Source organism: Chiloscyllium punctatum, chromosome 10 (genome assembly GCF_047496795.1).
Source record: "Chiloscyllium punctatum isolate Juve2018m chromosome 10, sChiPun1.3, whole genome shotgun sequence".
Taxonomy (NCBI): Eukaryota; Metazoa; Chordata; class Chondrichthyes; order Orectolobiformes; family Hemiscylliidae; genus Chiloscyllium; species Chiloscyllium punctatum.
The window spans coordinates 118,608,890-118,680,978 of NC_092748.1; the positions used below are offsets into that span (position 1 = coordinate 118,608,890).

The 72,089-nt window shown below is 44.3% G+C and overlaps 1 protein-coding gene across 1 annotated transcript; it reads left to right on the top strand.

Moving 5' to 3' along the window:
• The first annotated feature begins 23,788 nt into the window (after positions 1–23,788).
• LOC140481827 (C-X-C chemokine receptor type 2-like) lies at positions 23,789–42,791 on the top strand. The gene is made up of 2 exons (XM_072578353.1): positions 23,789–23,856; positions 41,721–42,791. Exon 2 carries the CDS (start codon positions 41,724–41,726, stop codon positions 42,789–42,791), a length of 1,068 nt encoding a protein of 355 aa, XP_072434454.1. The 5' UTR covers positions 23,789–23,856; positions 41,721–41,723.
• The last annotated feature ends 29,298 nt before the right edge of the window (positions 42,792–72,089 follow it).

Sequence of the window (72,089 nt, forward strand, 5' to 3'; positions counted from 1 at the left end):
CAACAGATTTTTTTTTAAATGTGTGTAACACCATATACTGCTAAACAAAAAACAATATTAGTTTTGTTTTATTTCTGTTTAGAAGTAGAACTGTACATTTGGTCCAATGTTGATGAGTGTCCATTTAGTGATTAAGGAAACAAATCAGATGCTCATAGTGCATTTAACTGGGATAATGTCTCCTACTCCCATCTACTCCTTCCACTATTTTCCAAACTCAAGTTGAAATACAGATTTCACAAGCAGTCTTGTTTATGAAGCTTAAACAATGGTGGTCAATTTTAAATGCCACTTTCTTGAGGTTAGGAGGATGGTAAAGTCTCAAACAATGTTGGTAGCCTTACCAGTGTCCAAAGCATCCTCCTGTTTTAGGTGATCGGTTCCTTGTAATATGGAAATAGATGATTGACATATAGAGAATGAGTTATTGGAGCTTGCACAGTTGAAATGTGAAAATAAGAAGTGAGGTGGATCAGTTCTCCTGTCACAATGGCATCAGTGATACTACAACAGCCTCAGTATCCCTTAATGGGAAGAAACGTTGCCAAGGATAGTGCTCTGAATGCCAGCTGGTAACTAACATTGGACAGTACACATAATTATGGTAAATGAGAATAACTTTAAGGCTTCTGATGTGTCCATGTTTATGACTATCAAGCAAATATTAAGTTAAAAATCACCTAACACCAGGTTAGGGTCCAACAGGTTTGTTTGGAAGCATAGCTTTCGGAGCGCTGCTCCTTTTGTCAGGTAGCTGTGGGGCAGGATCATAGGACACAGAATTTATAACAAAAGATCAAAGTGTCATACAACTGATGCGATGTAGTAAGCAAACCTGCATTGCTGTTAAGTCTTAATCACTTGGAATGGTGATGCTGGTTTTGATTTATTAATATGTAAATCCCAGAACATCTTTCAAGTCACATTCTCGAGATTAATTAGGCTTTATAAAAAAGTGAAATCTCAGCTCAGACAATGCATGAAAGGTGTGAGGTTAGAGTCTGACTGAGTCAGACCAGTTCTATTACCAAAGCAGGAATTTATAAAATGTCACAAGAACTGACTGCCTACAGATTGTATACTTTTTGAATGAAATACCTGCAAACACAAATCTGAAAATGCAAGTTCACCTCATAGACGTGTGTGTGTGTGTGTGTGTGTGTGTGTGTGTGACCACAACCCTCCATCGTGAAAAGCATTCTTCCACCACTACCCTCTGTCTCCTGTGACTAAGTCAGTTCTGTATCCATCTTGCCAGCTCATCCCAATACCATGTCACTTCATCTTTTGAACCAGTCTGCCAAGAGGGACCTTGTCAAAGGCTTTATTGAGGTCCATATCGACAGCATCAGCTGCTTTTCCCTGATCAATCATCTTTGTCACCTCCTCAAAAACCTCAATCAAGTTAGTCAAGCATGACCTTCCCCGCACAAAATCATACTGTCTATCACTATTCAGTCAGTTATCTTCTAAATGCCTAAATGGATTTTGTCCCTGAAAACCTTTTCCAATAATTTTCCTACTACCAAAATAAGACTCGGGGGTCTGTAATTTCCAGGATTATCTCTGCTGCCCTTATTAAACAATAAGATAACATTGGCTATTCTACAGTACCCTGGGCCCTTACCTGTGGCCAAAGAGGATATAAAGATGTCCATCAATGCTCCAGCAATTTGTTCTCTAGCCTCCCTCAGTATTTTGGGGTTGATCCCATCAGGACCCTAATACTTTTTAAGATGCATAATACAATTTCCTTTTAAATCGAAATTCGATACTTCCATCTGTGAGATCACCCTCCACTAATTCCTTTGATGAATACCAACAAAGTATTCATTTCAGATCTCAGCTACTTCTTCTGGTTCCATACATGGATTCCCTCCTTTGTCCTTGAGTGGGCCAACTCTTTCTCTGGCTACTCCCTCACTTTTTATATATGTAAAAAAAAATCTTGAGATTGTCCTTAATCCTGTTTGTTAATGACTTTTCATAACCCCCTTTAGCCCTTCTAATTCCTGGTTGGATTGGATGCCACATAGTTGCATTCATGGGGCAGTGGCCAGAGTGCCAACAAAGTCAAACATTGCTGTCAGCAGATCCTCCACATTTGTGAGAATGGGTAGATAAATGCTGAAACCAGATTCTGGATTAGTGGTGCTGGAAGAGCACAGCAGTTCAGACAGCATCCAAGGAGCAGTCATTGTTTTTACCTCAAATGCTGAAACCAGTTAAATGTTGACTATGCCATGAGCTCTATGTTTTTAGTCATTGTGAATGTCTATTCAAAGTGGTTGGACATGTAGAGTTCATTTGTCAAACACTGGGTCGACGATTGAAACGTTGCGAGCATCTTTTGCAATAGATGGGCTCCTAGAGGTGTTAGTCACAGGTAATGGGCCATCATTTACTAACAGGGAATTTGAGTATTTCCTAAAGTCATATGGCATTCAGCACATAAGGATAAGTCAAAACCATCCATCCATGGTCTGGTGGAAAGAGCAGTCCAAACTTTGAAGGCAGGCTTAAAGAAACAGCCTCTGTATTCGCTCAATACCAATCTGTTTTGGTTCCTGTTTGATTACAGGACCATCTCTCACACAGCACCAGAGACAACTACAGCAGAGTTGCTAATGGGGAGAAGACTCTCAGCAGGATAAGTCTGGTCTTCCCGGACCTGGGGATACAGGGTGAAATGGCATCAGGAATACCAATGCTAGACACAAGACTGCTCTAAGTGAGAGAAGCAGTTTATTTTAGGGATAAAGTTTGGTGTCAAAATGGGAGTGGCCCTACCAGAGTAAAAGGCATGGTCAACACGAGGTCAGGTCCAAAGACGTACAAAGTTTGGGTAGGAGTGACAGTCCTGAACAAGTATGCAATCACAGGAAAGCTGCAATCTCACAGATGGGGCAGGTGCAAAATGTATCTGGCCCCTCAGAACATCCAGCAAGGCTGTCACAACCCTTCTTTTCTCCCCCCTCTCCCTTCGCCTCGTGTTGAAGAAACCTCTGATGATGCTATGGGCAGGGCAGATGTCACAGTTTTCACACCATTACTGCCTGAAGAAGATGATGAATTTTGGCAAAGATGCTCTGGATGTAAGAGGCAGGCTATGGTCTGATACATGTCGTCAGTATCCAAGGCAGACCCTAGGAACCAGCTCTGTGTGAGCTGGGACAGTATCTTGTACTGTGCAGGCGTCAATAAAAAAATGACTTGGCAATGGGAAATTGGTCTTCATAAAGTTATTTCACCTACCATTACCCTTACAAGAACAATTAGGCTTAGGCAACAAATGTTGACCTTGATGAAAATCCAGGAATGAATTAACTATAGATTGTATTTTATGCCCTGGGCTTAAGACAACACAACACATTAACTATCATACTGTCACACCAAAATTTTCATTAATATTTGGTCACTGATTCTTTTAATTGATTTTGAGAAATAACAGAAAAATAATTCTCTTGATCGAGCAACTCCTTCTATGCCTTGTGCAGCAAATGTTTAACATCACACTGAAAACATAGTTGCTCAATCTGAAACAGGAAACAAGTACTGTTCACTGGCTGTGTCGAAACAGGAATTCTTCAAGAATGCGTACTTGGGACTAGTTTACAATAACATGTTACCGCCTATACTAAAATAACACAAAAAATATTGCAAAAAGACAGAGGTGTATTGGTGCTGAAGGAGTCCACTTGGCCCATTATTCCTGCACCAGTCTCTGATGAAAATTTTGAGTTATTGTAATTCTTCTGCTTTTTCCAAGTAGAGAAAGTTTCTTATTAAATAAGCATATAGCGCACTCTGGAATGTCTCAGCTGAACCTGTTTCCATCACACTTCAAAGCACTGCATTTCAGATCTGAATCACTTCTGTGGAAAAGCTTTCTCTCACATCACATTTGCTACTTTCACAAATCGCTTTAAATCTGGATCCTCTTCTCAATCCTTTTATGAGCAGGGACTATTTCTCCTTATCTATTCTGTCTAAACTTATCACAATTTTGGAAACTTTTTAACAATCATCTCTTGGACTTCTTGCCAAATAAAACATTCCCAACTTCTCCAACTTAATCTCGTAACTGAATTTTCTCAACCCTGGAAGCATTCTTGAAAATAGCTTCTGTTTTCTCTCCAATGTGATCACATCTTTCTGTGATGCAGTGCCCAGAACTACACACAATACTCCAGTTGAGATCTAACAAGTTTCTTGAATAATTTCAAGATGTGATCTCTTGTTCTTGTACTCTGTAATGTCTAACCTTTTAACATTGTTTTCCTTACTTTCTGCTTTGTAATTAAGATTCTGCACCTAGGTACCTTTATACCTAAGATGATGTCATAAGTGACAATTTGTAAACATTTCGCTATACTCATCTGAATACACATGACAATAAAGCTAATTTAATTCAATTCAAGGATACTGGATGCTTTACAAGCTGCTCCCTCCTCTTGTTCTGTAACCTTCAATGACTTTTGCACACATACACCCAGTTCCCTTTGCTCCCGCACCCAATTATGAATTGCATCTTTATACCATACTGTCTGTCCGTGCTCTTTCGACTAAAATATATCACCTCATATTTCTTCACATGGAACTCCATCTGCCACATATCTTCCCAATCCTCAAATATTATGCCCTTTTGGACAAATGGGCTATAGAAGCATAGAAGAATCAGAGTCCCTACAGTGTGGAAACAGGTCTTTCAGCCCAACAAATCCATATCGACCCTGTGAAGAGTAACCTACCCAGACCCATTCCCCTATATTCCTGAAGAAGGGCTTATGCCCGAAACATTGATTCTCCTGCTCCTTTGATGCTGCCTGACCTGCTGTGCTTTTCCAGCAACACATTTTTCAGCTCTGATCTCCAGCATCTGCAGTCCTCACTTTCTCCATTCCCCTATACTCTACATTTACCCCAGACTAATTCACTTAACCTACACATCCCTGAACACTATGGGCAATTTAGCGCAGCCAATTTACCTAACCTGCACATCTTTGGATTGTGGGACGTAACTGGAGCATCCAGAGGAAACCCATGTGGACACGTGGAGGATGTGCAAACTCCACACAGACAGTTGCTTGAGGTGCAAATCGAACTTGAGTCCCGACATGTGGGGCAACAGTGCTGAACACTGAGCCACCGTGCCACGCACAGTGATCAGAAACAAAAACAAAAATTGCGGGTCTGGCAGTATCTGTGGAGGGAAAGCAGAGTTAACATCTCGGGTTTAGTGACCCTTCTTCAGAACAGATAGTAGCTAACCCTACCCCCACATGCCAAGCCTTTTCATCACGTAAGCTGCTACCATAAACAACCCATTATTAGCTACTAATGGTCCCCAAATGAACATAGAAACATAGAAAATAGGCTTTGGTTCTTTAAGCCTGCACCACCATTCAATATGATCATGGCTGATCATGCAATCTTAGTATCCCATTCCTGCTTTCTCTGCAAATACTTTGATCCCTAAAGCCGCAAGGGCCACACCCAGCTCCCTCTTGAAGCTGCCCCCTATGGCTTCCTGTGGGAGAGAATTCCACAGATTCACAACTCTCCTGAGTGAAGAAATTCTTCCTCATCTCAGTTCTAAATGGCTTACCCCTTATCTTTAGACTGTGACCTCTAGTTCTGTACTTCCCCAACATCAGAAACATTCTTCCCACATCTTGCTTGTCCAGTCCCATCAGGATTTTATGTTTCTATGAGAATTGCCCTCACTCTTCTATATTCCAGCCCTTCTTCATATGTTAGTCCTGCCATCCGAGGAATCAGGTGGAGAGAGGCGGAGAACTTCTTTAAGGTAGGCATCAGTCTGGTGAACCATCGCTGGATTCCCTCAATAGTAAGAATGTCTTTCCTCAGACTAGGAGACCAAAACTGCACACAATACACAAGGTGTGGCGTCAACAAGGCCATGTACAATTGCAGCAAAACATCTAAACTCTGATAGTCGAACCCTCTCGCTGTGAAGGCCAACATGCCATTAGCTTTCCTCACTGCCTGCTGCACCTGCAGGCCAACCTTAAGCAATTGTTCTACCATGACAACCTCTCAGGTCTCATTGCACCTCACCTTTTTCTAAACCACCACCACCATTCAGATCATATATGCCTTCCTGTTTTTTCTACAATAGATAATAGCAGCTATTCTTTCTCCCAGGCTGATCTTTTCCCAGTTCTTCATGTGCCCAATGTCATTCTCTCTCTCTGGGCTCCATCTCCACCTATCAATCCCCTCCCTCTGGTCAGTGTCATAGAATCTTAAAGGCATGCATCACAGAAGAGGCCCTTTTCTCTATTGTGTCTGCACTGATATAAAAAAATTATTTTGGTTCATCTGATTCCATCATCAGGGTATGTTGTAGACTTTGCACACTTTGATTAAATCATTATTTGTTGCAACAAGAGAATGGAAGATTATCCAGAAACAGAGGTTTAGATTACTTACAGTGTGGAAACAGGCCCTTCCGCCCAATAAGTCCACACCGACCCACCACCCACCCATTCCCCTACACCGAACACTATGGGTAATTTAGCATGGCCAATTCACCTAACCTGCACATTTTCAGACAGTGGGAGGAAACCAGAGCACCCGGAGGAAACCCACGCAGACACAAAGAGAGTGTGCAAACTCCACACAGAGAGTCGCCTGAGGCAGGAATTGAACCTGGGTCTCTGGGGCAGCAGTGTTAACCACTGAGCCACCAATCCGCCCACAGGTAATGAGCACCCGGGAATGGTATTGTAAGTGATAAAGGTAAAGAAAATAGCAGGTATTATACTGCAAAACAAAATGGCACTATATATTACAATGAACCTCCTGCATGTGGCTGAACTTCCCTGACACTCTTAAAACCTCAGGTTATCTTGGGGTAGGGTTTTACAAATTAATCAATCAAAATCTGCACCTCCATTCTAACTGATAAACACCAGTTAGGTTTGTTCAATACATTTGCGTAAGTTGTAAGACCCTTTTATTTTTTACTATAAGTTTGTGCATGATTTATTCTCTCTTACTAGCTGCCTAAGGAAGGAACAGGGGCTCTGAAAGCTTGCAGTTTCAAATAAACCTGTTGGACTATAATGCAGTGTCATGTGATTTGTGACTTAATCTTAAATGGAAATAAAAGGCCTGGTTAGTTGTTTAGGGAAACAAATTTGGGGTGGAATTGCCTGCTAAAGCTGAGTATACAGAAATAATTGAAATACGCGCACAGCAAAAGGGTTTAGTTGAAATAAAAGAAAGGCCAATTACTCTGAGTAGTGACACACTGAATCAATTGCATTGGGTTATGGTTAAAGCAGCTTGAACATAAGGGAAAATTAAAGCAATGAAATTCCAAAGTTAAGAAAAAAAACAAAGATAGGGAAGTTGGAAGTCTAGAATTAGAACTGCAGAAGATAAAGGAAGAGAGAAACAAGGAATTTAAGCTTAAAATGCTGCAGTTGAATAAAGAGACATCAGATGTTGACGCCAGCTCTGTTGGGGAGAGTTCCAGTCTAATGAAAGGAAAGGAATGAGGAGGCAATCTTCACATGATTTGGGAAAGTAGCAAGACAAATGAATTGAACAAAGCAAGTCTGGACATTGTTCAAGCAGAGCAGATAGTCAGGTAGGCATAAAAACATCATGCTTCACTGTCAAAGGAAGTTTTTAGGGATTATGACACTTTAATAAGAACATTATTGATTGCAAATGGGTTGATGCCTGAGGCAGATGGACAAAGGTAGAATTTAAGGGAACAGCTAAGGCAAGCCTACACTGAAATTGAAAGGGGAGCAAATTAATTTTGACAGCTAGATATGAACATTTGAATCTGAAATCAAATGTGATTTCCTTAGATTATTCTCTCAGAGAAATCTAAGAACTCACTATCTTCTGAAATAACAGCCTTTGTTAAGGACCAAAAGGTTGTAACTGTGGGTCAGGAAGCAATAATAGCTGACAGTTTGTTCCTCTTACATAAAACTACATCTTTTTCCACTGTCTTCATAAATTCAAAAGACATAAGAAGTAGGACAGTGAAAGGAAGGTAATAACCAGGAGAGCTGGATATGATCCAAGATCTTCTCCTCAGAGCAGAAAATACTGAGGGTGGTGGTGTAAATCAAATGCTGAAGTGCATCAACTGTAACAAAGTGAGATATGTTCATTCAGAATGCTGAACGTTGCAAGCAAAATCAATGGGATTTATTGGAGTTTCTTTATATTCGTTTGTGGGATGTGGGTGTTTCTGGCTGGGCCAGCATTTATTGCGTGTCTCTAATTGACCTCGAGAAGGTGATGGAGAGTTGCCTTCTTGAAATGCTGCAGTGTACCTGCTGTGGGTTGACCCACAATACCATTGGGGAGGGAATTCCAGGATTTTGACTCAGCGACAGTGTAGAACGATAATATATTTCCAAGCCAGGATGGTGAGTGGCTGGGAGGAGAACTTGAAGGTGGTGGTGATCTCATATATATGTTGCCCTGGTCCTTCTAGATGGAAGTGGATGTGAGTTTGCAAGGTGCTGTCTGAGGATCTTTGGTAATTTCTGCAGTGCATCTTGTAGATAGTACGCATTGCTGCTACGGAGCACATTGGCGGAGGGAGTCGGTGCTTGTAGATGTGGTGCCAATCAAGTGGGCTGCTTTGTCCTGGATGGTGTCAAGCTTCTTGAGTATTGTTGGGAGCTGAACTCATCCAGGCAACTGGGGAGTATTCCATCACACTCCTGCCTTGTGTTGTGTAGATGGTGGACGGGATTTGAGGAGTCAGGAGGTGTATTACTTGCTGCAGTATTCCTAGCTTCTGACCTGCTCTTGTAGTTGCCATGTTCATGTGGTGGACTAGATTATGTTATGATATCTGGTTGGTATGGATGAATTGGACTGAAGGGTCTGTTTTTGTGCTGTACATCTCTATGACTCTAAGTGGGTAATGATAATCCCCAGGATGTTGATCATTGGGATTCAATGATGGTAACACCATTGAATATCAAGGGACGGTGGTTACATTGTCTTTTATTGGTGATGGCCATTGCCTGACATTTGTGTGGCGTGCATGTTACTTGTCACTTGTCAGCCCGAGTCTGGATATTGTCCAGATCTTGTTGCATTTGGACATAAACTGTTTCAGTATCTGAGAAATTGTGAATGGTGCTGACCAGTGTGTGATCATCGGTGAACATCCCCATTTCTGACCTTATGATGGAGGCAAGGTCATTGATGAAGCTAGAGATGGTTGGGTCTAGGTCCCTACCCTGAGGAACTCCTATAGAGATGCCCTGGAGCTGAAGTGACTGACCTTCAACAAATACCTATCATCTTCCTAAGTGACAGGTATGATTTTAATCATTGGAGAGTTGCCCACTGATATCTGTTGATACCTGTTTTGCCAGGGCTCCTTGATGCCACACTCAGTTGAATGCAGCCTTGATGTCAAGGGCTGTCCCTCTCCCCTCCCCTCTGGAATTCAGTTCTTTTGTCCATGTTTGAACCAAGGCTGTAATGGGGTCAGGAGCTGAGTGACCCTGGCGGAACCCAAACAGAGCGTCACTGAGTGGGTACTGCTTGATAACGTTGTTGATGACATCTTCCATCACTTTACTAATGATTGACAGTAGACTGATGGGACTGTAATTGGCCAGGCTCAATTTGTCATGCTTTTTATGGACAGGATATACCTGGGCAATTTTCCACATTGTTGGGAGGATGCCAGTGTTCTAACTGCACTGAAACAGCTTGGTTTGGGGAGCTGCAAATTCTGAAGCACAAGTCTTTAGTACTGTTGCCAGAATGTTGTCACAGTCAGAAGCCTTTGAATATCCAGTGCCTCCAACAGTGGGTGAAATGAATTGGCTCAAACTGTTACCTGTGATGTTGGGGACCACTGGAAGAGCCCGGGATGGATCATCCACTCGGCAATTCTGGCTAAAGATTGCTGCAAATGCTTCAGCCTTATCTCTTGCACTAATGGGGCAAGTATTTTGGCCTTATCATTATTGTAGGTAAACACTGTTTGAGTTCAGTATAATAGACAGATTAGATGACAAATATCAAGAGATTTAGTCAAAACGGCATAAAGCCCCCTTTTCTTCAAATAAACTTTCGTAACTACACAAAGAGTTAGAGGGCCCACTCAATTACTTTTTCTGGAGAAGGAAGTAGTTTTTCTTAGAAAGTTAAATGAAAGGCAAAGTATTGGTGAATGGGATAGATGGAGAGTATATCTCGCTTCCATTGTGTAAAGTACAACTGCAGTGTGACTTGCTGTCTGGATAAGTGGTTGGCAGGGAAGTTAAGAAATTACGTGTGGACAGAACTGATTTACTCCTGGGGAATGGTTTGCTAGTAATGAAAATTATTGGTTCACTTCTAATCATGACAAGTCCAGGATGCAGGTTTGCTCACTAAGCTGGAAGGTTCATTTTCAGATGTTTCGTCACCATACTAGGTAACATCTTCAGTGAGCCTCCGGTCAAAGCACTGTTGGTGTTTCCTGCTTTCTATTTATAGTGTTTAGCATTCCTTGGGTTGGTGATGTCATTTCCTGTGGTGATGTTTTGGGTAAAAGTCCTTCATCAGGAAGGGTCAACAGGAAGGATTCCTGATGAAGGGATTTTGCCTGAAATGTCGTTTTCCTGCACCTCGGATGCTGCCTGACCTGCTGTGCTTTTCCAGCACCATACTCTCGATTGTAATCTCCAGCATCTGCACATCATGATTTATGATTGCTACATGTACCTGGATACAGTGAAAAGTTTTGTTTTGTGTAAAGTACAGGCAGGTCACACCACACATATAAGGGTAATAAAGCAGAGTGAAAGATACAATGTTATGGCTGCAGAGAAGGTGCACAAACAGCAAGTTCGACATTAAGTTTAAAATTGGAGAGCTCCATTCAGGAGTAAAATAAAAGCGGGGGGGAACGTTGTGCTTGAGTCTGATGGCACGTGTGTTTAACCTTTTGTATCTTCTGTCTGATAAAAAAGGTTGGAAGAAATTATAACCTGAGGCAGTCAGAAGTGTAGACGGAGTCAATGGATGGAAGGTTGATTATGTGATGGATTGTGCTGTGCTCACAACTCTCTGTGGTTTCTTACAATACTGGGCAGAAAAGTTGCCATACCAAGCCATGATGCGTTTGGATAGAATGCTTTCTCTGTTGCATCAATAAAAACTGGTAAGTGTCTTTATGGACATGACAAATTTTCTTAGCCTCCTGAGGAAATAGAGGTGTTGCTGTGTTTTTTTTTGACAATAGAGTCAACATGGGTGGACCAGGAAGACAGAGGACAGTTTGCCCAGAGAACAGTTATGAATCAATCACATTGCTGTGGGTCTGGAGTCACAAGTAGGCCAGATCAAGTAAGAATGACAGCTTCCTTTCTTTGAGGTTATCAATGAACTGGATGAGTTTCTCCAACAATGGATTCATGGTATGGAAAATTCTATCACTGGCCATGGCAAGATTCAAATCCAGGTCCCAAGAACATTATTTGGGTCTCTGGATTACCAGTCCAGTGATAACACCACTGGGCCATTGCTTCCTCTGACCAAGTAGATGACAAAACAAAGTCCATCACAGAGGTGATATTAATACTACAAGTGGTGTTCTTGTAGCTAAAATTCAATTTAAGAATGAGGATAGCTCAAAATATGTTTAGCATGTTTTCGTTAACTAAGGCTGAAAAAAGGTCAAGATTTAAATAAGATATTGTTATGAAGTTGTACGTGTACTGTACCTTTAAGAGAGTGTGAAATCTGGCAAGGACCTAACAAACATATAGTGTGCTGAAAAATTTTAAAATGTAACATTTGCCGTGAAACAAATAGCTGGAGCCGAGATAATATGTTACACAACAAATTCAAATTTGTCCAATCGGTTTAAATTATGCCCTAAAATGCCAAAAACTAATCAAATTTAAATGTTAATGTTTTGATGTCATCAAAGCAATGAGACAATCTGATGTTTTGATATATAAAAAAATTGGGCATTTTTAACTGTTAGCCAGAGTGGCAAAGAGCACCAATAAACACAGATGGCCCACAGACTCATACTCTGAAAGGTACCTGTTCATGTGAAATCTGTGCAGCAGAAGACCAAAGAAATAACCCAGAATAATCTACAGAGGAAGATACAGAGGAGAATGGACACAGCAGACTGGTTTTGAAATTTGAAACTTTTGTAAAACATAATCGGGGGGTTTTATTAGATCAGTATATTGATTTATCAACCTGCCACTTTCCAACAATCAGACAAAGGAGGATTATAGTGTCGATAGTTGTTGCTTAATGCTCTCTTTTCTTCTCTGAGCTAAAGAATAAATTGCAAATTTTTTCTTTAAATAGTGGGATTTGGTAGTTGCAAGGCGAGGATAGCTTTTCTGTGAGTCTGGTTTAAATTAGCAGAAGGGTTTACCCTGTGTCGTAACATTATGATCGACAACTCACAATGAAGAGGAGATTGAAGGAGGTCCAGAGTATTGCCAGGCAGCTGCATGCTAGCATCATCTTCTCTGGACATCTGCCTTGGCCAATATTTGACATGCTCCATGGCCATTGTGCGGTTGCACCCTCCATCCATGGAGGTTGGTGCAGGCCAAGCCCAGTCTCACTGCATCATCATGGCACATCTTAGACTAAGATAACATAGTTCAGCACTTCACAACTCGACTTTGCAGTTAACTGATATTTTACATTGCTGCTGCCTTGTGCATAAGGGACAGGCACCCAATTATAACAACAGGGAAGCTTGCATCTCAGTGTTTTTAGCTTGCATCTTCCGTGCCTCAATTAGATTTGCACCTATTTGCATACTTACCTCATTTCTGCCTTACATTGCCTTTTAGTACACTGCTGCTTCAGGTGACAGGGTAAACGTTTGGTTAAAGAGATTTTGTCCAACCTCTCCCTGTAATTTATACCAAGCTACATCCCTGTAAATTTCTTCTGCACTCTTTCCAGTTTAGTAACATCCTTCCTACAGCAAGGTGACCAAAACTAAACACAATACTCCAATTGCAGCCTCACCTGTAGAATCACAGCATAACTTCCCAACTCCTATACTCAGTGCCCTGACTGATGAAGGCTAGTGTGCCAAAAGCCTTCTTCACTGCCCTGTCTACCTGGGACTCCACTTTCAGAGAACCATGCACCTGAACTCCAAGGTCCCTCTGTTCCACTATACTCCTTAAGGCCCCACCATTCACCATGAAACTCCTGCCTTGATTTGACTTTCCAATATGTAAGACATCACACTTATCTATATTAAACTTTAGTTATCATTTCTCGGCCCACTTCCCCAGCTGATCAAGGTCCTGCAACATCTTCTGACAAACTTCCTCACTATCCACGATACCGCTTATTTTAGTGTCATCAGCAAACTTACTAATCATGCCTTGGACATTCTCATCCAAATAATTGATATAGGTAACAAACAGCAATGGGCACAGCACTCACCCTGAGGCACTCCACTAGTCACTGGCCTCCAGTCTGACTAGCATCCTTCCTCTGCTTCCCACCATCGAGGCAGTTATGTATCGAATTTGCCAGCTCCCCCTGGATCCCTTGCAATCTAACCTTCCAGACCAGCCCACCATGTGGAATCTTATCAAAGGCCTTACTGAAATCCACATGGATGATGTCTACCACCCTGTCATCATCAACCTTTCTGGTCACTTCATCAAAGAACTCGAACAAATTTGTGAGGTATGATCTCCCACGCAGAAAGCCATGCTGACTACTCCTAATCAAACCCTATCTTTCCAAATGCATGTATATCTTATCTCTCAGAATCTTCTCATGTAAATTACCCATATCAGATGTCAAACTTACTGGTCTATAGTTTCCAGGCTTTTCTTTGCAACCCTTCTTGAGCAAGAGCACAACATTTGCTACCCACCAGTCTTCCAGGACCTTTCCTGTGGCTAACAATGATGTAAACATATCAGCCAGGGCCCCTACAATTTCTTCAGTGTTTTTGATATATCTGGTCATGACCTGGAGATTTATTGACTTCATACATTGTAATACATCCAACATCTCCTGTACTGTGATGTGGACTGTTCCCAAGATATCACCACTAACTTCCCCAAGTTCCCAGGTCTTCATGTCTTTCTCCATGGTAAACACAGAGGAGAAATATTCAATGAGGACCTCACCTATCTCCTAAGGTTCTACACATACATGTCCACTTTGGTCATGTATGTGTAGATGGGACCTATTCCCTCTCCAGTTATTCTTTTGCCTTTAATATATCTAAAGTACCTCTTTGGATTCACCCTAATCATCTCAGTTTAGAGTTTCTTGTGTCTCCTTTTTGCCCTCCTTATTTCCTTCTTCAGTGAACTCCTGTATTCCCTGTATACCTCCTGGCATTCCCTTGATCCTGGCTGCCTGTACCTGAGCCACGTCTCCTTCTTTTATCTGGCCAAAGCTTCAATATCTCTTGTCATCCAGCGTTCCCTATTCCTTCAAACCATACTCTTCACCCTCACAGGAATAGATAGATCTTGAACTTTAGCTATCTCACAGTGCTCACTCTGTCCTGTTGTGGGATTCGGCCTGTGCTCGCTCTGCCATTAGACACAGTGCTTGCTCTTTCCACTTTGGGGTACAGCCTGCTCTGATCCACCATGGCACACAGCCCATGCTTTCTCCATTTTGCCATGGCACTCAGTCGGGGCTCGCTCCCTTCCACCGCGGGACTCGGCCAAGGCTCGGTTTATTCCGCCCTGGGACTTGGCCCATGTTTGTTCCACCGTGAGACACGTTCTGTGCTCATTCCACCACAAGACACGGCCTGCTCTGCTTCACCATTGGACTCGGCCCATGCTCCCTCTGTTTGACCTGGATAGTGAGGGAGCAGCCCAATCTCTACCCAGTATCGAATTGAGGCATTTCCATGCTCAAGTTGAATGTCATAACAACTACAGAAACAGCACAGGGCCACTGACCCCTTTGAGCTGTCAGAATATGATATCATTGTAAAGGCTAAGAGTTGGCTGAAAGATGTGCAGGATTGGCAGTTCAACATTCCTGGTCAGGTATTTCGATGAGATAGACCAGGATGCTCCTGACTGTACTCGAGCTGATGTAATGGACTAAACCAGACCAAACTAGACTTAATTATGCTGTTCCGAATATACACAACAATCCCACTAAGCAAACCCCCTTAAAACACAGTTTAAAGAAAGGAACTGATGCTTACAGTTTGAAGTTAAAAGGGCAGAAAGGGAGGGAGCCTGTGTTTGCAGTCCAGTGCTAAGCTTCCAACTAGTTCTGGACTGAACTACTCAGCTAGAGAGCTGACCACTCCCCTTCCATTATACAGGTGACTTCTGTCGCATGACCACTTTGGCCTGAAGTCTCATCTGCTTACATATAAACAAAAGGGCCTCTCAATACCCTTTGATCTCTGTACCAAACTAGTTTAATCAGAACTGGGACTAGTTTATTACCCTTCCGAAAAAAACCAAGGATGCAGTCCTTTAGGAAAAAAGGACGAGCTTTGTGACACCTCCCCTCTCCCCTATAAAAAAAAGAACCATCAGTACCAAAAGATGGTTTAATTTTTAAAACCCTTCAAAAACAAATTGGTTAGTAGTCTAAAACAAGTGTATGTACTATACTAACTATAGACATGCAAACATGTATATTCTTCAATGGACTCCTGTATTCCCTGTATACCTCCTGGCATTCCCTTGATCCTGGCTGCCTGTACCTGAGCCACGTCTCCTTCTTTTTTCTGGCCAAAGCTTCAATATCTCTTGTCATCCAGCTTTCAGGCCGCAGTATCTCATTTGAGTCTCGATAACGGATCGGCAATCACATTTTCGTTACCTGCCACCTGCACAATCGTCAAATGGAACGGCTGCAACAACAAGCTCCATCTAAACAGGCTGGTATTTTTGGTCTTAAATTTCTCCACAAATGTCAATAGGTTGTGATCAGTGTATACGATTGTCTCAGATGCATTGCTGGTAATATAAACACTGAGATGTTGTAATGCCAACACCAAGTTTAAAGTCTTTCTCCACCGTTGAATATTTCTGTTGATGAACGTTCAGCTTCCTGGAAAAATACCCAATTTTTTTTTCTCTATTCGCTCGTCAACCTCCTGCAGAAACACCACACCGACACCTGCATCACTGGCATCGAATGCCATCTTGAAAGGCTCAATCAGATGTGGCTAATATTGGGGCAGTGGTTAACACAGTTTTTAGGCTGTCAAATGCCTTTTTAAAGTCAGCTGTCCACTGAAACTTCCTGTGCTTTTCTAACAATTCGGTGAGTGGAGCAGCCACACTGCTAATGTTTGGCACAAATGTTCGGTAAAATCCACTCAACCCCAGGAACTGTTGTATTGCTTTTGCCATCGACAGTGTGGGAAATCCCTCATTTACTTTCATTTTCACATCCCATAGGGCCATTTGTCCATGTCCAATAATGTGGTCCAGGAAAGTGACTTGGGTTTTGGCAAATTCACTTCTACCTAGGTTTACCACCAAGCCTGCCTTCTGAAGGCGATAGAACAAGTCCGATAAATGCCATAAATGTTCCTTCCATGAGTGACTTAAAAATCACCAGGTCATAAATGTAAACACAATTGGATAACCTGGCAATGGCTTTATTAGTCAGTCTCTGAAATGTGGTTGGAGCATTTTTTATACCAAATGGCATGATGTTGAACTGATATTTTCCATCTAGCATTACGAAAGCCAAAATTGCATTTGCATTCTCTGACAGATACTTGCCAGTAGCCTCTGAGCAAGTTGAACTTTGAAATATAAGTTCCTTGTCCCACTTTTTTGACACAGTCCTCCAATGTGGAAATGGATATGCATCAGTGTTTGTGACAGCATTGACTTTGCGATAGTCCACACATAACCGTTGGGTACCATCTGACTTTGGCACCATGACTATAGGTGAACTCCAGTCACTGTAACCCACTTTGATTATGCCATCTTGGAGCATGCGCTCTATCTCCTTCTGAACCTGTGCCAACTTTAGAGGGTTATGTCTATAAGAATGTTGCTTAATTGGAACAGCATCTCCTATCTCCACATCATGCGGACATAAGGTCTAGGCAGCTGAGGACAGAACAGGCCCTGGAGGAACATTGGAAGAGGAGGGCAAGTCTTAAATAAGGAATCAAGCAGGCTAAAATGGGTCATGAGATAGCTTCAGCTAGCAGAATTAAGGAAAATCCCAAAGCATTTTATTCTTATATAAGAAGCAAGTGGGTATCTAGAGAAAGGATTGGCCCCGTAAAAGATAATGAATGAAGGCTGTGTGCCGAACCTGAGAGAATGGGTGAGATTCTGAATGATTGCTTTGCATCAGTGTTCACTGGGGAGAGGAACATGAATCTTGAGATTAGAGATAGAAGTTTGATTAGTCTGGGTCATGTTGGCATAAGTAGGGAAGATGTGTTGGGTACGCTAGAAGTTATTAAGGTGGACAAATTCCCAGGACCAGATGGGATCTATCCCAGGTTGCTGAGGGAGGCGCGGGGGGAAATAATTGGAGCTCTGACAGATATCTTTGTGGCATCCTTAAACACAGGTGAGGTGCCGGACGACTGGAAGGTTGCTCATGTTGTCCCCCTGTACAAGAAGGGTAGTAGGGATATTCCAGGTAACTACAGACCAGTGAGCCTGACATCGGTAGTGGGGAAGTTGCTGGAGAGGATACTGAGAGATAGGATCTATTTATATTTGGAAAGGAATGAGCTTATCGGTGATGGGCAACATGGTTTTGTGCGGGGAAGATCGTGCCTTACCAACTTAATAGAGTTCTTTGAGGAAGTGACCGAGTTGATAGATGAAGGAAGGGCTGTTGATATCATATACATGGACTTTAGTAAGGTGTTTGATAGACTAATGGAGAAAGTGAAGTCACATGGTGTGCAGGGTGTTCTAGCTCGGTGGATAAAGAACTGGTTGAGCAACAGGAGACAGAGAGTAGTAGTTGAAGGGAGTTTCTCGAAATGGAGAAAGGTGACCAGTGGTGTTCCACAGGGGTCAGTGTTGGGGCCACTGTTGTTTGTAATATACATAAATGATCTAGAAGAGGGCACTGTTGGTATGATCAGCAAGTTTGCAGATGACACAAAGATTGGTGGAGTGGCAGAAAGCATAAAGGTCTGTCAGAGAATACAGAAGGATATAGATAGACTGGAGAGTTGGGCGGAAAAGTGGCAGATTTTCAATCCAGACAAATGTGAGGTGATGCGTTTAGGCAAGTCTAATTCTAGAGCAAATTATACAATGAACGGAAGATCCTTGGGAAAAGTTGATGGGCAGAGAGACCTGGGAGTGCAGGTCCATTGTACCCTGAAGGTCACTGCACAGGTGGACAGAGTGGTCAAGAAGGCATATAGTATGCTTTCCTTCATCGGAAGGGGTATTGAGTATAAGAGCTGGCAGGTCATGTTAAAATTTAGAACACTGTGTACAGTTCTGGTCGCCACATTATGAAAGGATGTGGACGCTTTGGAGAGGGTACAGAGAAGGTTTACGAGGATGTTACCTGGTATGGAAGGTGCTAACTACGAAGAGAGGTTGAGTAGGTTAAGTTTATTTTCACTAGAAAAAAGGAGATTGAGGGGGGACCTGATTGAGGTTTACAAAATCATGAAGGGTATAGACAGGGTGGATAGAGACAAGCGTTTTCCCAGGGTGAAGGATTCAATAACAGGAGGTCATGCTTTCAAAGTGAGAGGTGGAAAGTTTAAGGGGGATACATGTGGTAAGTACTTCACACAGAGGGTGGGCATCTGGAACACGTTGCCAGCAGAGGTGGTAGAGACAGGCACGGTAGATTCATTTAAGATGCGTCGGGACAGATACATGAGCAGGTGGGGAGCAGAGGGATACAGATGCTTAAGAATTGACCGACAGTTTTAGACAGTACATTTGGATCGACTCAGGCTTGGAGGGCCGAAGGGCCTGTTCCTGGGCTGTAAATATTTTTTGTTCTTTGTATGCACAATTAGGTTAGTACTTTCCAGTTTATTTCCACATATCTCCCCATGTGATAGCGATAACTCTTTCAGGTCATTTTGATTTTCTTGTGGAAGGTAACTCAATAATTTATCCCAATTTTTGACAACTTCCTCACTGTTCAATTTGATTTGAGGAATGTCCAAGTCAGAATCCTCTGAACGTGGTCCTTCCTTCTGTGCTGTAATCATTAACACCTTCTCCTCTTGCTTTCCTTCCTTTATAGATTAGAGTAGATTAGATTACTTCGTGTGGAAACAGGCCCTTTGGCCCAACAAATCCACACAGATCCGCCGAAGTGCAACCCACCCAGACCCATTCCCCTACATTTATCCCTTCACCTAACACTACGGGCAATTTAGCATGGCCAATTCACCTAACCTGCACATTTTTGGACTGTGGGAGGAAACTGGAGCACCCGGAGGAAACACACACAGACACTGGAGAATATGCAAACTCCACACAGTCAGTCGCCTGAGGCAGGAATTGAACCCGGGTCTCTGGCGCTGTGAGGCAGCATATTCACATGACACACTGTGCGAGATTTCTTCCTGAGCTGAAAATGTGTTGCTGGAAAAGCGCAGCAGGTCAGGCAGCATCGAAGGAGCAGGAGAATCGACGTTTCGGGCATGAGCCCTTCTTCAGGAATGAGGAAAATGTGTCCAGCAGGCTAAGATAAAAGGTAGGGAGGAGGGACTTGGGGGAGGGGCGTTGGGAATGCGATAGGTAGAAGGAGGTCAAGGTGAGGGTGATAGGCCGGAGTGGGGGTGGGGGCGGAGAGGTCAGGAAGAAGATTGCAGGTTAGGAAGGCGATGCTGAGTTCGAGGGATTTGACTGAGACAAGGTGGGGGGAGGGGAAATGAGGAAACTGGAGAAATCCGAGTTCATCCCTTGTGGTTGGAGGGTTCCTAGGCGGAAGATGAGGCGCTCTTCCTCCAACCGTTGTGTTGCTATGGTCTGGCGATGGAGGAGTCCAAGGACCTGCATGTCCTTGGTGGAGTGGGAGGGGGAGTTGAAGTGTTGAACCATGGGGTGGTTGGGTTGGTTGGTGCGGGTGTCCCAGAGGTGTTCTCTGAAATGTTCTGGAATCCTTATCAAGTAATTCACCTCACTCAATTCCCTCTCTATTCGATAAGGTCCACTAAACCTTGTTTTTAAAGGCTCACCTGTTACTGGAAGTAACACCGATACCTTATCCCCAATTGTAAAATTGTAAATTTGTAATTTCTTATCTGCTGCCTGTTTCATTGTATACTGTGATACTTTTAAATGCTGTCTAGCCAACCGTCCAGCTCTATTTAATCGTTCCCTAAAATTTGACACATATTCCAAATGGATGGTCTCTGGATTAATTTCTCCTTCATCAGTTTTAATGGTCCTCTTACTTCACGCCCTAAAATTAATTCAAATGGACTGAATTTGGTTGATTCATTCGGTTCATCTCTGATTACAAAAAGTACAATTGGAACTCCCTTATCTCCATCATCTGACGTAGTCCTGACGTAGGGGACCTATGCAATCAAGCAAGATTCTTATGAAAGGTTCCTCAAATGCTGGAATAGATATTAAAGGTGCAAGTTTTATTACTGCCTCTGGTTTTCCAATTAGCTGACATGTATAACACATCTGGCAAAATTCAACTACATCCTTGTGTAGACCAGGCCAGTAAAAATGTCTGTATTTAGCCTGTGTATTCCTCACCCCTAAATGACCTCCAAGTTGTACCTCATGTGCAACTTACAGCACCTCCTTTCTATACCTTACTGGTAAAACAATTTGATGAATCTCTGTCCACTTCTCATTTGCTTGAATGTGTGATGGTCTCCATTTCCTCATTAAGACATCATTTGTTAACTAATAACACACAGGGATGCAGTCACTCTCCTTCTCTGTAAATGGCTTTTGATACAACTGTTTTAACTTCTCATATTTCTTTGGCAATTCAATAAGCTTAGCAAAGCTAAAGATACTTATACGTTTATCTAGGTGCCCCTGCTCTGATCAAAAAAAGTCTTGCATAAAGCTATGTCAGCCTCCTTATCTGTGCTTTTGATCTCTCCTGCTTTAACTTGTGCCTCTATGATCTTGAGATCACATGATCAGGGAAATACCTGAATAAAGATTCTTCATTTGCCTGCGTCTCCACTGGCTTTTCAGCTCTAGTAGGCAGCGCACCTATTGGTGAATCAACTATATAATTTGCAAGGACAATTGTATTCCTGGCGCTGGGAGTTTGTCCAGTATTCCTACTACAAATTCTCCACTCTTCTTACATAAATGAGCACATTTTGTCTCACCAGGAATTCTGATGGTTTCTCCGGCAAGTTTAAATGCTGAGCTACTGCCGTAATTATCTCTCCTTTCCTCACAGAAGCAGGCAGCTCCAATTCTAGCTTCCTGCAGCTTGGTTTTATTCACCTTCTGCAAAACTTCCAAAGTCACCACATCTGCCTCCAGAAATCTTTTGGTGACTGAAAGAGCCATTATTATCTCAAGCTTTGTCTGCCCGATCAAACCAACACCCGAAATGAAGATGCTAGCACCTGCCACTCACTGTTTAAAATCACGCAAAAAGCCCCTAATCTGTTCTGGATGAGGCCTGACCACATTCTTAAGCAGGCAGCCCAGACCTTAACTCTACAATTTGTTTCGGTGAGTGTACAGTGAAAATTACCTGGAGCAAGGTTGACTACCAGGTTTTAAAACAGACAAAAATTTATTTACAAAATTACACAATGAAACACAAAGAACAGAATAAAGAACCCCTACAGAACTCAGTCTATCCAAACAAGACTTCATTATGTTGTTCGGAATATATACAATAGTCCCGTTAAGCAAACCCCCTTAAAACACAAGTAAAAAAGAAAGGAACAGATACTTACAGGTTGAAGTTAGAAGGGCAGAAAGAGAGACAGCCTGTTCATGAGTCCACTGTTGAACTTCCAACCAGTTCTGGACTGAACTGCTCAGCTAGAGAGCTGACCACTCCTCTTTCATTGTACAAGTGACTTCTAAAACATGACCACTTTGGCCTGAAGTCTCATCTGCTCACATATAAATAAAAAGGCCTCTCAATACCCTTTAATCTCTGTACCAAACCAGTCTAATCGGAATCAGGAGCAGTTTATGACCCCTCTGAAAAAAACCAAGGACACAGTATCCTTGAGAAAAGGAACAGCTTTTAGAAAAAAAGGGACCAGCTTTGTGACACGGAGGACTTCACAAAGTCCAAGTATTTGAGCTAGTGGAGCAGTGCATCCTCTCTCCAATTTGTCGTCTTCTTTGGAGGTTTAGGTGAAGCTGATTTTAGGAGGGCTGGACTCTTGCAGGTTGAGGCTGCATGGTGGTTCAGGTGTCTGCAGAAGATAAGAGAGGGAATGAGTTATTTGGGAATGGAGGAGCAATTTACCATATTATGATATTATCTTAATTGGCTGCTGGGACATGGAGGTGGTGGTATCTCCACTGAGTGGTTTGTATTCTCTCCAGTAATTCAAGAATCTTCTCCTTGCAGCCAGTGAGGGGTGAATATTGGTCACCCTGCTCCTCTTTCTGCCCTTTCAGCCCTGTTGTGGGCTGTTTCCTCCTGTAATGGCACGTCAGGAATTAAGTGAGATGAAAGTGGATGTTAGTATTAGTGTGGATGTAGGAAATGTGAAGTAAAACAGAAACTCAACAGCATCTGTGGAGAGAAAAACAGCTAAAGCTTCAAGTTCAGTTTGACTCTTCTTCAGAACTGTTGTGAGGGGTCAAAGTGAATGTGTAGGAAGCACAGAGGGCAGTGAAGGACAATGCTGCATACAACAGTGAAAGAGGTAGACCAGGAGCTTGGTTGGAGATGGGTGCAGTCGCAGGTTAGGGTGAATGAGAAGTAGCAGAGAGAAGATGGTGGCACTTAGCATTGCAGAGTGCAAAAGGTCATTAATCTTCTTGCAGTGTTGCTGCACATTCCTCCAGATTGTGGGCATCACACCGACCTGGATGGCAATTTCAGACCTGCTGGCAGGGTTTAGTGCCAGGGTCTCTTCTGAGAGTCCTGGGGAAAGAGCACAGCCCTTCTGTCTACTGTCTCATCCACCAGGACCTCCAGATGAAGCTGGATGCCAATTTGCCTCTCTTAGACATGGACTTTCCAAAATGTGCAACACTTAAAAGAATGTGCAGCAACACTGTGAAGGACAATTCATGCCTTGTAGCATTTGAAATTTGTACAGCTAACATTTTAAAAAGGCAGTCTTGGAGTGAAAACCAGAGTGGTAAACACTTGGCAGGCAAACACTTCACCTTTGCTAGGCGCATTGTTAATAAGGGCGTTTGCCCGAAACGTCGATTTCGAAACTACTTGGATGCTGCCTGAACTGCTGTGCTCTTCCAGCACCACTAATCCAGAATCTGGTTTCCAGCATCTGCAGTTATTGTTTTTACCGCATTGTTAATAAGGTGAGCAGTGAAGAATTCTGTAAGTAAAGTAGCCAGTGGTCACAGAGGAAAATCTTCTTTGAAAATTCTCAAAATTGACATTTAACCAAAACATGAGAACTTTAAGCCCAACATCTCTGCTGATTTTATCAATGTGATGTTGCAAATGTTCAGTGATGGAAATTTGTCCAGTTTTGTTTTGTCACTTTTGATTCTTCATTTCCTGCTTACTTAATATATTGCAACACTCCTCACCTTTTAAATAACACCCAATTTTGTTTAACATTGGGCAGTTCTCTCACTCTGCCAAAATATAATATCACCAAAAGTTGTAGGGAACCTCTGAGTGAGCTTACTTGTGACTAGTATGTTAGATGGTCAAGAAAATTATTTTCTCAACACACAGACAGACAGACAACATCAATCTCTCTTTGAGAAGGTATGTAGATTTAACTACCAATTTAATTGAACAGATTTTGTTGAATTGATTATTTTGCTTATCATGGTGAGGTATGTTGGTATGATGTTGGAATTAAGATCACTCCGTCAAACATATAAGGAAAGTGTTAAGCTGAGCTGCCATACTGAACCTATAAAATGGGGACACATCCATAGTTGGATGGTTTCAAGCAGGACCTGCTATGTGCCTAATTAAGTTGAAGGGGAATGGGGAAAGGCTTGTAAAGAATTTGGTTAATTTTTCATGTAGGTAAAAACAATGACTGCAGATGCTGGAAACCAGATTCTGGATTAGTGGTGCTGGAAGAGCACAGCAGTTCAGGCAGCATCCAAGGAGCTCCTTGGATGCTGCCTGAACTGCTGTGCTCTTCCAGCACCACTAATCCAGAAAATAATTTTTCATGTAGTAAAGTGGTGTCTTGGGAGTGCAAGAGACAAAAGAGTACAAGGATAGAATTTCAGATAGAGAAGTGAAGGTGACATTTTTGCCAGAATGAATAAGGAAATGCAAACAACACTTATTGTTATATTTCTAAAGAGTGCAGGTATAGCCTAACGTGTGTTTTCAATATTGAAAGTGGCAGTGCATAATGAGAATGGTTAGCAAAACAAATGGAATTTTGGTGGAGCAAATTACTGCAGATACTGGAAACTGAACTGAAAACAACAAATGCCAGAGAGCTCTAATGAAGAATCATCTCGACTTGAAACATTAGCTTGCTTTCTCCCCATGGATGCTGTGTGGCCCGCTGTGATCTCCAGTATTTGTTGTTTATAAATGGAATTTTGGACTTCATAAATAGAGGCATTGAGAATTTAAAAAAAGGCAGGTATGCTGAATGTTTAGCTCTGGTTATGCCTCTGCGATAGTTTATGCCAGTTCTGATTACCACATTTTAAGAAAACTGGGGATCCTCAACAGGGCACAGAGGAGATTGACTAGAATGGTTGCAGGGATGACAGGGGGAATTAATTCAGAAAAGCTAAGCTTATTTTCCTTGGAGCAAAGCAGGGATTGAGGGATAAAAGTGTACCAGATTATGACAGGTTTGGAGAATATCAGCAGCGAAAAGCTGATAGTACAAGACCTACAAGACACAGACATAAAGATTCTAATAAGGAAAACATGGGGTTTGTGAGGAAGAATTTTTTTTCATGCAGTGGCAATGACCTGGAACTTGTTAACCATGAAGATGGTGGAAGCAGAAAGAATCTGCAGGTAGATTTACACTCGCCTGCTCGCAGGTCTGAAGAGGCTTGTAAAATGAGTTTATGGTATGTTCGCAACTTTCCTGCCCACTCAAATCTGCCTCCAATCTTACATAAGAAACAAAAATAAAGAGAAATCCAGCAGGTATAGACAGAAAACAGAATTAATGTTTTGAGTCCAGTGACCCTTCTTCAGATCTGAAAGCAGCGAAGGAAAGGCTGTATTCATGCTGATGACAGGGAGTGAGAGCAAAGGAGTGAGTAGATAGGTGGTCACAGAGCCCACAGAGAGAGAGAGAGAGAGAGAGATAAGGTAAGCAGACAAAGGGATTGTTGATAATAAGTCAGAGAAGCAGAGTAACTAGATAGGTGATAATACAAGCTATTATTCGTTGAAAAGTGGGTTGCTCTGCTTAAAGCAATTCATGTTATAACAGGACCTGGGGAGTGGGGATAGGTAAAGAAATGAAGGTGTTCAGGCTCTAGACTTGATTCTGAGTTCAGAAGATGGTAGGGTCCCAAAGCGGAACATGAGATGCTGTTCTTTCAGTTTGGACTGTGCCTCGCTGAAGCACTGCACCCGGTCTGAGTCAGAAATGTTGATGTGAAAACATGTTGGTGTTGAAGTGGTAGATCAAAGAACAAAGAAAGTTTACAGCCCAGGAATAGGTCCTTTGGCCCTCCAAGTCTGAGCCGATCCAAATCCACTGTCTGAACCTACCACCCAATTCCTAAGCATCTGTCTCCCTCTGCTCCCCACCTGCTCATGTATCTGTCCAGATGTACCTTAAATGAATCTACCGTGCCTGTCTCTACCACCTCTGCTGGCAACCTCTGCAAGGTCATTTTTATGAACAGAATGTAGGTGTTCCGCAAAATGGGTAGACAGTCTGCGTTTTGTCACCCCAATGGCATCAGTCAAACACGTGCAAGGAAACCTCTGGTTGATCAATATCCACAGCTCCCACCTTGACAGATCAATCATTGACATGGATGTAGACAGCACAGAAGAAGGCCATTTGGCCCATCATATCTGTACTGGTCAACAAAATTTTGATTACACCAATGATATTTCCAGCTTTGGACCACAGCCCCGGAGACTGTGGCAACGCAAGTGAATATGTAATACTGTTTAAGTGTTTAACACAACCATCCTTTCAGACAGTGTGTTCCAGACTCTCACCACCCTCTGAGTGAAACCATTGCTCCTCAACTCTCCTCTAAGCATACCTCTGACCTTAAATCAACACTTCCTTGTTATTAAATCCTCTTTAATGGAAAAAATGTCTTCTTATCTACGCTATCTATGCCCCTCAGAATCTTATGCACCTCGATCAGAACCCCTCTCAAACTTCACTGCTCCAGCCTACTAAAGTCATATATATTGGAGGCATGCCTGGTGAAGGTAGCATCTTCACATCCGATACAATGGAGATGGAGAAACTGGGAGGGTGGAATGAAGTCCTTGCAGGAAGCAGGGTGTGAGAAGTGTAGTCAATCAACTCACCAAGGCTCCTGCAACAAAAACCTAGAAGAACTACAATGGGCTGAAGTGTGGCAGATGGAGTTCAATTTAAATAAATGTGGGGTGCTGCATTTTGGAAAAGCAAATAGGGGCAGGACTTATAAGGTTAATGGTAAGATCCTGGGGAGTGTTGCCGAACAAAGAGACCTTGGAGTGCAGGTTCATAGCTCCTTGAAAATGGAGTCACAGCTAGATAGAATAGTGGTATGCTTTCCTTTATTGGTCAGAGTATTGAGTACAGGAGTTGGGAGGTCATGTTGCAGCTGTACAGGACATTGGTTAGGCCACTTTTGGAATATTGCGTGCAATTCCAATCTCCTTTCTATAGGAAGTATGTTGTGAAACTTGTAAGGATTCAGAAAAGATTTACAAGGATGTTGTCAGGGTTGGAAGGTTTGAGCTATCGGCAGAGGATGAATAGGCTGGGATTATTTTCCCTAGAGCAACGTAGACCGAGCGGTGACATTATAGACGTTTATAAAATGATGACTGGCATGGATAGAGTAAATAGACAAGATCTTTTCCCTGGGATGGGGGTGTCCAGAACTATAGGGCATAGGTTTAGGGAGAGAGGGTTAAGATATATAGAACGTAGAACATTACAGTGCAGTACAGGCCCTTCAGCCCTCGATGTTGTGCCGCCCTGTCATACTAATCTGAAGCCCATCCCACCTACACTATTCCATGTACGTCCATATGCCTGTCCAATGACGACTTAAATGCACATAAAGTTGGCAAATCTACTACCGTTGCAGGCAAAGCAGTCCATACCCTTACTACTCTCTGAGTAAAGAAACTACCTCTGACATCTGTCTTATACCTATCTCCCCTCACTTTAAAGTTGTGTCCCCTCATGTTTGCCATCCCCATACCTGGAAAAAGCCTCTCCCTGTCCACCCTATCTAACCCTCTGATTATCTTGTATGTCTCTATTAAGCCACCTCTCAACCTTCTTCTCTCTAACAAGAACAGCCTCAAGGCCCTCAGCCTTTCCTCGTAAGACATTCCTTCCATACCAGGTAACATCCTAGTAAATCTCCTCTGCACCCTTTCCAAAGCTTCCACATCCTTCTTATAATGCGGTGACCAGAACTGTACACAATACTCCAAGTGTGGCCGTACCAGAGCTTTGTACAGCTGCAGCATAACCTCCTGGTGCCGGAGCTCAATCCCTCTATTAATAAAGGCCAAGACACTGTATGCCTTCTTAACAACCCTGTCAATCCGGGTGGCAACTTTCAGGGATCTGTGTACATGGACACCGAGATCTCTCTGCTCATCTGCACTCCCAAGAATCCTACCATTAGCCCAGTACTTTGCATTCCTATTACTCTGGCCAAAGTGTATCACCTCACTCTTGTCCACATTAAACTCCATTTGCCACCTCTCAGCCCAGCTCTGCATCCTATCTATGTCTCTCTGCAACCTATTACATCCTTCATCACTATCCACAACTCCACCGACCTTAGTGTCATCCACAAATTTACTAACCCATCCTTCTAAGCCCTCATCCAGGTCATTTATAAAAATGACGAACAGCAGTGGACCCAACACCGACCCTTGCGGTACGCAAGTAACTGGACACCAAGATGAACATGTTCCATCAACTACAACCCTCTGTTTTCTTTCAGCAAGCCAATTACTGATCCAAACTGCTATGTCTCCCACAATCCCATTCCTCCGCATTTTGTATAATAGCCTACTGTGGGGAACCTTATCGAACGCCTTGCTGAAATCCATATGCACCACATCAACTGGTTTACTCTCATCTACCTGTTTGGTCACTTTGTCAAAAAAACTCAATAAGTTTCGTTAGGCATGACGTACCCTTCACAAAACCGTGCTGACTGTCCCTGATCAGATTATTCTTTTCTAGATGGTTATAAATCCTATCTCTTATAACCTTTTCCAACACTTTACCAACAACTGAAGTGAGACTCACTGGTCTGTAAGTACCAGGGTTGCCTCTACTACCCTTTTTGAACAAGGGAATCACATTTGCTATCCTCCAATCCTCAGGCACTATTCCTGTAGACAATGATGATTTGAAGATCAATGTCAAAGGCTCGGCAATCTCTTCCCTTGCTTCCCAGAGGATCCTAGGATAGATCCCATCCGGCCCAGGGGACTTGTCTATTTTCACACTCTGCAGTATTTCTAATACCTCTTCCTTGTGAACCTCAATCTCTTCTAGTCTAGGTGCAAGTATCTCTGCATCTTCCTCGCCAACATTTTCATTTTCTTTAGTGAACACTGTCGAAAAATATTTACTTAGTGCTTCCCCTATCTCCTCTGACTCCACACACAACTTCCCACTATTATCCTTGATTGGCCCTAATTTTACTCTCGTCATTCTTTTATTCCTGACATACCTATGGAAAGCCTTAGGGTTAACCCTGATCCTATCCGCTAACAACTTCTCACGTCCACTCCTGGCTCTTCTGAGCTCTCTTTTTAGGTCTTTCCTGACTTCCTTGTAACCCTCAAGCGCCCTAACTGAGTTTTCACATTTTGTCTTAACATAAGCCTTCTTCTTCTTCCTTAGTAAACCACGGCTCACGCGTTCTATATCTTCCACCCTGCCTGACAGGTACATACTTATCTAGGACACACAGGAGCTTTCCCTTGAATAAACTCCACATTTTTAATGTGCTCATCCCCTGCAGTTTCCTTCCCCATTCTACGCTTCCTAAATCTTTCCTAATCGCATCATAATTTTCCTTCGCCCCCACCCCCCCCCCCCCCCCCCCCACCCCCCACCCCCCCACTCCCGCCAACTGTAACTCTTGCTAAGGGACCAAAGGGCAACTTTTACACACAGAGGGCGGTGTGTATGGAATGAGCTTCCAGAGGAAGTAGTGGAGGCTGGTACAATTACAGCATTTAAAAGACATCTAGATGGGTATATGAATAGGAAGGGTTTAGCGGGATATGGGACTAGATTAGGTTCAGATATCAGGTCAGCATGAACAAGTTGGACCGAAGGGACCGTTTCCACGTTGTACGTCTCTTTAACTCTATGAATAGGAGAGGTGTATGGTAACACCAATCTTCTAAGCAAATTCCTTTCCAAGCCATACCTCAGCTTAGTTTGGAAATATGGGACCATTCCTTCAATGTTGCACAATTAAATTCCTGGATCCCCCTCCCTAACTGCTCTTTGGATGTAGCTACACCACACCAACTGTATGGGCTTTACTCCTGCTCTTAATTTCTGTGTTTGATTCTATATTGCTCAAGAAAGCAGTTCACTACCTCCTTCTCAAGAATATAAGGAACTCTTGCAAGAGATCCTCATTTTCCATGAAAATATACAAAAAGGAGAGAGAAGTTGTTGAGTGAACAGCTTGCAAAGCCTCCAGCCTAGACGATTGGAGGTACAGTTGCCCATGGTTGAACAAATGGAGCTGGGGAGACAGAAGAGGCCTGAACTGGAGGAGTGTGGGTGTCTTGGATAGTCATGAAACTGGAGACAGTTACCGGAACAGAAACTGCAAGGCCTTGGAGAGATTTGAACACAAGGATGCAATCTTTAAAACTGAGGTATTGCTGGACTGGGAACAAAAACGAGGTCCACCTTGAGCCGTAGTTTTACACCATGGGAGAAAGGTTCTGCAGCCCATCTTCTCTCTGCCAGTCATCAAACATATATCTATTAAAATCCCACTTTCCAGCATTTTCTATGTATTCTGTGGCATTTAAAATGTTCCTCTACATAGTGTTTAAACGTCTTGTGGGTTCTTACCTTGATCATCCTTTCAGGCAGTGAGTTGCCAATACCCATACCCACTGCAGGAAAAAATGCTTCTTCAAATCCCCGCTAAACTCTTAGTTCCTTATGTTAAATATGAACCCCTGGATATTCAACCCTCTATTAAGGGGAAAAGTTGCTCCCTATCTAGCTTGTCTATGCCCCCAAGAACTTTGAACACCACAGTCAGATCTCCCCTCAGCCTTCCTCATTGAAGAAAAGTAAACTTATCTAATTTCTCCTTATGGCTGAGTCACTTCAGCCCAGGCAACACCCTGGAGAATTTCTTTTGCACTATCTCAAGTGCTATTTCACCCTTCCTCTTGTGAGGCAACACAGTACTTCCACACAGTACTTCAGCTATGGCCTAACATCTTACACAGCTCTTTTGTAATGTTCTTGCCCTTGTCATAGAGCTATAGAGATGTACAGCATGGAAACAGACCCTCCGGTCCAACCCGTCCATGCCGACCAGATTTCCCAACCCAATCTAGTCCCACCCTCCAGCACCCGGCCCATATCCCTCCAAACCCTTCCTATTCATATACCCATCCAAATACCTCTTAAATATTGCAATTGTACCACATCCTCTGGCAGCTCATTCCATACACGTACCACCCTCTGTATGAAAAAGTTGCCCCTTAGGTCTGTCTTATATCTTTCCCCTCTCACCCTAAACCTATGCCCTCTAGTTCTGGACTCCCCGACCCCATGGAAAAGACTTTGCCTATCCATGCCCCTAAGAATTTTGTAAACTTATATAAGGTCACCCCTCAGCCTCCGACGCTCCAGGGAAAACAGCCCCAGCCTGTTCGGCCTCTCTCTATGGTTCAAATCCTCCAACCCTAGCAACATCCTTGTAAATCCTTTCTGAACCCTTTCAAGTTTCACAATATCTTTCTGATAGGAAGGAGACCAGAATTGCACACAATATTCGAACAGTGGACTAACCAATGTCCTGTACAGCTGCAACATGACCTCCCAACTCCTGTACTCAGTACTTTGATCAATAAAAGAAAGCATACCAAACACCTTCTTCACTATCCTATCTACCTGCGACTCCATCTTCAAGGAGCTATGAATCTGCACTCCAAGGTCTCCTTGTTCAGCAACACTCCCTAGGACCTTACCATTAAGTGTATAAGTCCTGCTAAGATTTGCATTCCCAAAATGCAGCACCTTGCATTTATCTGAATTAAACTCCATCTGTCACTTCTCAACCCATTGGCCCATCTGCTCAAGATCCTATTGTACTCTGAGGTAACCCTCTTCGCTGTCCACTACACCTCCAATTTTGGTGTTGAGAGCAAACTTGCTAACTGTACCTCTTAAGCTCACATCCAAATCATTTATGAGCTGAAAAATGTGTTGCTGGAAAAGCGCAGCAGGTGAGGCAGCATCCAAGGAGAGGGAGCAGAAATGTCGATTCTCCAGCTCCTTGGATGCTGCCTGACTTGCTGCGCTTTTCCAGCAACACATTTTTCAGCTCTGATCTCCAGTCCTCACTTTCTCCAAATCATTTATGTAAATGACAAAGTAGAGGGCCCAGCACCGATCCTTGTGGCACTCCACTGGTCACAGGCCTCCAGTCTGAAAAACAACTCTCCACCACCACCCTCTGTCTTCTACCTTTGAGCCTGTTCTGTATCCAAATGGCTAGTTCTCCCTGTATTCCATGAAATCTAACCTTGCTAATCAGTCTCCCATGGGGAACCTTGTTGAACGCCTTACTGAAGTCCATATAGATCACATCTACCGATCTGCCCTCATCAATCCTCTTTGCTACTTCCTCAAAAAACTCAGTCAAATTTGTGAGACATGATTTCCCACGCACAAAACCATGTTGACTATCCCGAATCAGTCCTTGCCTTTCCAAATACATGTACATCCTGTCCCTCAGCATGGACGAGTTGGACCTAAGAGTCTGTTTCCATACTGTACAATTCTATGACTCTACATTGAATACAGCAGCATTGAATACAAAGATCAGCAAGGCGGCTTTTGTGTGGAGCTGCAGAAAATGGGGGAGATACTAAATGAGTATTTTGCATCAGTATTTACTTGCCCACCACTGAGGTCAGGCTCACTGGTCTATAGTTTTTGAAGATTAGATTACTTACAGTGTGGAAACAGGCCCTTCGGCCCAACAAGTCCACACCGACCCGCCAAAGCGCAACCCACCCAGACCCATTCCCCTACATTTACCCCTGCACCTAACACTACGGGCAATTTAGCATGGCCAATTCACCCAACCTGCACATCTTTGGATTGTGGGAGGAAACCGGAGCACCTGGAAGAAACCCATGGAGACACGGGGAGAATGTGCAAACTCCACACAGTCAGTTGCCTGAGGTGGGAATTGAACCTGGGTCTCTGGCGCTGTGAGGCAACAGTGCTAACCACTGTGCCACCGTGTCGCCTAATATTGTTCCCTGGCTTGTCCTTACCACCCTTCTTAAACAGTGGCACCACGTTTGCCAGTCTTCTGGCACCTCACCTGTGACTATCGATGATACAAATATCTCAGCAAGAAGCCCAGCAATCACTTCTCTAGCTTCCCACAGAGTTCTCGGGTACACCTGATCAGGTCCTGGGGATTTATCCACCTTTACCTGTTTCAAGACATCCAGCACTTCCTCCTCTGTAATCTGGACATTTTGCAAGATGTCACCATCTATTTCCCTACAGTCTATATCTTCCATATCCTTTTCCACAGTAAATACTGATGCAAAATATTCATTTAGTATCTCCCCTATTTTCTGCAGCTCCACACAAAAGCCGCATTGCTGATCTTTGTATTCAATGCTGCTGTATTCAATATAGAGTCATAGAATTGTACAGTATGGAAACAGACTCTTACGTCCTACTCGTCCATGCTGACAAGATATCCTAAATTTATCTAGTCCCATTTTGCCAGCAGTTGGCCCATATCCCTCTAAGCCCTGCCTATTCATATACCCATCTCAATGCCTTTGAAATGCTGTAATCATACCAGCCTCCACCACTTCTTTTGGCAGCTCATTCCATACATGCACCACCCTCTGCGTGAAAAAGTTGTCCCTCAGGTCCCTTTTATATTTTTCCCCTTTCATCTTAAACATATGCCCTCCAGTTTTGGACCACCCCTACCCTGGGAAAAAGAACCTGGCTATTTACCCTACCTATTCACCTCATGATTTTATAAACCTCTGTAAGATCACCCCTCAGCATCTGACAATCTAGGGAAAATATCCCCAGCGAATTCAGCCTCTCCCTATATCTCAAACCCTCCAACCCTGACAAATCCTTGTAAATCTTTTCTGCACCCTTTCAGGTTTCACAACATTTTTCCTAGAGCAGGGAGACCAGAATTGAACACAGTGTTCCAAAAGTGGCCTAACCAATGTTGTGTAGAGCTGCAACATGATATTACAACTTCTATCCTCAACGTACTGACCAATAAATGCAAGCATACCAAATACCTTCTTCACTACGCTGTCTACCTGTGACTCCACTTTCAAGGAGCTATGAACCTGCACTCCAAGATCTCTTTGTTTGCAACACTCCCCAGGTCCCTACGATTAAGTGTGTAAATCCTGCCTGAATTGCCTTACCGTGATGCAAACCATCACATTAATCTAAATTAAACTCCATTTGCCATTCTTTGGCCGATCTGATCAAGTTTTGTTGTATTCTTCACTGTCCACAACACCACCAATTTTGGAGTCATCTGCAAACTTACTGACCATTCCTCTTAGTCACATCCAAATCATTTACATAAATGACAAAAATCAGTTGACCCAGCTCCGGTCCCTATGACACACCACTGGAGTCACAGGCCTCTAGTCTGAAAAACAACTCTCCACAATCACCCTCTGTCTCCTGTCTTCAAGCCAATTTTGTATCTAAATGGCTAGCAATCCCTGGAGTCTGTGACATAACCTTGCTAACCAGCCTACCATGTAGAATCTTGTCAAATGTCTTGCTGAAGTCCACATAGATAATGACCCCCATTCTGCCTTCATCAACCTTCTTTGTCACTCTAAACAAACTCAATCAACTTAGTGAGACATGATGGGGACCTTAAGAGACCCTATTATCTCTCTAGTTATTTTTTTCCCTTTAATATACTTAAAGAACCTCTTTGGATTCACCCTAAATTTCTCAGCCAAGGCTATCTCGTGTCCCCTTTCACCCTCCTGATTTCCTTCTTCAGTAAATTCCTGTTTTCTGTATAAGACTCCATGGGTTCCCTTGATCCCAGTTGCCTATACTGAGTCATGCCTCCTTTTTTCTGGTCAAAGCCTCAATATCTCTTGTCATCCAGGGTTCCCTACTCCTGCCACCTTGCCCTTCACCGTCACAGGAACATATAGACCTTGAACTCTAGCGATCTCACTTTTAAAGGCCTCCCACTTGCCGGATGTCCCTTTGCCTGGAAACAAACTACTCCACTCAATCCTGCAAGCTGCTGTCTAATTCCATCAAAATTCACCTTGCCCCAATATAGAATTTGAACTGGTGGACCAGTTTTGTCCCTCACCATAAACCATTTTAAAATTAATAGAACTATGGTCACTGGTCTCAAAATGCTCCCCTACTGTCACTGCAGTCACCTATCCTTCCCTATTTCCCAAGAGGTGATTGAGTTTTCTCCCTTTCCAAGTAGGACCATCTATACATTGCTTGAGGAAACTTTCCTGAACACTTTACAAATTCTGCCCCAGCTAAGCCCTTAACACTCTGGCAGTCCCAGTTTCTGTTCGGAAAATTAAAATCCCCTCCTTTGACATTCCGATTTCTTCTGCAAATCTCCACAATCTCCCTGAATATTTGCTCCTCTAATTCTCATTGACTATTCGAGAGCCTATAGTACAACCCAAATAACATCACAATCCCCTTTCTTATTTCTTGCCTGGATGTTGCCTGGATTCCATATGTGCACCGCCCTCTGTGTAAAAAAGTTGCCCTTCAGGTTCCCTTTTATTTTTTTTCCCCTCTAACCTTAAACTGATACCCTATAGTCCTTGATTCCCCAACCCTGGGGGAAAAAAAACTGAGTACATTCACTCTGTCCATGTCTCTCATGATCTTATACGCCTCCATAAGGTTCTGGATGTAGGTTTTCTCGCTGAGCTGGAAGGTTCATTTTCAGTGTTCTTGAAGGTTCTTGAAAACACTGAAAATGAACCTTCCAGCTCAGCGAGCAAATCTACATCCAGAACCTTATGGAGGCTTATAAGATCATGAGAGACATGGATAGAGTGAATGTACTGTTTTTTTTCCCCCAGGGTTGGGGAATCAAGGACTCTAGGGTATCAGTTTAAGGTTAGAGGGATAAAAAAATAAAAGGGAACCTGAAAGGCAACTTTTTTACACAGAGGGCGGTGCACATATGGAATGAGCTGCCAGTGGAAATGGTTGAGGCGGGTACATTAACAACATTTAAAAGGCATTTGGACAAATACATGGATTGGAAAGGATTAGAAGGATGTGGGCCAAGTGCAAGAAAGTAGGGTTAGTGTTGATGGATATTTTGGTCGGCATGGACCAGTTTAGGCCAAAGGCTTGTCTTTGTCCTGCAGGACTCTATGACTTCCAATGCACACAGCTATGTTTTGACTAATAAAGACAAATATCCCATAGCTTTGGAAAGGGTTCAAAGATTTACTAGAATGTTGCCTGGTATGGAAGGAAGGTCTTATGAGGAATGGCTGAGCGACTTGAGGCTGTTTTTGTTAGAGAGAAGGTTGAGAGGTGGCTTAGTTGAGATATAAGATAATCAAAGTGTTAGATAGGGTGGACAGTGAGAGCCATTTTCATTGGATAGTGATGGCTAGCACAAGGGGACATAGCTTTAAATTAAGGGGTGATAGATATAGGACAGATGTCAGAGGTAGTTTCTTTACTCAGAGTAGTAGGGGCGTGGAACGTACTGCCTGTAACAGTAGTAGATTAGCTAAGTTTAAAGGCATTTAAATGGCCACTGGATAAACATAAAGATGAAAATGGAATAGTGTAGGATAGGCTTCATATTGGTTCTACAGGTTGGCACAACATAGAGGGCCTGTACTGCACTGTAATGTTCTATGAGAGGCAGGGATTAATCAAAACACTCAGCAGGATTTTGTTATAAATTGGACACTGGTAAGTACAAAGGATCAGTGAGACCATGGTGTGTCTATTAGGCCAACTTGATTGAATTTTTCGAAGAGGTGACCAGGCTTGAATGCAGAAAGGTTGATTAGTAGGTTTACATGATGCAAAATTTACTGGTGTGCTAAATACTGATGAGGATAGGCTTAGATTACAGAAGGATATAGTCAAGCTGGTTAGTTGGGCTAATCAGTGGCAAATAGAACTCAATCCAGATAAATCTGAAATGATGCATTGGGCAGGGCAAACAAGGCAAGGGAATACATGGTGAATGATGGAACCTGAGAAGCACCAAGGATCAGAGGGACCTTAGTGTACAAATCTTCTAGTCTCTTAAGGTGTCAGAACAGCGAGATAAAAATATTAAGAAGGAAATTCATGTACTTGTCTCTATTAGTTGCAGCATAGAGTTTAAAAGCAGGGAAGCTATGCTGGAACTGTATAAAATGTTGGTTAAGCTACAGCTAAAGTATTGTGTGCAATCTGGAATCCATCTTATAGGTGCGATGTGATAGCAGTGGAGAGATTACAGAGGAGATTTACTAGAAGGTTGTCTGGACTGGAGAGTTTTAGCTAGAAAGAGAGATTGAACAGCCTGGAGTTATTTTCCTTACAGCAGAGGATACTGAGAGACATGATTGAGATGTACGAAATTATGACTGGGATAGATAAGGTAGACAGGAAGAAACTTCTTCATTTCATAGAGGGAACAATGACCACGGTTATAAATATAAGGTGAGGGACAAAAGGGTTAGAAGAGATGTGAGGAAAAACCTTTTCAACCAGAGGGTGGTGGGAATCTGGAACTCGCAACCTTCCAATATCCAGCAGCTTCACACACAGCTGGCCCCCTTCATCCCTAATGCACCCAACTCTTTCCCTGGTTAACCTCTTCCCTTCAATGTATTTATCTTATGATTCTCCCCAATTCTGTTCAGAAATCTCTTTTCATGCTCCCTTTTTGCTCTGCAATTGCTTTCTCTTGCATTTCCTACATTCCTCTCAGGCCACAACTGAATTGCTCCTTTTGGACTTAATAAAAACCTTTTTCATCCTAGATTTTGATCAGATTAGATTTATATTAATTGCCACATGTATATAACAATACAGATAAAAGTATCTTTTCATGTATTGTACACAAAATATCTCCATGCTCTGGCACCATCTTGAAACACCGCAAGAGAATGCAAGATTTTACTGCGATATAGTTCATCTTTCATCCTTGATCCTCCACTACTGCTTCTCCAGTCATTGCTCGACATTGGCTGGGGTCTCTGTAATGCACCTCTGGGTGTCTGCATCAGGCTCTGGGATCTCAGCTACAGGCCACCACTGCCACCACAATTGGGACCATCGCGTCTGAACTGGAATCATGAAACTGGGAATGCATGAGCTCCGTGTCTCCTCTTCCCCATCTGATTCTCCTCCAGATGCTGCATCCCTTTCACCAAACCTTTCCATTCCTTCAGGTGCCTGGGCCCAGCCATGGTCCAAGACCCTCAGCTCATCCTGTGAGTCCAAGCTAAGGGAGTCAACCTGGGAACTGATCCTTGCTCACCAGAAGACCCCCAGGCTGGGCTGAAGCCATGTCCAGCTCATCCTGGCTGCTGCAGCCGCCAGGACCCCCATCCTTCACCTGCCACTCTCCAGACTTTAAAGGAAATAGGCAAAAAGAATAAAAAGGGCAAAAACAAAAAGAGAAAGAAACACACAGGAGTGGATGAGTCTTGGGCTCACACTGGCTGCCATCTTGGAGTTCCTCAAAATCCTCATCCAGTCCTCTATTGTCCAAGACATTCAGTGTAGTAGAACATCGAACAGTACAGCAGAGTACAGGCCCTTCGATCCACAATGTTGTGCTGAGCATTTATCTTTAATAAGATCAACCACCAATGAGGAATTTGAGGCGGCACGGTGGCTCAGCGGTTAACACTGCTGCCTCACAGCACCAGGAACCCAGATTTGATTCCAGCTTTGGGCGACTGTCTGTGTGGAGTTTGCACATTCTCCCTGTGCCTGTGTGGGTTTCCTCAGGTGCTCCGGTTTCCTCCCACAATCCAAAAATGAGCAGATTAGGTGAATTGGCCATGCTAAAGTGCCCATAGTGTTAGGTGTATTAGTCAGGGGTAAATGTAGGGAAATTAATCTGGATAGGTTACTCTTCGGAGGGTCAGTGTGGACTTGTTGGGCTGAAGGGCCTGTTTTCACACTGTAGGGAATCTACGGCTCAGGATTGGAGGGCCGAAGGGCCTGTTCCTGGGCTATAAATTTTCTTTGTTCTAATCTAATATAACTCTACACACTCTTTAATTTACTGCTGTCCATGTGCTTGCCCAGCAGTCACTTAAATGTCCCTAAGGTCTTCGATTCTACTACCTTTACTCTTTAAGTAAAGAACCTACCTCTGACAGCTCTCCATACCCTCCTCCAATCACCTTAAAATATGACCCCTCGTGACAACCATTTCTGTCCTGAGGAAAGGTCTCTGGCTATCTACTCTATCTATCTATGCTCCTCATTACCTTGTACATCTCTATCAAGTCACCTCACTTCCTCCTTCTCTCCAGTCTGTAAAGCCCTGGGTCACTCAACCTCTCTTCATAAGACAAACCCTCCAATCTTCTCTGCACCCTCTCTAAAGTATTTACGTTCTTTCTATAATGAAGTGACCAGAACTGGACACAATATTCCTACTGTGGTCTAAGAGAAGTTTTGTAGAGCTGCAGCAAAACCTCAAGGCTCTTAAACTCAATTCCCATGTTAATGAAAGCCAACACACCAACCGCCTTCTTAACAAACCATATCAACGTAGGTAGCAACTTTGAGGACCCCAAGGTCATGCTGTTCCTCCACACTGTCAAGAATCCTGTCTTTAACCTTGTATTCGATCTTCCAAATGAATCATTTATCTAGGTCGAACTTCATCTGTCATTTCTTAGCCCAGCTCTGCATTCTGTCAATGCCTTGTTGTAACCTGCAACAACTCGACACTATCTACAACACCACCGACTTTTGTGTAATCAGCTAACCTACTAACCTACCCTTCTACTACTTCATCCATATTTATTTATAGAAACTACAAACAGCAGAGACCCAAGAACAGATCCCTGTGGGATACCACTGGTCACCGAACTCCGGGCGGAATATTTTCCATCTACTACCACTCACTGTTTTCCTTTGGCCAGCCAATTCTGTATCCAGACAGCCTGAACTTATTGCTGCTACGTTTCTCTCCAAAGAATATATGTTGGACCTTTACTTTCCCCAGCTCCATTTTGAATGCAGACAAAAGTGGGTACTGCAGATGCTGGAGAGCCAAGATTAGAGTAGTGCTGGAAAAGTAGGCAGCATCCGAGGAGCAGGAATTCGACGTTTCAGGCAAAAGCACTTCATCATTCCTGATGCTGCCTGACCTGCTGTGCTTTTCCAGCACCACTCTAATCTTGACCCTTTTTGAATGCACCCCCACCGCCCCACTGTAGACTTACCTACACGGAACTATTCCCAGGAAACCTTGGCCAGGTGTGGCTTTATTTTAGTAAAATTTGCTTTCCCTCAATTCACAGCCTTTTTTTTTGCAGGCTTTCGTTTTCCTTGCCTATAACAAATTTGAACCATACTGTGGCATGGTCACTACTGCTAAAATGTTTCCCACTGCCACAGTGAACATCTGTCCAACTTCTGTCCCCAAAACCAGACCCAGCACTGTGCCATCACTTGTTGGGCCTTGTACATATTGATACAAAAACCTCCCCGGATACATTTCAAGAAATCCACCTCTGACCAACCCTTAACACCATGAATATCCCAACTTATGTTGAGAAAGTTGAAATCCCCCAGTATAATTACCCAATTATTACTCTGACACACTTCTATACGCTGTCTATATATTTGCTCCTCTATTTCCCACTGACTCTTTGAGGACCCTATAATACACTCCCACTAAAGTAACTACCCCCTTAACATTCCTAAGTTCTACCCACAAAGTCTCATTTGAGGACTCTTTGTTGCAGTAATTGACTTCTTAATTCATAGTGCTACACCACCATCGTTTTTACATCCTCCTTTATCTTGTCTAAAGGTCCGCTCCCCTGGAATGTTGAGTTGCCGCTTCAGCCCTTCCCTCAACTATATTTCTTTGATGGTAACAACAACACACTTCCATGAGTCAATCCACATTCATAAAACATCAGTCTTACCTGCTACACTTCTAATGTTAAAGTAAAGACCATCCAGCCTTGTTTTACTCTTTTGACACTCAACAGAGTTGAACTTACTCTGACTTGATTCTTTTGCTGTAGTATGATGTTTTTGGATATATTTTATTTTGGATTTTTGAAAGAGTGAGCTAGTTGAGCAGTCTGTACTCTGCCTACTATGAACACCACAGAATACGCTGTTTGACATGATCAATGAATCTTTGGGTCATTTGGTCTGTATCTGGCATTGCACTGGCAGTGGCATTGTGGGAGAGGCATTGTTTTTTTGGATTGATGGTAGTATCCCATTTGTGAAAAACATCATTTGCATCGCAAAAGTAGCAACATGAAATGGCTTCTTCAACCTCTCCAATTTTTTTTTCGGTATCTTGCTTTTCCAGAGTCAATGCTGCTGGGTTCTCCATTCCTTCCACAACCAGCCTACCTTCACCAGTCAATATAGAAGTTGTGATTCAGAAAGCTCCATGCATAATTAGATTGGTCTTAAAACAAAATCTGTAAATATGGTCCAAGCTATTTGCTTACATCCAACTTTCACAGAGAAATTGAGTGCATCAAATTTATCCTTCAGTACAGGGTGTCATGAGCAGATCAAAGTTCATTGCATATTGTGCAAATTGCAATCAAATAAATAACTGACATTAAAAGTGCCCAGTCTACTTTAAATTATTCTGGAAAGATAAAGTATCTCAAAAATATTTTTAAAAGGTTCTGGAAGATGTTTCATGCTGCTATGATGCAGTGGCTTTGTGAGTTGTATTTTCTGCTAATGTCATGCTTTGAGGAGAGTAGGAGAGGAAAATCTATCCACACTGTTCCTGACTTCAGATCTTGCTGTAACCATTCAATGATTCTTTGTTGTCGACATAAAATGCTTATGATTCTGAAATAATTTGTTGCAACACGTCTCCCAATTTCGAGTGTACCTGCGTTAAGTAACTGTGGAATCCGATATCATTGTCTGACTTTCTTATCATTTATGTACCTACACCTTGCTTTTTCAGAAAATGGCTGCAATAAAGATAAAGGTGGATGATTTTCCTGATATTTTAGAAAACTACACGGATTTTGAGAACTACGCTTCTATTCCCAATGTGTCACCTTGTCTACCATTCATTAACAGTCATTCCAACAATGTTGTAATTGCTGTTTTCAATAGCCTGGTGTGCTTCCTCGCTGTGACAGGGAACATTATCGTATTGATTGTCCTACTTTATAATCGATGGACCATCTCATCCACAGACGTCTACCTGCTTCATCTGGCAGTGGCTGATCTGCTCTTTGCCGTGACCTTGCCTTTTTGGGCAGTGGATGCCGTATCCGGCTGGGTATTTGGTGATACCATGTGTAAAATCATCAGCATGTTGCAGGAGATTAACTTCTACAGTGGGATTTTATTGCTGGCTTGTATCAGTATTGATCGCTATCTGTCCATTGTCCATGCCACACTAGCCCACAAACAGAAGAGACCATTTCTAATTAAGCTGGTTTGTGCTACTGTTTGGGGGTTAGCCATTGCTTTGTCTTTGCCTATTCTGTTCAAAGGTGAATATCATCCAGAGGGCTTCAACAGAATTATATGTCATGAGCTGCTTGATGGTGCATCAGCTGCAAAATGGAGAGTGATCACTAGGCTTTTGAGGCATATCATTGGATTTCTTATCCCATTGGCTGCCATGGTTTTCTGCTACAGTGTGACAATTTGGAAACTGTGTCAAACTCGGGGATTTCGGAAACATAAAGCCATGAAAGTTATCATCGTGGTGGTGTTGGCTTTTCTCATTTGTTGGTTCCCACACAATATTACTGTGTTCATTGACACACTGATGAGAGGTAAACTCATTGCTGAGACTTGTGACTTCCGCAATAATGTTGACCAGGCTCTGTCTGCAACTCAAATCTTGGGTTTTCTGCACAGTTGCATTAATCCAATCTTATACGCATTCATTGGGGTGAAATTCAGGAGTAACCTGATCAAACTCTTGGTTTCAAAAGGAATCATTGAACAAAGTGAAACATCACATGAAAGATCGGTACCCATCTCTGTCTCTGAATTCACTTCAGTCAACATATAGACTCTTTAGTGGCTGGATTATGGTTAACCCACTCCTACCACCTGTCACAAAGTTGGCCTTTTTTTTCTAAAAGCTGTTCCTTTTCTCAAAGATACTGTGTCCTTGGTTTTATTCAGAGGAGTAATAAAATGCTCTTGGTTCCGATTAGACTGGTTTGGGAAAGAGATCAAAGGGTTTTGAGAGGCCATGTAAACAGATGAGACTTCAGGCCAAAGTGGTCATGTTTTAGAAGTCACCTGTACAATGAAAGGGGAGTGGTCAGCTCTCTAGCTGAGCAGTTCAGTCCAGAACTAGTTAAGAGTTCAACAGTGAGCTGTGTGGAAACAGGTTGCTAAAAAATCTCTCTCTCTCTCTGCCCTTCTAACTTCAACCTCTGTTCCTTTTTGTACTGTGTTTTAAGGGGCATTACTTAGTGGGACTGTTGTGTTTATTCAGAACAGCATAATCAAGTCTAGTTTGGATAGACTGAGTTTAGTAGGGGTTCTTTGTTTTTCATTGTATAATTTTGTGAATAGATTTTTGTCTGTTTTAAAACCTGGTAGTCAACGTCACTAACTTAATCTGGGTAATGGTCCCTATACCCTTGCCAAAACAACTTGCAAAGTTATGGTCTGGGGTGCCTGCTTAAGCATATTTTGAGTAGTGTGATCTAGTCCATAACACACCCCATGGGCATGGTTTCCACAGACAGAGCACATAAATATGCGCCTGTGCCTTTCCCACTCAATTAGTCCTGACTTGGGCCCCATAATAGGGTAAGTGGTGACCACTGAAAACAGCAGCCTGTCGACCTGAATGTTATTTTTAAAAAATCAGAAATTGAACTTGTTGGCTTGCTAATTCAATCAAATAGTATATCAACCACACGATAAAGCAAGCTATTTTTTCCCAACTCTCACTAATCTTATCTCATCTGGGGGTGTCCCAAACCATCTCAGAGGCCCCAGCCCCATACAGCTTCTATGTTCTTCTTGAAATCCACAATGGGGAGACCCACTGTTTCAGCCTGTTCCTGCCCCTTTGGGTTTATTTCTTCCTAACTTGACTCAATTGTTTTTGTCCCCTTGTCCAGCTCTTCTCACTTGCATTCACAGTTCTTCTGACACTTATGTCAGTTTCAGAATTGCCAGTTTGCAAGTTTAAGCCACTTCCTCTTCACCAAGGATGTGCAATCCCTTTCCACATTCATCCTCTATCAGGAAGGTCTTAGGTCTCTCTGCTTCTTCCTTGAAAGAAGATCTTAACCATTCGCATCCACACTATCATCCTTTGCCTAGCCAAGCTCATTTTCACTTTAAACTTCTCCTTTAACTCCTCTCAGTTTCTTCAGATAAAAGGTGTGGCCATAGGTCCCAACATGGGCCCCGATTACGCCTGTCCCTTTGTGGGATACATGGAACATTCTTTGTTTCAGTCCTACTCAGGTCCCTCTCCACAACTCTTTCATCAATGACAGCATTGGTGCTGCTTCCCTTTCTCCCCTGGAATTATAAACATTTGTCAATTTTGCTTCCAATTTTCATCCTTCACCTGGTCCACATCTGGCTACTCCTTTCCCTTGCTTGACATCCCTGTTTCCATTTCTGGAGATAGGCTGGCCCTTACAAACCCATTGACTCCCACAGCTACCTTGACTATATATTCTCATTACCCTACTTCCAGCAAAGATTCTATTCCATTCTTCCAGTTTCTCTGTCTCCGCTACTGTGCTCCTCAGGGCCCTTGACAGTGTCTGATCTATTTGCTGCACTTCTGCCCTCACCCCTTCTCTTCCCTCCCTTGGTCCTCACTACAACATTCATCCACATTTAAAAGCTGTTATTTCTGCCACCTCAAGTTGGATGCCATGAACAGACAGGTATTCTCTGACCCTCCCTTAATAGCATTCCATTTGGAATGTTCCCTCCAGGACACCTTTGTCCACTCCTTCTCCACTCCCAATGCCTTCGTACATCCCCACAGCACTTTTCCATGTAATTGCAGAAAGTGGAAAGCCTGTCTGTTTATTTGCTCACTATTCTCACTATCCAACACTCCAGAAACACTTTCCAGGTCATAGTCTCAGAGAATCTAGTATTTTGTATTTTTTTTATTTATTCGTGAGATGTGGATGTATCTGGCTAGGCCAGCATTTATTGCCCGCCTTAGCTGCCCTCTGGGCAATTAAGAGTCAAACACATAGTTGTGGGTCTGGAGTCACATGTTGGCCAGACCTGGTAAGGATGGCAGATTTCCTTCCCTAAAGGACATCAGTGAACCAGATGGGTTTTCTAACAATCAACAATGGATTTATGGTCATCATTAGCCTCTTAATTCCAGATTGTTACTGAATCCAAATTCTACCATCTGTTGTCATGATTTGGAGGTGCTGAAGTTGGACTGGGGTGTACAAAGTTAAAAATCACACAACGCCAGGTTATAGTCCAACAGGTTTATTTGGAAGCACTAGCTTTCCGAGCGCTGCACTTTCATCGGGTGGTTGTAGAGTATAAGATTGTAAGACACAGAATTTATAGCAAAAGTTTACAGTGTGATTTAACTGAAATTATATATTGAAAAAGACCTAGATTGTTTGTTAAGTCTCTCATCATTTAGAATGAACATGTTGGTTTCAGTTATTTCATATGTAAATCACAAAACATTTTACAGTTACATTCTCAAGTGAACTTTAACAATTAGTGTCAGGTTGGCCCAGATAATGCATTGAAGGTGTGAGCTGCCCTGTGTGAGACTGTCTGTGTCACAATGGTCAGACTGATTCTAATCTAAAAATGTTCCCAGAACATTCGTCAAGCTTCTGATTAATAGTCTAGCGATTAATACCACTGTGCCGTTGCTTTCCTTACAGTGTCATTTACACCCAACACAGACTGGGCACCGTTTTGCAGGTCTTCTATATTCTCTCCATAAACTAACTGCGGGTTTCTGGTTGTCTGCCACTTCAACATGGCACCAGATTCCCATTCCAATGTTCCTGTCTCAGGCCTGCTGCAGTGCTCCAGTGAAACTCAATGTAAGCTGGATGAACAACACCCCATCTTCTGCCTAGGTACTTGACAGACCCTGGGACTCAGCACTGAATGTAACAATTTTAGGGTGTGAAACTTTCCTATATGTTCCTTACTCATCCCCAAACCCTCAAGTCTTGTTCTGTATGGGTTGCTCCCAGTATACCAACTCATATTCAACTATTCACATTTACTGCTAGCATCCAACTTTGAAACAGAGTTCTGAGGAATAGCCTGCCCTAAACGTGCTTTAATCTGGGATTTATTGCTCTTTTTCTGGAGGCTATTTGCAGTCCAATCCGCGCCCATTATTGAGCACTGACCCCGCTGAATCTGCTCTCATTCTTTTTCTATATCTCTTTCTCTATCACTCACAAGTTTCACTGTCAAATAGATAGCTGGATTAGAGTGGTGCTGGAAAAGCACAGCAGTTCAGGCAGCATCCAAGGAGCAGGAAAAATCGACATTTCGGGCAAAAGCCCTTCATCAGGAATAAAGGCAGGTCGCAGCATGTTTTTACACTGGATGTGGCTCTCAATGTCTGTTGTATTTGACTTTTATAACAGAGGTACAGTCAGTGGGTGAACAACCTGTCACCTCTCCCATCCCACTCTGCATAAAATTCTTTGCGATATAGATCATTTAACCAAGTATGGTGACTACAATGCAAAATAAAGTAGGGTGGAGGACAAAGGTCAGCTTACCCGAACACAAGATTTCTGCTGAGAAATAGGTTAAAAATTTCTGAAGAGTCAATTCCAGTTACTTATTGTTAACAAGCTCTGTTTAAGAAAAATAGAATTTTGTGTAAATTCAGTTGCTTCTCAGATACTTTTAGCTGAATAAAATATGCTAATTTTGAATCCACTGATGATGAAATATGTTTTTATTGATGGCCTATTTTATCACTCTTCACAATAAGTGGCAATGCCTCAGTTACAGTTTGTAACTTTTACAATCAGTATATCCTCCAGGGCAGCTGTGGGTCATGGGTTGAAAGGTACCATGGAAACAGAAGTCCTCATGAAAGAGGTCTTTTGGCCTGTGCTCACTTTTTGAAATTAATCCCACTGCTCCCTACCTGATCCCCCAAGCCCTGCAAAATTTGCCTTTTCCACGATCCATCTTATTCCTTTTGCAAGTTACATTTGCTTCCACCACCCTTTCAGGCAGCGTGTTCCAGATCACAACTTGCTGCATAAAAAGATTATCCTCATTTGCACACCGTTGTTCTTTTCCCATCACATTACAATTGTGTTCTGATGGTTTGTAATACTTCTGCCAATGGAAACAATTTCTCCTCATGACTTCGAATAATTCTCGCCTCAGACATCACTGCTCTGAGGAGACCAATCTCAGGCTCTCCAGTCCCTGCACATAATTGAAATCCCTATTTCTGCAACCATCCATCACTGTCTTCAGAACCTTAATGTCTTTCCAAAAGCAGGATGTCCAGCTTTGGATACAATGTTCCAGCTACAGTGTAACAAGTGTTTTATAAAGTTTTGATATAACTTGTATTTGTGCCTCTAGTTTTAAATCAAAGGCCGTGTGTGTGTGTGTGTGTGTGTGTGTATTTTTTAAAAGAGCATTCAGAGCCACTTAAAAGATTTCTTTCCTAAATCTGAGTCTTTTTATTGTGGGTGTCACTAGCTGAGCCAACGTTTATTGCCCATCCTTAATTGTCCGAGAAGTGAAAGGTTTTCTGGGCCATTTCAGAGGGCAGTTAAGAGTCCACCACATTGCTATGGGTCTGGAGTCACGTACAGGCCAGACCAGGTTACTAATGGCACACACCAACACCAGCCTCCCAAGTTGCCTACAGTCCACAGCAGTCACCATCTTCCTGTTCCTGCACTCATCCCTGAAAATCCGGATAATAAGGACACCAATATCAGATTCCTTTATATTGAATTGAGCTCCATCTTCAACACCATAATTCCAACAAAACTTATCTCCAAACTCCGAGATTTAGGAATCTGCTCCCCACTCTCTGCAACCGGATCCTTCACTTCCTGAACTGCAGACCACAATCAATAAGTATAGGCTTCAACACCTCCTCCACAACAATTCTCCACACTGATACCCTATAAGGCTGTGTACTCAGCCCCTTCCTATACTCCTTATACGCTCACGATTGTGTGGCCAAATTCAGCTCTAACTCCATTTCCAAATTGGCTGATGACACCACCCTAGTGGGTCGGATCTCAAACAACGAGAAGACAGAGTGCAGGAAAGAGATAGATAGCTTAGTATCATGGCATAATCTTTCCCTCAATGTCAGGAAAATGAAGGAGCTGGTCATCGACTTCAGGAAGTAGATTGGAGGACATGCTCCTGTCTGTATCAGTTGTGCGAGGTGAAGGTGATTGACAACTTTAAGTCCTAGGAGAAAGTGACGATTGCAGATATTGGAGATCAGAGTCGAAAAGTGTGGCACTGGAAAAGCACAGCCGGTCAGGCAGCGTCCGAGAAGCAGGAGAGTCGATGCTTCGAACATAAGCTCTTCATCAGGAATGAGGGGGTGGCCCAAGGAGGCTGAGAGATAAATGGGACTGAGTTGGGGCTGGGGGCGGGGAAGGTAGCTGGGAACGCAATAGGTAGACGGAGGTAGGGGAGGTGATGGTGATAGGTCGGAAAGGAGGGTGGACCGGACAGATGGGAAGGAAGATGGACAGATAGGACAGTTCAAGAGGGTGGTGCTGAGTTAGGAGGTTGGATCTGCAATAAGGTAGGAGGAGGGGAACTGAGGAAACTGGTGAAATCCATATTGATCCCATTTGGTGGAAGATAAGGCGTTCTTTCTCCATGTTCCAGGTGGCTAGAGTTTTGTGTTGGAGGAGGCCCAGGACTTACATGGCCTTCATGGAGTGGGAGGGGGAGTTAAAATGTTCAGCCGATGGGGTTGTTTAGTGCGAGTATCCCAGAAATGTTCTGTGAAACGTTCCGTAAGTTGACGTCCTGTCTCCCCGATGTAGAGAAGACCACACTGAGAGCAATGGTCAAAGTAGATGATGATGTGTGTGGAAGTACAGGTAAATCTCTGTCAGATGTGGAAGGATCCTTTGGGGCCTTGGATGGAGGTGAGGGGGTAGGTGTGAGCACAGGTTTTGTACTTCTTGCGGTCGACTCTCCCGCTCCTCAGATGCTGCCTGACTGGCTGTGCTTTTCCAGCTCACACTTTTCGAGCTTTAAGCCCTAGGAGCAGGTTATCCTGCAGGACAGAACAGGCTATTTGGGCTATCAAGTCTGTATTACTAAAAACACTTAACCATCTACATGAGTTCCATTTTTCCATGTGCTCATCTAAATAATTTTTAAAGATTAAAGCCTCAATTGCCCTCCCAGGAAATGCAGAATCCCCCCTGCCTCCCGCATCCTCTTCCTGCCATCCCGCCATCACCATCCTCTAGGTGAAAGTATATTCCTTAAATCCCCTCTAAATCTCTAGCCTTACCCTTTAAATTATGCTGCATTGTTGTTGACCCTTTGACTGAAGGGAACAGCTGCTTTCTATTCACCTTGTCCATGCCACTAATAATTTTATACATCTCAATCTGTGACCTGTTCTCTGCTCCAAAGAAAACAACCTTAACTTATCCAAAACAAAACGAGTGTTGCAGTAACTCAGCAGGTCTAGCTGATCAATATAATACTATAGACTGAGACCACTCTCCTCACTATCAATAACACCACCGATTTTTACTTCCTAATTATACCTTCTACATTCACATCAAAGTCAGTAATGTACGTAATATGCAGCAAAGATCCCAGCGCCAATTCCTGTGATACACTATTGGTCACAGGCTTCCAATCGCATAAACAACCCTTCACCATCATTCTTTGCCATTGTCAAAGGCTGTGGAGCTCCCTGTTAAAATGTGTTGACTGGCCTGACCAATCCCTGCCTTTCCAAACCTTGATTAATTCTAATTCTGGCCTTCTGAATTTTTTGCCATAAGTTTTCCAATACTAATATCAGATTAATCTGTCTGTAATCACCTGGCCTATCCCTGCTGCCCTTATTGAACAAAGTATCCCTGAAAGTTGCCGCCCAGATTGACAGGGTTGTTAAGAAGGCATACAGTGTTTTGGCCTTTATTAATAGAGGGACTGAGTTCCGGAACCAGGAGGTTTTGCTGCAGTTGTACGAAGCTCTGGTTCGGCCACACTTGGAGTACTGTGTCCAGTTCTGGTCACTGCATCATAAGAAGGATGTGGAAGGTTTGGAAAGGGTGCAGAGGAGATTTACTAGGATGTTGCCTGGTATGGAGGGAAGGTCTTACGAGGAAAGGCTGAGGGCCTTGAGGCTGTTCTCGTTAGAGAGAAGAAGGTTGAGAGGTGACTTAATAGAGACATACAAGATAATCAGAGGGTTAGATAGGGTGGACAGGGAGAGCTTTTTTCCAAGTATGGGGACAGCAAACACAACTTTAAATTGAGGGGTGATAGATATAGGACAGATGTCAGAGGTAGTTTCTTTCCTCAGAGTAATAAGGGTATGGAATGCTTTGCCTGCAACGGTAGTAGATTCGCCAAGTTTATGTGCATTTAAGTCGTCATTGGACAGGCAAATGGATGTACATGGAATAGTGTAGGTTAGATGGGTTTCAAATTAGTATGACAGGTCAGCGCAACATCGAGGGCTGAAGGGCCTGTACTGCGCTGGAATGTTCTATGTTCTATATTCTATCCATATTAGCTAACCTCCAGTAATTTAGCACCTCACCTGTGGCCAGTGAAGTGTTATAAGTATCTCTGAGGAGTTCTGAGGAAGGTCACTTGATCCCACATGTTAACTCTGATTTCTCTCCACAGATGCTGCCAGACCTGAACTTTGCCAGCAATTTCTATTTTGGTTTCTGAATTTCAGCATCTGCAGTTTATTCTTTCAGTTTTTATAAATATCTCTGCCTGGGCTCCTGTAATCTCCTCCTCTGCCTCCCATAGTAGCCTAGGTACGTCTCATCAGGCTCTGCAGACATGCATATTTATGCCTTGATTTATGCACTGGCCCCAGGCACAGATTGCCCCTTTGGTTTCTAATAGGTTCCACTCTTTCCAAGGTGATCCTCTTACTCTGAAAATGCTTATAAAATACCTTCGGGTTTTCCTTGATGCCATTTGTCAAAGCTATTTTGTAGCCCTTCTTTGTTCTCCTAATTTCTTTTTGAAGTCGCCATCTGCACATCCTATACCTTTGATGGGCTTCCCCGATTTGTAATGCACTTTATCTACCATATGCTTCCTTCTTTTTGTTTATCAGAGTCTCAATATTCCTTGACAGATCCAAGGTTCCCTGGACTTGGTGTGCTTACCCTTCATCCATATTGGAACACGGTGACCCTGAAATTTCACTACACTATTTTTAAAAGACTCCCACTTTCCAAATGTAAACATACCTGCAAGTTACTTCTTCCAGTCTGTTTGCCAGATTCTGCCTAATGATATTGAAATTGGACTTCCTCCAATTTAGATGCTTAACTTCTGCACTACCCTTATTCCTTGCGTTAATGACTTTGAAACTTATGGTACTATTCCCCAAAATGTTCACCCACTGAAACTTCAACCATTTAACTGGCTTCATTCCTTAGGATTAAGTCAAGCATCTCGAGTAACATCATCTGTGTATTGGGACAGAAAGCTCTCCTATAGAGTGGTGACCAGCATTGCACACATTAGGCCATTTCACCCATTGAATCTACCTGTCATTATGTAATGGCTGATACATTTCTGAACCCCTTCTGCCTTCTCCAAATTAGCCTTGATCCCTTAGTTATTAAGAACCTACCTATCTCTGTCTTAAAGACACTTAAGGATTTGGCCTCCACAGCTCTCTGTGACAATGAGCTCTACAGATTCACTACCCTCTGGTGTGGCCTGCTATGACCTGACCAATACTCTATATAGCTCCAACATAATCTCTCCAATCTTATAATCTTTGCCCTGACTGATAAAGGCAAGTGCCATGTGAACCTTAACCACCCAATTAATCTGTCCTACTATCTTCAGGGATCTTTGGACAAGCACCCTTTGGATTTGGAAAGATGTTTCTAATCGTAAAATAGATTAGGATGTGATAGCACAGCCTCAGAGCGAAGGTACAACTCTTTATAACCGAGTTGAGGAGGAATTGCCTCAACAAGAGGATGGTGAATTTACCTCAATGTGCCAGCTCCCAAACACAAACAGAAGTGGCACCCGGTTTTGATTCTGACAATGAATCAACAGGTCTGTTTGTACTAAACTATGAGCATGAGGTAAGAGGTTCCCTTAAACTGATCAAAGAAAAAATTCTTCGATCAAAGTGAGGAAAGCTTGTTGCTCAATGAAATGACTGTTTTTTGTGACTAATTCTTTAAAGTGTGTGCTCCAGCTCAGGAAACTCGTAAAGCCTTGCAAACAATATTCAGAAAGCATGTTGAAGTTCAGACATTCAAACCGGATGGCAAGGGATCAGAATGTACTCTGGGTGGGGGACCTCAATGTCCACACCAAAAATGGTTCAGCAGCTCAACGATTGGTCAAACTGATTGAGCTAGCATGGCTAGGGTGGTACAGTGGTTCAATGGTTAGCATTGCTACCTCACAGCGCCAGAGTTAGATTCCATCCTTAGGTGACAGTTTGTATATTTTCCCCGTATCTGTGCGGGTTTGCTCCAGTTTCCTTCCATTGTCCAAAGATGTCCAGGTTAGGTGGATTGGCTATGTGAGAAACCTGAGAATGACGAGAACGAGGGTAGGTCCGATCAAGGACAGTGGTGGGAGACTGTGTATTGAGTCGGAAGAGATAGGAGAGGTCTTGAACAAGTACTTCTCTTCAGTATTTACGAACGAGAGGGACCGTATTGTTGAAGAGGAGAGTGTGAAACGGACTGATAAGCTAGAAGAGATACCTGTTAGGAAGGAAGATGTGTTGGACATTTTGAACAACTTGAGGATAGACAAGTCCCCCGGGCCTGACGGGATATATCCTAGGATTATGTGGGAAGCAAGAGAGGAAATTGCAGTACCGTTGGCAATGATCTTCTCGTCTTCACTGGCAACTGGGGTGGTACCAGGGGACTGGAGAGTAGCGAATGTTGTGCCCCTGTTCAAAAAAGGGAATAGGGATAACCCCGGGAATTACAGGCCAGTTAGTCTTACTTCTGTGGTAGGCAAAGTAATGGAAAGGGTACTGAGAGATAGGATTTACGAGTATCTGGAAAGACACTGCTTGATTAGGGACAGCCAGCACGGATTTGTGAAGGGTAGGTCTTGCCTTACAAGTCTTATTGAATTCTTCGAGGAGGTGACCAAGCATGTGGATGAGGGTAGAGCAGTGGATGTAGTGTACATGGATTTTAGTAAGGCATTTGATAAGGTTCCCCATGGTAGGCTTATGCGGAAAGTCAGGAGGCATGGGATAGAGGGAAATTTGGCCAATTGGATAGAAAACTGGCTAACCGGTCGAAGTCAGAGAGTGGTGGTAGATGGTAAACATTCAGCATGGAGTCCAGTTACAAGTGGAGTTCCGCAGGGATCAGTTCTGGGTCCTCTGCTGTTTGTAATTTTTATTAATGACTTAGATGAGGGAGTCGAAGGGTGGGTCAGTAAATTTGCAGATGATACAAAGATAGGTGGAGTCGTGGACAGTGAGGAGGGCTGTTGTCGGCTGCAGAGGGACATAGATATGATGCAGAGCTGGGCTGAGGAGTGGCAGATGGAGTTCAACCCTGCCAAGTGTGAAGTTGTCCATTTTGGAAGAACAAATAAGAATGCGGAATACAGGGTTAATGGTAGGGTTCTTGGTCAGGTGGAGGAACAGAGGGATCTTGGAGTCTATGTACATAGATCTTTGAAGGTTGCCACTCAGGTGGATAGAGTTTGTAAGAAGGCCTATGGAGTATTATCGTTCATTAGCAGAGGGATTGAATTCAAGAGTCGTGAGGTGATGTTGCAGCTGTACAGGACTTTTGTTAGGCCACATTTGGAGTACTGTGTGCAGTTCTGGTCGCCTCACTTTAGGAAAGATGTGGAAGCTTTGGAGAGGGTGCAGAGAAGATTTACCAGGATGTTGCCTGGAATGGAGAGTAGGTCGTACGAGGATAGGTTGAGAGTTCTCGGCCTTTTCTCGTTGGAACGGCGAAGGATGAGGGGTGACTTGATAGAGGTTTATAAGATGATCAGAGGAATAGATAGAGTAGACAGTCAGAAACTTTTTCCCCAGGTACAACAGAGTGTTACAAGGGGACATAAATTTAAGGTGAAGGGTGGAAGGTATAGGGGAGATGTCAGGGGTGGGTTCTTTACCCAGAGAGTGGTGGGGGCATGGAATGCGCTGCCCGTGGGAGTGGTAGAGTCAGATTCATTGGCGACCTTTAAGCGGCATTTGGATAGGTACATGGATGGGTGCTTAATCTAGGATAGAAGTTCGGCACAACATCGTGGGCCGAAGGGCCTGTTCTGTGCTGTATTGTTCTATGTTCTATGTTCTAAATTGCCCATAGTGTCCATGGATGTGCAGGCTAGGTGGACTTGTGACGGGAAATGCAGGATTAAGGTAGGGGCCAAGTCTGAGTGGGATGTGCTTTGAAGAGTTGGTGTGGACTTGATGGGCCTGATAGCCTGCTTCCACAGGCTTTCATATTCTATGAAAGGATATAACTGGTAGACTAGGACTGCTGCAGGTGATGAGGGAACCAACGAAAGAGAAAATCATACTTAACATCATCCTCATCAATCTCCTGGCTGCAGATGCATCTGTCTATGACTGTATCAGAAAGAATGCCCACCGCACAGTCTTTGTGGAGTTCAGTCTTCATATTGAAAATTCCCTCCATTGTCTTGTGTGGCATTATCATCATACTAAATTGGTAGACTTTGAACAGATTAAGCAACTCAAGATTGGACATTCAAATAGTTATCTGGGCCATCATCAGTGACTAAATTGTACCTGAATAAAATCTAAAAAGGGGTGAGAAAGGAATTGTCCAAATATATTCCCCCAAACTGGCTGAAATTGTTTGCAAGCTTTTGATTCTTCCAGGGAATAAGTAGCCACAGGCTAAGATGTATCTGCATCATAATGCAGGAAAATACATTTCAAATCGTTTTTCTGAATTTGTATTTCCCTAGACTGGTAGCATCCTCCTGAAGATGTTCCCAATCCAGCTACTGACTCTAAAGGTACCCTTTACAGTTATCGTGTGTCAAGATGTACAATTCCAATTGTGACATTTGTGATCTCATCTTGACCTCCCAGCTGTGATATGTAACATTTCCAGGAAGTCAGAAAATCCTGTGGGAGTTTACGAATAAGGAATTGAGCCACTTCTCATTAGCAATTTAAAATTATGTAATATATGACAACACTCACTTGATGGAACACCCAGTTCTTGTTGGCAGTATACACTGGACATCCCTCTCTTGCTTTTCTGAAATACAAAATTGCATTCATGCCACTTGTCATTGTTGCAACCATCAAGTTGCCATCCTATTAATTTCTACACTGATAAAGTAAATAATTTGATCTCCTTGAAAACAATCAGGAAAAATCAAACTTTTTTGTGACGATTTGTAGAGTTCATCCTGAAGTTGAACTAACTTTATAATTTCATCAATTTTGAACAGCATATGTAGCAGGGCTCCTCTGAATATCCAAAAACACTGGCATTTATTGATGTGCTGATCTCTCATGCTGAGTGCTCATTACACTTATTTATGTAGCTAACAAAAAAACAACTGATAAAAGAACCAAAGTAAAAGTATTCATGTGCAGCTCGTACAGAAGTTGGAAAAGAGAATGGAAAGGTTTTAATATTCAATAAAAAGTTCTCATTCAGATAGTAATTCAAAATTTGTATCCAAAATAGAATTATAGTAATGCACAATATTTTCATGCTTTGTTATTATTTTCAATATAAATAATAGCTCCACAACTTTTGGGTTAGGTAAATCTTTATATTAGATGTTTCTCTTTATCATGAATAAGTAGAACATAGAACATTACAGCGCAGTACAGGCCCTTCGGCCCTCGATGTTGCACTGACCTGTCATACCAATCTGAAGCCCATCTAACCTACACTATTCCATGTACGTCCATATGCTTGTCCAATGACGACTTAAATGTACTTAAAGTTGGTGAATCTACTACCATTGCAGGCAAAGCATTCCATACCCTTACTACTCTCTGAGTAAAGAAACTCCCTCTGACATCTGTCCTATATCTATCACCCCTCAATTTAAAGCTATGCCCCCTCGTGCTCACCATCACCATACTTGGAAAAAGGCTCTCCCTCTCCACACTATCTAACCCTCTGATTATCTTATACGTCTCTATTGAGTCATCTCTCAACCTTCTTCTCTCTAATGAAAACAGTCTTAAGTCCCTCAGCCTTTCCTCGTAAGACCTTTCCTCCATACCAGGCAACATCCTAGTAAATTTCCTCTGCACCCTTTTCAAAGCTTCCACATCCTTCTTATAATGTGGTGACCAGAACTGTACACAATACTCCAAATGTGGCCGCACAGAGTTTTGTACAGCTGTAGCATAACCTCATGGTTCCGGAACTCAATCCCTCTATTAATAAAAGCTAAAACACTGTATGCCTTCTTAACAACCCGGTCAACCTGGGTGGCAACTTTCAAGGATCTGTGTACCTGGACACCGAGATCTCTCTGCTCATCTACACTACCAAGAATCTTACCATTAGCCCAGTACTTTGCATTCTGGTTACTCCATCCAAAGTGAATCACCACACACTTGTCCACATTAAACTCCATTTGCCACCTCTCAACCTAGCTCTGCAGCTTATCTATGTCTCTCTGTAACCTACAACATCCTTCGTCACTATCCACAACTCCACCAACCTTAGTGTCGTCTGCAAATTTACTAACCCACCCTTCTACACCCTCATCCAGGTCAGTTATAAAAATGACGAACAGCAGTGGACCCAACACTGACCCTTGCAGTACACCACTGGTAACTGGACTCCAGGATGAACATTTCCCATCAACCACCACCCTCTGTCTTCTTTCAGCAAGCCAATTACTGATCCAAACTGCTATGTGTCCCACAATCTCATTCCTCTGCATTTTGTACAATAAGGTAAAAACAATGACTGCAGATGCTGGAAACCAGATTCTGGATTAGTGGTGCTGGAAGAGCACAGCAGTTCAGGCAGCATCCAAGGAGCTTCAAAATTGACGTTTCGGGCAAAAGCCCTTCATCAGGAATCGCCTACTGTGGGGAACCTTATCGAACGCCTTGCTGAAATCCATATACACCACATCAACCGGTTTACTCTCAGCTACCTGTTTGATCACCTTCTCAAAGAACTCAATAAGGTTTGTGAGGCACGACCTACCCTTCCCAAAACCTTGCTGACTATCCCTAATCAAATTATTCTTTTCTAGGTGATTATAAATCCTATCTCTTATAACCTTTTCCAACACTTTACCAACAACTAAAGTAAGGCTCACTAGTCTATAATTACCAGGGTTGTCTCTACTCCCCTTCTTGAACAGCAGAGCCACATTTGCTAACCTCCAGTCTTCTGGCACTATTCCTGTACACTATGACGATTTAAAGATCAATGCCAAAGGCTCGGTAATCTCCTCCCTGGCTTCCCAGAGGATCCTAGGATAAATCCCATCCGGCCCAGGGGACTTATCTATTTTCACACTCTGCAGGATTTCTAATACCTCTTCCTTGAGAACCTCAATCCCACCTAGTCCAGTAGCCTGTATCTCAGTATTCTCCTCGACAACATTGTCTTTTTCTAGAAAAATAGTCATTTAGCGTTTCCCCTATCTCTTCTGACTCCACACACAACTTCCCACTACTATCCTTGATTGGCCCTAATCTTACTCTTGTCATTCTTTTATTCCTTAAATACCTATAGAAAACCTTAGGGTTCATCCTGAACCTATCCACCAACAACTTCTCATGTCTCCTCCTGGCTCTTCTGAGCTCTCTCTTTCGGTCTTTTCTGGCTACCTTGTAACCCTCAAGTGCCCTAACTGAGCCTTCACATCTCATCCTAACGTAATTTGGAGATGTCGGTGTTGGACTGGAGTGTTCAAAGTTAAAAATCACACAACACCAGGTTATAGTCCAACAGGTTTAATTGGAAGCACACTCGCTTTCGGAGCAATGCTCCTTCATCAGGTGATAGCCGCTCTGAAAGCTAGTGTGCTTCCAATTAAACCTGTTGGACTATAACCTGGTGTTGTGTGATTTTTAACTTTGTACACTCCAGTCCAACACCAGCATCTCCAAATTACGTTAGGAGGAGATGTGAAGGCTCAGCGCTCCACAGCTTCCTCCCTGCCTGACAGGTACATACTTATCTAGGACACACAGGAGCTTTTCCTTGAATAAGCTCCACATTTCTAATGTGCCCATCCCATGCAGTTTCCTTCCCCATCCTATGCTTCCTAAATCTTGCCTAATCGCACCGTAATTGCCTTTCCCCCAGCTGTAACTCTTGCCCAGTGGTATACACCTATCCCTTTCTATCACTAAAGTAAACATAACAGAATTGTGATCGCTATCACCCAAAGTGCTCGCCTACTTCCAAGTCTAACATCTGGCTGGGCTCATTACCCAGGACCAAATCTAATGTGGCTTCGTCCCTTGTTGGCCTGTCTACATACTGTGTCAGGAAACCCTCCTGCACACACTGGACAAAAACTGACCCATCTATAGTACTCGTACTATCATGTTCCCAGCAGCATCCAAGTAGCTTTGAAATTGACGTTTCGGGCAAAAGCCCTTCATCAGGAATAAAGGCAGTGAGCCTGAAGCGTGGAGAGATAAGCTAGAGGAGGGTGGGGGTGGGGAGAGAGTAGCATAGAGTACAATGGGTGAGTGGGGGAGGGGATGAAGGTGATAGGTCAGGGAGGAGAGGGTGGAGTGGATAGGTGGAAAAGGAGATAGGCAGGGTGGGGGTGGGGAGAAAGTAGTATAGAGTAGAATGGGTGAGTGGGGGAGGAGATGAAGGTGATAGGTCAAGGAGGAGAGGGTGGAGTGGATAGGTGGAAAAGAAGATAGGCAGGTAGGACAAGTCCGGACAAGTCATGGAGACAGTGCTGAGCTGGAAGTTTGGAACTAGGATGAGGTGGGGGAAGGGGAAATGAGGAAACTGTTGAAGTCCACATTGATACCCTGAGGTTGAAGTGTTCCGAGGCGGAAGATGAGGCGTTCTTCCTCCAGGCGTCTGGTGGTGAGGGAGCAGCGGTGGAGGAGGCCCAGGACCTCCATGTCCTTGGCAGAGTGGGAGGGGGAGTTGAAATGTCGTGAAACAAACTCGCTACCACAGCCACATTTGCTTCCTCAGTGCCTGCCTCCGTAACCAACTCATCCCACACGGACTCCAGACCACCTTTAAACCAGCAGAGTTCGGACCCGAACAGGACAAACAGTACAGACTACAGATTCAAAAACACCAGCAACAGTTCTCCTTCAAGATCCTCCGCTCCACGCTTGCAGTAATGCGCCAGCACCTAACCTCTCTCCAGTCAGCCCTGCCTCAGCTGAGGGCCACACTCTCTCAGAATTGCAAAGGACCCACTCTGTACTACATCCTCAGGAGAATTCATACTCTCAACAAACAGTATTTCAATTATAGAACATAGAACATAGAACATAGAAGAATACAGCGCAGTACAGGCCCTTCGGCCCTCTATGTTGCACCGATCAAAGCCCACCTAACCTACACTAACCCACTATCCTCCATATACCTATCCAATGCCCGCTTAAATACCCATAAAGAGGGAGAGTCCACTACTGCTACTGGCAGGGCATTCCATGAACTTACGACTCGCTGAGTGAAGAACCTACCCCTAACATCAGTCCTATATCTACCCCCCCTTAATTTAAAGCTATGCCCCCTTGTAATAGCTGACTCCATACGTGGAAAAAGGTTCTCACTGTCAACCCTATCTAACCCCCTAATCATCTTGTACACCTCTATCAAATCACCCCTAAACCTTCTTTTCTCCAAAGAAAACAACCCCAAGTGCCTCAGCCTTTCCTCATAGGATCTTCCTACCATACCAGGCAACATCCTGGTAAACTTCCTCTGCACCCGTTCCAGTGCCTCCACATCCTTCCTATAGTATGGCGACCAAAACTGCACACAATATTCCAGATGCGGCCGCACCAGAGTCTTATACAACTGCAGCATGACCTCAGGACTCCGGAACTCAATTCCTCTACCAATAAAAGCCAGTACGCCATATGCCTTCTTCACTGCACTATTTACCTGGGTGGCAACTTTCAGAGATCTGTGTACATGGACACCAAGATCCCTCTGCTCTTCCACACTACCAAGTAGTCTACCATTAGCCCAGTAATCCATCTTTTTATTACTCTTACCAAAGTGAATCACTTCACACTTGGCTACATTGAACTCCATTTGCCACCTTTCTGCCCAGCTCTGCAGCTTCTCTATATCCCGCTGTAACCTGCCATATCCTTCCTCACTGTCTACAACTCCTCCGACTTTTGTATCATCCGCAAACTTGCTCACCCAACCTTCTAACCCTTCCTCCAGGTCATTTATAAAAATGACAATTCCATCTCAAACATCAAAAACTGTAAGTACGACAAACTTTTATCCACCCATCTCCATAACCAACGCTCCTCAAACATTCCAGAAGATTCCCCTGGCCTTGGAACCTATTCCACCATGTGGCTGATGCAGCTGCCACCCCCACGCTGATTGATGATGTCACTTCCGCCCCCATCATGGCCACTCCCACAACCACTTCCACCCCTCACAATTCCTCATGCATCACACCTGACATCACTTCTGCCCTTCACATCATCGCTGATGCCACATGCTCAGTGTCTTCCGCCACCACCACTTCCGCCCCCATCAGCGCCACTCACCTGCATTCTGCTGGCATGCCGCCCACAGACTCCACTGTCACTATCCCCAGCCCCCAGAACCCCAAGGGGAATACTACCCCTGCTCATGACTCCACCCCCATTCTCCCCACTATCACACCCACTCCAGTTACAGGTTCTGCCCCCACTCCCAGCTCTACACCCACAACAGATCCCAGCTCCCAGCCCTGCCGAGTTTTCACCATCCCCCCAGATCTCCCCCTCACTGAGGACGAACGATCAGTCCTCAGCAAAGGACTCACCTTCATCCCCCTCCGTCCACACATCAATGAATTTAATACACGCCGTGAGGTCGAACAATTCTTCTGTCGCCTCCGCCTCCGAGCTTACTTTCACAAACAGGAGTCCCGCCCACCTTCCGAGGACCCCTTCGCCTACCTCCAACACACTGCATCCACCTGGACACCCTGCGCTGGCCTATTACCTGCCCTCGACCTCTTCATTTCCAACTGCCGCCGGGACATTAACCGCCTCAACCTGTCTACCTCCCTCCCCCACTCCAACCTCTCACTCTCACAATGCGCAGCCCTCCAATCCCCTTGCTCCAATCCTAACCTCACCATCAAGCCAGCGGATAAAGGGGGTGCAGTGGTAGTCTGGCGCACTGACCTCTACACTGCTGAAGCCAAACGTCAACTCCAGGACACCTCTTCCTACTGCCCCTTGACCATGACCCCACCCCCCATCACCAAACCATCATCTCCCAGACCATACAGAACCTCATCACCTCAGGAGATCTCCCACCCACAGCTTCCAACCTCATAGTCCGGGAACCCCGCACTTCCCGGTTCTACCTCCTTCCCAAGATCCACAAGCCTGACCACCCTGGCCGACCCATTGTCTCAGCATGCTCCTGCCCCACTGAACTCATCTCTATCTACCTTGACACTGTCCTATCCCCCCACTGCAGGAACTCCCCACATACATTCGAGACACCACCCACGCCCTCCACCTCCTTCAAGACTTCCGTATCCCTGGCCCCGAACGCCTCATCTTCACCATGGATATCCAATCCCTCTACACCTCCATCCGCCATGACCAGGGCCTCCAAGCCCTCCATTTTTTCCTCTCCAGACGTCCCCAACAGTACCCTTCCACATACACTCTCATTCGTTTGGCGGAACTGGTCCTCACCCTTAACAATTTCTCCTTTGAATTCTCCCACTTCCTCCAGACCAAAGGGGTAGCCATGGGCACACGTATGGGCCCCAGCTATGCCTGTCTCTTTGTTGGCTACGTAGAGCAGTTGATCTTCCGTAATAACACTGGCACCACTCCCCACCTCTTCCTCCGCTACATTGATGACTGCATTGGCGCCACCTCGTGCTCCCGCGAGGAGGTTGAGCAATTCATCAACTTCACCAACACATTCCACCCTGACCTTAAATTTACCTGGACCATCTGTGACACCTCCGTCCCCTTCCTGGACCTCTCCATCTCCATTTATGACGACCAACTTGACACTGGTAATTTTTACAAACCCACCGACTCCCACAGCTACCTGGATTACACCTCTTCCCACCCTACCTCTTGCAAAAATGCCATCCTGTATTCCCAATTCCTCCGCCTCCACCGGATCTGCTCCCAGGAGGACCAGTTCCACCACAGAACACACCAGATGGCCTCCTTCTTTAGAGACCGCAATTTCCCTTCCCACGTGGTTAAAGATGCCCTCCAACGCATCTCATCTACATCCTGCACCTCCGCCCTCAGACCCAACCCCTCCAACCGTAACAAGAACAGAACGCCCCTGGTGCTCACCTTCCACACTACCAACATTCGCATAAACCAATTCATCCGCCGACATTTCTGCCACCTCCAAACAGTCCCCACTACCAGGGATATATTTCCCTCCCCACCCCTTTCTGCCTTCCGCAAAGACCATTCCCTCCACGACTACCTGGTCAGGTCCACGCCCCCAAACAACCCACCCCCCAATCCTGGCACTTTCCCCTGCCACCGCAGGAACTGTAAAACCTGTGCCCACACCTCCTCCCTCACCTCTATCCAAGGCCCTAAAGGAGCCTTCCACATCCATCAAAGTTTTACTTGCACATCCACTAATATCATTTATTGTATCCATTGCTCCCGATGCGGTCTCCTCTACATTGGGGAGACTGGGCGCCTCCTAGCAAAGCGCTTTAGGGAACATCTCCGGGACACCCGCACCAATCAACCACACCGCCCCGTGGCCCAACATTTCAACTCCCCCTCCCACTCTGCCGAGGACATGGAGGTCCTGGGTCTCCTTCACCGCCGCTCCCTCACCACCAGACGCCTGGAGGAAGAACACCTCATCTTCTGCCTCGGAACACTTCAACCCCAGGGCATCAATGTGGACTTCAACAGTTTCCTCATTTCCCCTTCCCCCACCTCACCCTAGTTCTAAACTTCCAACTCAGTAAATGTCCCCATAACTTGTCCGGACTTGTCGTACCTGCCTATCTTCTTTTCCACCTATCCACTCCACCCTCTCCTCCTTGACCTATCACCTTCATCCCCTCCCCCACTCACCCATTGTACTCTATGCTACTTTCTCCCCACCCCCACCCTCCTCTAGCTTATCTCTCCACGCTTCAGGCTCACTGCCTTTATTCCTGATGAAGGGCTTTTGCCCGAAACGTCGATTTCGAAGCTACTTGGATGCTGCCTGAACTGCTGTGCTCTTCCAGCACCACTCATCCAGAATCTGGTTTCCAGCATCTGCAGTCATTGTTTTTACCTCTATAGTGTTCCCCAGTCAATATTTGGAAAGTTGAAGTCGTCCATGACAACTACCCTGTCTCTCTCACTCCTATCGTGAATCATCTTTGCTATACTCCAGAGCAGCTGTCCGAAAGCTAATGCTTCCAAATAAACCTGTTGGACTATAACCTGGTGTTTTGTGATTTTTAACTTAATACACCCCAGTCCAACAACAGCACCTTCAAATCATTACAGAATTTGTGATACATGGTTGATTTCTCAACCTTGTATTAGAGTATGGGGCCTGTCAACTCACAGCTTGACAGCTTCAAGTGATTATAAATATTTTGAAGTTGGGAAGTGTAGTGTAGTGAAATGACTTTATCACTGAGACTGCTTCTTTAATAATGAATTCTCCAACAGACGTTTAAAAACTTTATTCTGCCTCATCTCAGCATTGCTCTCGAGGTCTGTCTGCCCATAATAGGTGTTGGCAAGTATGCATGGAAAAAGGTGTAAGGCCAAAAGATGGACTGTCATGAGTCAGCAGTGACTTGGCATTGAGGCTACGAAGGTTCAAGATGGTGAGTAGTGGGCACAGGTTATCATGAAGAGGATGGAGGTAAAGGGAGGGGCATAAGTTGGCTAGTCTGTTTCAGAGGGTGGTTAAACATCAAACATGTTGATATGGATCTGGAGTCTGTGGAATTCGATTCCGCAAAGCGCAGTGGATTCTGGGGCAGTGAGTAAAGTTAAAGAGGCATTACACAGATTTCTAATTGGTAAGGGGTTGAAGGAATATGGAGAAGGCAGGAAACTGGGAGTGAGGAGCACATCAACCTCCTGTTGCTGCCTGGCTTGCTGTGTTCTTCTAACCTTCTGCTTGTCTACTATGATTGAATGGTGGAGCAGACTCAATGGGCCAAATGGCCTAATTCTGTTCCTATATCATGTGAACTTCGGAGTCTTGTACAGACCAGATCAGGTAAGATCAGCAGATTCTCCTGCCCAAGTTTTGTTGAGACATCAGGATTAGTATTTGAGTGATATCATTTCCATACAAACATCTCTTCTATCGACGTTGGATGACTTTGTGTGGAACCCAACAAAAATTACCTAGTACTCCCCATGGGCAGACCTCAGGAACCATACTGAGATGAGCCTCAGCAATTTAAATAACAATATAAAAGATATAATTAGTAAGTTTGTGAATGACACTGGGATTAGTAGTATATGGACAATGAAAAGAAAGATTACAAAGAGATCTTGATCAATTGGGTCAATGGGCTGAAGAGTAGTGGATAGAGTTTAATTTGGAGAAATGTGAGGTATTGTATTTTGGCAATACAAACAAGGTTGGGATTTATACAATTAAAAGTAGGCCCTTGGGTAATGTTGTAGTACAGAGACACCTAGGGGTTCAGGTACATAATTTGTTGAAGTTTTGTTTCACATATAGGTATGGTGGTTAAGAAAGCACTTAGCGTGCTTACCTTCATTAATCAGACATTGAGTATAGTAGTTGTGATGTTATGTTGAGGTTTTGCAGGACCTTGGTGAGGTCTCTTCTGGAGTACAGTGTCCAGTTCTGGTCACCCTGTTAAAGAAAGGCTATTATTAAGCTGGTGAGGGTTCAGAAGAGATTTCCTAGGATGTTGACTAGGAATGGAAGGTTTGAGTTATGGAGAGAGGCTAGATATTCTGGGACTGTTTTCATTGGAGCATAGGAGGTTGAGGAGTGACCTTATATAAATTTACATAAGCTTATCATAGGGAGGCAATGGTCTAGTGATACCATTGCTAGACTGTTAATCCACAGAGCCAGATAATATTCTGGCAACCCGGGTGTGAATTCTGCCATGGCAGATGGTGTAATTTGAACTCAGTTAAAATCTGGAAGTAAGGGCCTAATGATGACTGTGAATCTATTGTTGATTGTTAGTCACCTTCCACCCTACCAACCTTCGCATAAACCGCATCATCCACCAACATTTCCGCCACCTCCAAATAGACTTGACCACCAGGGATATATTTCCCTCCCCACCCTTTCTGCAAAGACTGTTCCCTCCATGACTACCTGGTTAGGTCCACGTTCCCCCAAAAGCCCACCCTCCCATCCTGGCACCTTCCTCTGCCACCACAGGAATTGCAAAACCTGCACCCACACCTCCTCTCTCACCTCCATCCAAGGCCTTAAAGGAGCATTCCACATCCATCAAAGTTCTACCTGCACATCCACCAATGTCATTTAATGTATCCTTTGCTCCCGATGCGGTCTCCTCTACATTGGGGAGACTGGACGCCTCCTCTCAGAGCGCTTTAGGGAACATCTCCGGGACACCCGCACCAATCAACCCCACCGCCATGTGGCCCAACATTTTAACTCCCCCTCCCACTCTGCCGAGGACATGGAGGTCCTGGGTCTCCTCCCTCACCACCCGACGCCTGGAGGAAGAACACCTCATCTTCCGCCTCGGAACACTTCAACCCCAGGGCATCAATGTGGACTTCACCAGTTTCCTCATTTCCCCTTCCCCCACCTCACCCCAGCTCCAACCTTCCAGCTCAGCACTGTCCCCATGACCCGTCCTACCTGCCCATCTTCCTTTCCACCTATCCACTCCACTCTCCTGTCTGACTTATCACCTCCATCCCCATTCACCTATTATACTTTATGCTACTTTCTCCCCATCCCCACCCCCCTCTCATTTATCTCTCCACTCTGCAGGCTCCCTTCCTCTATTCCTGATGAAGGGCTTTTGCCCGAAACGTCGATTTTCCTGCTCCTTAGATGCTACCTGACCTGCTGTGCTTTTCCAGCACCACTCTAATCCAGACTTGGGTTTCCAGCATCCGCAGTCCTCGTTTTTACCCTGTCGGAAAAACCCAACTGGTTCACTAATGTCCTTTAGGGAAGGAAACAATCATCCTTACCCGGTCTGACCTACATGTGACTCCAGACCAACAGCAATGTGTTTGACACTTAATTGCTCTCTGGACAATTAAGGATGGGCAATAAATGATGGCTTGTCCAGCGATGCCCTCATTCCATGTTTGAATTTTAAAAATCAGGACGGCTACAGATAAGGTGAATGGCAAGTGTCTTTTAGGAGAAAGTGAGGACTGCAGATGCTGGAGATCAGAGCTGAAAATGTGTTGCTGGAAAAACGCAGCAGGTCAGGCAGCATCCAAGGAGCAGGAGAATCGACGTTTCGGGCATCAGCCCTTCTTCAGGAATGAGGAGAGTGTGTCCAGCAGGCTAAGGTAAAAGGTAGGGAGGAGGGACTTGGAGGAGGGGCGTTGGGAATGCGATACGTGGAGGGAGGTCAAGGTGAGGGTGATAGGCCGGAGTGGGGGTGGGGGCGGAGAGGTCAGTAAGAAGATTGCAGGTTAGGAAGGCGGTGCTGAGTTCGAGGGGTTTGACTGAGACAAGGTTGGGGGAGGGGAAATGAGGAAACTGGAGAAATCTGAGTTCGTCCCTTGTGGTTGGAGGGTTCCCAGGCGGAAGATGAGGCGCTCTTCCTCCAACTGTCGTGTTGCCATGGTCTGGCGATGGAGGAGTCCAAGGACCTGCATGTCCTTGGTGGAGTGGGAGGGGGAGTTGAAGTGTTGGGCTACGGGGTGGTTGGGTTGGTTGGTCTGGGTGTCCCAGAGGTGTTCTCTGAAACGTTCCGCAAGTAGGCGGCCTGTCTCTCCAATATAGAGGAGGCCACATCGGGTGCAGCGGATGCAATAAATGATGTGTGTGGAGATGCAGGTGAATTTGTGGTGGATATGGAAGTGCCCCTTGGGGCCTTTGAGGGAGGTAAGGGGGGAGGTGTGGGCGCAAGTTTTGCATTTCTTGCGGTTGCAAGGGAAGGTGCCGGGAGTGGAGGTTGGGTTGGTGGGGGGTGTGGACCTGATGAGGGAGTCACGGAGGGAACTTTTTTGGAACGCTGATAGGGGAGGGGAGGGAAATATGTCCTTGGTGGTGGGGTCTGATTGGAGGTGGCGGAAATGACGGCGGATGATACGTTGGACATGGAGGTTGGTGGGGTGGTAGGTGAGGACCAGTGGGGTTCTGTCCTGGTGGTGGTTGGAGGGGCGGGGCTCAAAGGCGGAGGAACGGGAAGTGGAAGAGATGCGGTGGAGAGCATCGTTGATCACGTCAGGAGGGAGATTGCGGTCCTTGAAGAAGGAGGCCATCTGGGTGGTACGGTTTTGGAACTGGTCCTCCTGGGAGCAGATGTGGCAGAGACGAAGGAATTGGGAATATGGGATGGCGTTTTTACAGAGGGCAGGGTGGGAGGAGATGTAGTCTAGGTAGCTGTGGGAGTCGGTTGGTTTATAATAAATGTCCGTGTCGATTCGGTCACCCGAGATGGAAATGGAAAGGTCAAGGAAGAGGAGGGAGGAGTCTGAGACGGTCCAGGTGAATTTGAGGTCGGGGTGGAAAGTGTGGGTAAAGTGGATGAACTGTTCAACCTCCTCGTGGGAGCATGAGGCAGCACCGATACAGTCATCGATGTAGCGGAGGAAAAGGTGGGGGTGGTGCCTGTGTAGCTGCGGAAGATGGACTGTTCCACATATCCTACGAAGAGGCAGGCATAGCTGGGGCCCATGCGGGTGCCCATGGCTACTCCTTTGGTTTGGAGGAAGTGGGAGGATTGGAAAGAGAAGTTGTTCAGGGTGAGGACCAGTTCAGTCAGTCGAAGGAGGGTGTCAGTGGAAGGGTACTGGTTGGTACGGCGGGAAAGGAAGAAGCGGAGGGCTTTGAGTCCTTCGTGATGGGGGATGGAGGTGTATAGGAACTGGACGTCCATGGTGAAGATAAGGCGTTGGGGACAGGGGAAGCGAAAATCATGGAGGAGGTGGATGGTGTGGGTGGTGTCCCGAACGTAGGTGGGGAGTTCTTGGACTAAGGGGGACAGGACTGTGTCGAGGTATGCAGAGATGAGTTCGGTGGGGCAGGAGCAGGCTGAGGCAATGGGTCGGCCGGGGCAGTCAGGTTTGTGGATTTTGGGCAGGAGGTAGAAATGGGCGGTGCGGGGTTGTGGGACTATGAGGTTGGAGGCGGTGGATGGGAGATCCCCTGAGGTTCTGGATGGTCTGGGAGATGATGGTTTGGTGGTGGGAGGTGGGGTCATGGTCAAGGGGGCAGTAGGAGGAGGTGGCGTTTATCCTCAGCGAAGTGTCTTTTCCCTAGAATGGGGGATTTCAAAGTGTGTAACTGAGTCCGGGGTTTTACCTGGCCTTTCCCACAAATGTTGGGGAGCTGCTGGTGGTAAGTTTTGCCCTTGCAGGCACTCTGGACACTGCCCTACCAAGGCAGCTATGTCTGCATCCAATCCTGGCCACCAGACATAACAACACCTTCATTTTGGTAACCCCTGGAAGACCCTGGTGGAATTCAGCCAGTATCTAGCAGTGACCTTTGCTCTCATTCCCCATAATAATATGCTATCCTCTACTGTGATCTGATCTCTCCATGTTCAAAATGGTTTCAATTCTGGTTATGACAGCCTTTTGGATTCCCCCATCACAACCAGCTAATTCAGTTTTGCCAGGACCGGAGCTTTCTGTGTCCAAAGTCTGATATTGTCAGCTGTGACTGAAAGTGTGTCCAGAAAGTTTAAAACCATTCCAGACCCTTCCAGGGGCAGTACCACCGATGGTGTATTTCCAACGGGAGGCAGCTCAAGCCATCTGCATTTGCTACTTGGCCTCCTGGATGGTGTTCCGATCTGTAATTATCTGCACTCAGTATTAGACCTCACAGCTGAATTCAGCCTGAAACTTGGGGTGGCACTACCTTATCCTCTTTGACTAGACCAAGAAGGGGTTTGTGGTCTGTTTTTATCACAAATTTACATCTCTAAAGGTACTGGTGGAATTTCCTGATTCCAAATATAAAATCATGAGGGGGGTGGATAGGGTAGATAGACAAGGTATTTTCCATGGAGTAGGGGAGTCCAGAACTAGAGGGCATAGGCTTAGGGTGAGAGAGGAAAAAATTTAAAGGGACCTAAGGGACAACGTTTTCATGCAAAATGTGGCGCGTATATGGAATGAGCTGCCAGTGGGAGAGGCTAGTATAATTACAAGACTTAAAAGACATCTGGATGGGTATATGAATAGCAAGGGTTTAGAGGGAAATGGGCCAACTGCTGGCAAATGGAACTAGATTAGATTAGGATATCTGTTTGGCATGGATGAGTGGGAATGAAGAACATGTTTCTGTGGTCTACTTCTCTATGACATTAAATATTACCGCCTCAAACTTGCCTACTCTATCTCGGCATACTTCTATATTGCATAGCTAAAGTCCTGGATGCAGATGCTCTTGGGAATTCCTCCTGTAAAAATACTATCCCTTAGTCCCAATTCCTTCACCTCTGCCGCATCTGCTCCCAGGAAGACCAGTTCCACCACAGAACACACCAGATGGCCTCCTTCTTTAAGGACCACAATTTCCCCTCCCACATAGTTGATGATGCCCTCCAACACATCTCATCCACACCCTGCACCTTTGCCCTCAAACCCCACCCCTCCAATCGTAACAAGGACAGAACCCGCCCGGTCCTCACCTTCCACCCCACTAACCTCTGTATACACCACATCATTCTCTGCCATTTCTGCCACCTACAAATGGACCCCATGAACAGAGACACATTTCCGTCCCCACCCCTTCCCGCTTTCCGTAAAGACAGTTCCCTCTGTGACTGCTTTGTCAGGTCCATGACCCCCACCAACCCACCCTCCCTTCCTGGCACCTTCCCCTGACACCGCAAGAATTGCAAAACCTGTGCCCACACCTTCCCCCTCACCTCCATCCAAGGCCCCAAAGGAGTCTTCCACATCCATCAAAGTTTCACCTGCACTTCCATGTTATTTACTGTATCCATTGCTCCCGATGCAGTCTCCTGCTACTTGCAGACTGCTTCAGAGAACATCTCCAGGATAACCGCACCAACCAACCCAATTGCCCAGTGGCCGAACATTTCAACTTCTGTTCCCATTCTGCCAAGGACATGCAGGTCCTGGGCTTCTCTCATCACCACTCCCTAACCACCCTATGCCTGGAGGAAGAGAGCCGCATTTTCGGCCTTGGAACCCTTCAACCTCATGGCATCAATGTGGACTTCACCAGTTTCCTCATTCCCCCTTCCCCGCACCTTACCCCAATTCCAACCTACCAGCTCAGCACCATCCTCATGACCTGTCCTATCTGTCAATCTTCCTTCCCACCCATCCGCTCCACCCACCTTTGACAGATTACATTACCGTGTGGAAACAGGCCCTTCAGCCCAACAAGTCCACACCGACCCGCCAAAGCGCAACCCAAACATACCCCTACATTTACCCCTTACCTAACACTACGGGCAATTTAGCATGGCCAATTCACCTGACCTGCACATTTTTGGACTGTGGGAGGAAACCGGAGCACTCGGAGGAAACCCACGCAGACACAGGGAGAACGTGCAAACTCCACACAGTCAGTCGCCTGAGGCGGGAATTGAACCCGGGTCTCTGGCACTGTGAGGCAGCAGTGTTAACCACTGTGTCACCGTGCTGCCAACCTATCACCTTTACTCCCACCTCCATCCACCTATTGCACTCTCAGTTACCTTCCCCACAGCCCCACTCCTTCCCATTTATCTCTCCATCCCTGAGGCTCCCAGCATCATTCCTGATGAAGGGCTTTTGCCCTAAACATCTATTCTCCTGCTCCTCAGATGCTGCCTGACCTGCTGTGCTTTTCCTGCACCACACTTTTAACTCTGATCTCCAGCATCTGCAGTCCCCTCTTCTATCCACCTTTATACATTCTAATACATCCAACATGTCCTTTATTGTGTTATGGACTATCTGAAATATATCACCAACTTCCCCAAGTTCACAAATCTTCAGATCTTTTTCCATGGTAAATGCATAATTGTTCAGTGCCATTGCAGTTCTTAAAAATAAGCATTACCTTCATTATTTTGATAGCCACTACCAATCATCCTGAAATCAACCTGTTCTGATGAAAGAAAGCATATATCTTAAAGTCTTTCTTCATATGCATATTTCCTCATACCCAGGACATTCAGCCTCGGACCTTCGGGTGACCATCCTCCAAGGTGGACTTCGGGACAGGCAGCAGAGGAAAGTGGCCGAGCAGAGGCTGGTAGCTAAGTTCGGTACCCATAGGGAGGGCCTCAACCGGGACCTCAGGTTCATGTCACATTACAGGGGACCACCATTGAACTACACACACACACACACACAGATATTCCTACACACTCACATACACACTGACACAGGTACACACAGACGCGCACACAGACACCCCCACACACCCTTACGGACACACACACTCCCACACATGCACCCCCTCACAGACTTAAGACACTTTGCACTCACTACACACACACACATACACACACACTTTCTCACACTCACAACCCCCACCCAGACAGACACACACACACAGACAGATAAGGACCCACATGCACACATATATTTTGTGGGGTGAGTTTGTACTTGCAGAGTTACATTGCACTTTGCTCAAAAACTGCATACATTCATGTCGAACTCTGAGCTCAAAAACTGCATGAATTTATGTAAAACTCCGTTATCTCACTTTTTAGATTAGAATCAAATTAAACATCAGGTCATAGACAGAGAACACAGGGGGCTAACACCTTCAACATATTGTCTGGCTATCACCATTGTTAACAGCTAACC

Bases quoted from the DNA above. Each gene is read 5' to 3' on its own strand.
- LOC140481827 (XM_072578353.1), top strand. From the start codon at position 41,724: ATGGCTGCAATAAAGATAAAGGTGGATGATTTTCCTGATATTTTAGAA.